Source organism: Neovison vison, chromosome 2 (genome assembly GCF_020171115.1).
Source record: "Neovison vison isolate M4711 chromosome 2, ASM_NN_V1, whole genome shotgun sequence".
Taxonomy (NCBI): Eukaryota; Metazoa; Chordata; class Mammalia; order Carnivora; family Mustelidae; genus Neogale; species Neogale vison.
Window position 1 is genome coordinate 105,546,087 of NC_058092.1, and position 72,089 is coordinate 105,618,175.

The 72,089-nt window shown below is 43.5% G+C and overlaps 1 protein-coding gene across 1 annotated transcript; it reads right to left on the bottom strand.

The window, feature by feature from the left end:
* Window positions 1-350: 350 nt before the first annotated feature.
* On the bottom strand, window positions 351-18,297 carry GJA5 (gap junction protein alpha 5). The gene is made up of 2 exons (XM_044239070.1): window positions 18,117-18,297; window positions 351-3,494 (listed from the first exon to the last, which is right to left on the bottom strand). Exon 2 carries the CDS (start codon window positions 3,460-3,462, stop codon window positions 2,386-2,388), a length of 1,077 nt encoding a protein of 358 aa, XP_044095005.1. The 5' UTR covers window positions 3,463-3,494; window positions 18,117-18,297; the 3' UTR covers window positions 351-2,385.
* Window positions 18,298-72,089: the final 53,792 nt, after the last annotated feature.

Below are 72,089 nucleotides of genomic sequence, written 5' to 3' on the forward strand. Positions count from 1 at the left end.
ATGAAAATAATAAAGATAATAATGGCAACAGTATCAATGATTACCATTTAGTGAGGTACTGTTATTTCCCAGGCACTCAGATGAACTTTTCACTCCCTCATTTAACAACCTAACGATGAGGTAGATGTTCTGAGACTCTATTTACAGATAAGAAAACCAGGGTTCAAAGATTAAGTAGCTTGCTGGAGTCCAGCGGTAAATTGGCAGCTGAGATTTTTAACCCTTGCATGTCTGACTCCAAGCTGTTTGCATTACTAACTGATGGGTGGAGTCTGAGTGCTTCCCTCCCTGACCAAGTCTGTCATCCTACTTTCATAGTCATGGCATGAAAGGACACCAAGAAAGAGAGATGCAGGGCCAAATTTTATTAAGACAAACTACACATATTATTTCTTATTTTATTCCTGAAAGTCCCATCATCAAGGACTGATGTCATAGGATTTCTAATCCAAGTACACTTATTTCACAAAACAAACCCATTTCAGAGATGGAAGGAGAGACTTTTTTGTTTGTTTGTTTGTTTGTTCCTTGTTTGTTTTGTTTTGCAGAGAGAGTCTTAATGCTGGTGCCAGATAAAAGATAAAAAGGTGTTCTCTCTAGGGACCTCTGATGACCATTCTTCCCTAAATGGCCTCCCAGTCAGTCCCCTCCAACTCTCTACCCTCATCCTTCTCTCCACCCACCCATAGCAGCCAAATATCAGCAGAAGGGCCTGGAGATCATGATGGGGAGAAGAGGCTAAGACACCTTCTGAGCCTTCACCCTCCTCTGACCAACTTCTCATCTGCATAGGCCGATGCCACTGGAAACTGTGAGTCTCAGCCCCTCCACCAGCATCCGGAGGTGAGAGCAGGAAGACACAAGTTCCTCTAAAGCTTCCTTTCCTTATTTCAGACTCCCCTCTCATTCATCCACCCTGTCAGTGTAGACACACACACACACACACACACACACATGCATTTTAAAAAGTAATCATCTACCTATAAGTCTCAGTATCCAATTCTGAGCATCCTTTACCTTCATCCATAATGGCAACCGCCCATTATGGATGGACTGAACAGAGAAACCAGGCCAGTCCCTGGGAAGGCAGGACTTTTCCACAGTCCACAGTCACCACTGCTTTCTAGCTGTCTCATTAGGAGCACCAGGGAGACATAGAAATCACTGTGCTCTTAAAAGAGGCCCCTGCCAAGAGAGCTGGAGATTCCCTTACTGCCTCCATGCCCCTGCTAAGCCCTTCAGGGAGATTGAGATCTGGGGGCTCCATAGCTGTCATCATGCCTCCTCTTGGCACTCTAAGTTGGCAGTCAGAAAGGGAAATAAATAGGAGGGGGAAATAGTTTTCCAGTATTTTCTCTCTTTTTTTATTTTTATCTTCACAGCAGAATTATTTTTTCCCAAAGGGAATTTGAGAAGCACAATGCCCTCTTTGTTTTAATAAGGCCTAGGGAAATTCCACTGGCCCTTGTGGCTGGTGATCTGGTCAGGATCTGAGAGAGGACGACGGCTTCTTGGGCACTCTGGTCGATAAGTTCTTTAGGGGAGCACTGGGTGAAGAGCCAAGGAAGGAAGGGATGGGATGGTTTCTATCATCGGGTTGAGCTGTAAAGAGCTGCAGGATGACAGGTGATGGCAGGGATTCCAGTGGAGCCTGTGTATATAGTCACTCCCTGGGGGAGTTTGCACCCCCATGAGCTAGTTGTCACCCTGGCAGAAATAAAGGCTGCGGCTTCACTAAGGTAGGACATTTGCCAGAGGTACATACCAAAACACTTGTAAAGTTGAGGCTGCTGGTCAAGTTCCAAGGACCTCTTTTTAAGTACGACTGGGTACAGGGAAGGCAGCCCAGGGCAGCCCAAGGCCACCTTAACATCACTCCAAGTTTTGACCCTTGGAGACAACAGATTCAAGAGCACATCTAATGGAAGGTCTTTGATTGATGCTCTTTATTGGCTGGGATCTTTGGGTTTTTCCTTGCAAGAAGAAGGGCGATCAGGTCAAGGAATCCATAGAGACTTGGAGAACCCATCTGGTATGTGGTTGGTATGTAGAGAGTCATTCTGTCCTTCTGGCTATCCCTCCTGTGGCTAGATTTATCGCTGTTCCCTTTTCTTTCTCTTGACCAAAGAATCTGAAAACCTTCTATGTATACTGGGTAGAGGATGGGAAGGGACAGCAGCTGGGGTAGGTAACCATGTCACTGCCTGCACTCGAAGAGGTCTGGTCCTACCTTCTGGAATAAATGAGCAATGCCATGGAGACCTAAAGCCCAAAAGGAACAGAGCAGATATGATAATGAGAGATGGGGTCGATAGGGACACATCTTCCCTCTGTGAGCTTCCTCTGTTCCCACCTGGTCCTGGATTCCCCCCCAATACTAAAGGGTCACACTGATAGGTCATCTGACCTGGCCTTGCTGCTGGCCTTGCTGAGACGGCGCTTGTCGCTTGGATAGCCAATGGGAAGGCGGTGACCCGGGGAGGCCCCATTGGGTACCTCAGGCTTCTGGCCGTAATGGATGTGAATGAAGCCCTCCCCAGGAATTGCCTCCTGGCCTTGCACTTGCTCGGTGGCCAGGTTCTCCGTGTTCTGCTGCGAAGCCATCTTGTTACTGAAGGGATTGAAGAATTTGCCCCCAGGACCGTTCTCCAGGCACTGATTGAAGTCAGGGGGTGGTGTGCAGTTCTGGACCATGCCGGCAGAGGGGCCAGGAAGCTGACACTCGGCTGTGCCCTGCCGAGATCTGACAAAGCGCTGTCTGATCTTCTTCCAGCCCAGGTGGTAGAGCTCAGCCAGGCTGAGGAAGAGGGACAGCGCCGCCACAGCCAGCATAAAGACGATGAAGACATTCTTCTCTGTGGGCCGGGATACGTAACAGTTGACTGGGTGGGGACAGGGACTCCTGCGGCAGACATGCAGGGTGTCCAGGAAGATCCCGTAGAGGAGGTACTGACCCACAATGAAGGCTACCTCCATGGTCGTGCGAATCAGAATGCTGCAGACATAGGTGTTGAGCAGAGTGCCCTGGAGGACAATCCTCCCGTTCACTTCCTCCCAGCAGGACAGCTCTGCCTTCTCAGCCACTGGGTACTCATAAGAGCCAGTGGCCCGGACCTCTTTGGCCCTCTCAGCCTCCCTCAGCTTCCGCTTCTCCTGCATACGCACCGTGTGCATTGCATGGCCCATGTACACCAGCGATGGCGTGGACACGAAAATGATCTGTAGCACCCAGTAGCGGATATGCGAGATGGGGAAGGCTTGGTCGTAGCAGACGTTCCCGCAGCCGGGCTGCATGGTATCACATTGGAAGTCGGCCTGCTCATCCCCCCAGGATGACTCGGCAGCCGTGCCCAACACCAGCATGCGGAATATGAAGAGGACGGTGAGCCAGACCTTGCCGATCACTGTAGAGTGCTTGTGTACTTCCTCCAGGAACTCTCCCAGGAAGCTCCAGTCACCCATCCTGACTCAGCAGGAGACAGCCACCAGGACTTCTGCAAATGGGGCAGAGAGAAAAGGAGAAAAGGAGAGGGATGCTTCTGCAAAGTCTGGACAGTCTGGGGCTCCACCGATCCATTCTTTAAGAAAGTGCAACTTATAGGGGCGCCTCGGTGGCTCAGTGGGTTAAAGCCGCTGCCTTCGGCTCGGGTCATGATCCCAGAGTCCTGGGATCGAGCCCCGCATCGGGCTCTCTGCTCAGCAGGGAGCCTGCTTCCTCCTCTCTCTCTCTGCCTGCCTCTCTGCCTACTTGTGGTCTCTCTCTGTCAAATAAATAAATAAAATCTTTAAAAAAAAAAAAAGAAAGAAAGTGCAACTTATGAGCCAAATTCACCTGAAAAGCCCTCTATTTTCCAGGCCAGCAAAAGGAAAAGGAGATCGAAGTTTAAAAATGGTTGTGTTAGCAAGAAGAGTGATTCCCACACTTGGATGGATCTAGAAATCAACTGAGGAGCCTGTTATGAGTGGGTTCTGTGCTGTTACCTCTGGAGAGTCTGCTTTGGGAGGTCTGGGGCTGCCCCTGGAACCGGGATCTGCCCCAAGCAGCCCAGGTTACTCTGAGGTAGACAGTGCAAAGCCCACGCCTGGAGAAACACTGGTGAAGCAGGAAGTACAAAGGACTGCTCTCTGTTCTCGCCATTCTGGCCCTGTGTCTCACTGAGTCTGCCTCCTTGTCTGTAAAATGGGGATGGAAAACAGCTGCCTCAGAGTTTCAAGGGTGAGGTACATGATATGTTGGGGATCATAACTCAAATGTTCCATGTGTTTGAAAGGGTATCAAGTGAAAGAATTATTTTGGTTCCAGAAGGAACTGAGTGAAGAGGAAGGAATGGGGATGGCGGTGGCAAGTCTGGCCTCTCCGAATGCATCCCCTAACCTTCAGAACCATCCCCAGCTGTACTGGGAGATGGCGATCAAAAGCCAGCTCTGGGTGCTGCTGATGAGTGCTCGGGTTCTTGCAGCTGGGAGGCAGCTGGCGATGCCAATCTCCCACACCTTGGGAGAGTGCAGTGCAGCCCTTCCAGGGGTATGGCTCCTTGTCCTTCTGCAGAAGGTCCCCATGCACAGACCTGCTCATCCAGAATAAGTGCCCCAAACCATATGTCCCACACAGAACCTTCTCTCAGCAGGCCCTTTCTTGCTTCTCCAGCCTGATTCCTTGTCTGTCCCCATTAGTTCCTTTTGTACTGCCTGCCACATCCTGAAAGATTCCCAGATGCCCTCTTCCCAGCCACCTTCTGCATAACCGCCCCCCCCACCCCCAGCTAGATCTTTATTAACCCTCAGAACTTAACCCTGTCATGGTTCCCTGCAGCCCTCCCTGCTCCTCCAAGCTGAACCTCTTCAGCTTCTGTGGTGGCTTTAGGGACACTTGGTTCCCTCCTAGCACTTGCCTTCTTGTTTTGTGGCCCTCTGCCTGTCTGTGTTCTTCTAGTGGGGGCTCCTTGATCACAGAGATAGCCTGTTCCTCTGTATCATCATCACCTGGCCCAGAGCCTGGATAATCTTAGGGAATCTTAGTTGAGTGAATGAAGGGTGGCAGGCTCTGATGTGACAAATCAGTTCCCTATTCCTTGCCTGCCATCCGTTAGCAGGGTGAAAAGACCAGATTTCACTTTCTCAGTCTCTTCTGCAGTTAGATCTGGTCAGTCAGGTATGGTGAGAGTCTATGTAGAGGGAGTGCTCTAGAAACTGTTTTCCATCCCCCAATAAATGGAGGGAGTCTCACTGGAGGTCCCCCTGCCCACCACCCCAACTACTTCCTGCCCATGGACAGGACTATTTGAGCCAAGATGTCTGAGGCTATCCAGAGAGTCTCAGAAATGCCAACTAATGTCCTGAGACCTCTGAATCAGCTCTTAAATCTCCTACCTCAGAATTCTTACTTGATGAGCAATAAATGTCCTTATAGCTTAAGCCTCTAACCAATCCTAATCAACAGAATGACCAAAAATAAAAATTAAAAAAAAGAGGAGGGAACTGAATTACAAATATCCATTTTTGTGATCATAAAACCTTAGAATCTAATGGGATCTTAGAGATTGTCAGGTTCACACCTTGACCTTCACATCTTTACTGTCAGGATGCCCCTGGTTCCTATCCAAACACTCTTTATGCAGATAAAGGACAGTGTGGGTTGCCATATTTCATGGTGCAGGCTTTCTTGACTCCTGAGTTGATACCTTGACAGAGACCAGGCTCCTGGCCCTGTTTTCTCCCAGGCCCCCACTCCCCAACCCTGAGAGTCCACACATAAGTGGAAAGGGCCTTATCTCTGTCCCCCTCCATGTCAAAGACTCATCCAGGTCTTGAAGCCTTTCCTCTAGTTTGTGTTCAGACATCTGTCCTTTCCCCTAGGTGGTGAAGGGTCCCCCTCCCTTAGCCTCCAAATGTGGAAAACTGTGGAGCGTCTGCTCAGAAGGAAAATGGCTGATTAGATAAGAGTGCGAATGGTCTGTCATCTCTTCTGGGCACGTGCATAGTGTTCAGCACCTCCAGGGTCATCCACACAACATGCAGGGACCAGGATGTGCTGAGTGTCGGGGTGGGGGGCGCGAGAAGGAGAGGGAGAGAATGGGAAAAAAAGAACAAAAAGAGGGGAAAGACAAGCAGGAGTTTGGAATGGAAAAAAAGAGACCATGTAGTGGTTAAGCAAATATAGTTTGGGGGTAGCTAAGTGGAGTTCAAATCCCTATCAATATCGCTGAGCTTGGAGAAGATACTGGATCTGTAGCTCAATTTCCCTAACTGCAAAATGAAGATACTATTATTTAGCTCGTCCAGTGTTATGAGGTAATGTATAAAAAGCACTTAGCACAGTGCTCAGTGTATAAGAATTAAAGAATAATTCCTTGCCTTTACTAGCAAGAAAGTGGTGAGGGAGGACAGGAATGGAGAAGGAGGGAGAGAGAGAGAGAAAGTAGAGAGAAGTGCATTACAAAGAAGAGAGAAACAGATGGAAAAGCAAAAGGGGGGGAAGTGAAAAGGAAACAGAAATGGAAAGTAAAAAGAAACAAGAAAAAGGGAAACAAGTGTCATATTCTTCCAAAATTTGGGGCAAGTTTTCCAAACTGTCCTCAATCCCTGAAGACTTTTCCCTTGATCTTCTGACTCTGCCACCCATTCCTTGCAAGTCCCCCAGGAGGTCTAAAAATAGGGCCAGGCAAAGAATGTGATGTTTTGGTCTGGTCTGCCAAGAGGCTTGCGGCTGACCCCCTCACTTGTGGTGCAAGGCATCCCACCTGGAAGAAGGAAAGCAAGCGTACAAGAAAGAAACATCATGGGGGCGCCTGGGTGGCTCAGTGGGTTAAAGCCTCAGCCTTCAGTTTGGGTCATGGTCTCCGAGTCCTGGGATCGAGCCCCGCATTGTGCTCTCTGCTCAGCGGGAAGCCTGCTTCCCTTCCTCTCTCTCTGTCTGCCTCTGTCTACTTGTGATCTCTTGTCTGTCAAATAAATAAATTAAAAAAAAAAAAAGAAAGAAACATCATGGAAGAGGAGAAAGACAGTGACATGGATAGGCTGCCTCATGGGGAGGGAAAAACACTAGCTGATGAGGTGGGGGTGGGGCAGACCCCATGCACCCGGGTGACAGCAAATAGGGTACAGGACAAGTCTCACTTGTGACTTCCTGATGACCCAGGTGAGGTCAGAGAAACTTAAAATTGCTACCAAGTACCAGCTGCTCAGTTTATAATATGAAAGTCATTTTCCCAGCTACACTGTGTCCCTTTGGGTCCCCCACAATCTCGGCCAAAGAAATATGTAAATTAATACCCACTGAGTTTACTGGGTGTAGAGCATATAAAATGCTTTGTAGATTATTATCTGTTTCTTGGCAGGAAGTGTGTTAGGAGGGGCAAAGGAAGCTGCCCATGCCATGAATAAATTCTATCAAATACAATGGTAATAATATACCTCACTGCTTTAGCTAAGAACTTCACTGCCTTCCTACTGCTTATAAAGTTCAGACTCTTTAACTTGTACTTGAGATCCTCCACAGCACAGCTCAGTCCTGTCTTCTTCCCTGTTCCTCTCACATACTCCATTTTTAAGCTACATTACTCCCATACACGTGTACATGGCCCACACCTTCTTACCTCTTTGTCTTAGCTCCTCATACCCCCTCTACCTACCAGGTCCTTCTTCCTTTTCATCCATTCAATTTAATATGAATGGTTACCAGGTATCATGCAAGGCCCTTAAAGCACAGCAGTTAAAAAGTAAAACTAAGAGTCCCTGACTTTACTGAACTTAACTGCCTTTATATCCCTGACTGAAGGAGAGAGATCGAACACATTGCAATAAAGCATAATGTGTGTTAACATTAAGGGAGTGCTGTGGGAACACATGGCAGAAGGTTACTCTGGCTTAGTTGGGGAGGGCCTTCTAAGGAGCCCTGGGTAATTAAATTCTACAGCCCTTTGCAACTGATACAAATTCTGAAGTCTCCAAGGCAAAAGAGATGGTCCTTAGAACCCAGTCCCTAGAACATCCCTACTCTGTAGTTTCTTCACTCAAAAACCTTCAGCATCTTCTTTCAGCATATCATATCCTGGGACAAAACAAACATTTGGGGCGCCTGGCTGGCTCAGTGGGTTAAGCCGCTGCCTTCGGCTCAGGTTATGATCCCAGGGTCCTGGGATCAAGTCCCGCATCGGGCTTTCTGCTCAGCAGGGAGCCTGCTTCCCCCTCTCTCTCTCTCTGCCTGCTTCTCTGCCTACCTGTGATCTCTCTCTGTCAAATAAATAAATAAAATCTTAAAACAAAACAAAACAAAACAAACAAAAAAAAAACATTTGGAGGAGTCACCAAGGAACTTGTTTGGTAATAGTGACATGGCACTTGGATAAGAGGGAAAGGGCCAAAAGAAGGCTATTGTGTATAGTGAACATGGATCATTTTATTCCCTTACTTTGTGTATTATATGACTACAAATAAAATTCAGGTACCTACATTCCCAACCCAGTGTTAGCATTTCTGCCTCCCAACACAGCCAGTGTTTTCAAAGAAAACTAACTTAGAGCAACCTTGGTTAACATAAACTCATAGCTAGGACTTCCTCCTCTGGCCCCACATACGTAGGCAGAAATGGAGAATTCTTTTCTCAAATTGATCTCAGCCCATTTTGACAATAAAGACTCCACATTACTGTTCAGCATGTAGGATACAGTCACACTTACATGTTGCCTTACACTGATTTCCCAAAATTTTCATTCTAACAGCCAACCCACAAGTACTTTTTTGAGTCCCTGCTATGTGCCTATCACTATTCTGGGTACTGAAAATAATATCTAGGGGGTACCAGACCTGGCACATACTATGCATTCAATGATATCTTGAATTAATAAAATCAGGCACGATTCTTGCCTTCAAGGATTTAACAGCTTTTCCCTTCAAATGAGTAATAGACTTCTCAAGTCAAAAGCCCTGTCTTCTACTTTGTATTCTTAATGCACTAAGATCTCACAATAGGCACATAATAAATGCTTTCTTAATGATTGAAAAAAATGTTTGATCCAGCAGTAAGATTACAGAGAGATCCTACGGAGGGTCAAATCTTCCTTCTCATGTCCAACAATAAAAAAGAAAACCTTACAGGGGCCCATGGGTATCTTAGTCAGTTAAGTGTCCAACTCTTGATTTCAGCTCAGGTCATGATCTCAGCGTTGTGAAACAGAGCCCCATTTCAGACTCTGTGCTGGGCGTGGAGCCTGCTTAAGATTCTCTCCCTCTCGCTTTGCTCCTCCCCACCTCTCTTTTTCTCTTGTCTGTTCTCTAAAATAAAATAAGTAACTAAAACCTTATACAGTTCAAGATGTGCTTCTCCTCCCTTCTCTTATTGACCCCAAGATGGTGGGACCATATTTGTGTTGTTCATGACTGGCTACCTTAGGACATATAGACACTCAGTTTCTATTGTTGAATGGAAAAATCCTCATAGTTATGAGGATTTTTATGCCTTTTGGGGGTGCTCGTTATTACCTCTGTTTTGCAGAGAAGGAGACATCTATAGAAGGTAAGAGATTTGCTCAAAGAAATGAAGACGAATAGAGGTAGAACCTAGAACACTTCAGAGTTCCTGATCAAGTCTGGGGCACACCAGAAAATGTCCCTCCATCCTCCTTCTAGGGGTGAAGTGCATCAATTCTTCTGTCTCCCCACCTCAGAGCTTGAAGTTCCAGCAGTGAGTTATTTGAGACATGACTGCCATTTAGTGCTAAAGTCTGGGGGTCGGTTTTTAAGCAATCAAGCAAATGTTTATGATGGTCTCCTGATGTGACCAGCACTTGATATGAGGTGCTGAGGGGATTATGGGAAAGTTCAATTCAGTTCACCTACACAAACATTTACTGAGTGTCTACTTATGTGATAGAAGTTAGGAACCTAAAGATCAGAAAGACTCTGGGTTGAAGGAACTCACTGTCCAATGAGGGATACAAACACAACCAACTGTGCAAATATTCTGGGCTTCTCCAAAGAGACAACCCTTGAATTGGAGTTAGGTGGAGGTGAAGTCTATAGAGGTGAGAGGTAGGGGGAGAGAGGAGGTGTGGGAGAGATGGAGGCATTCCAGACAAAGGCAACCACGTGAATAAACCCACCAAGTGAAAACCAGCATGGTATTAGAGAACAATGAGCAGAACAAAGGGGTGGTCTGCAGAATAGGCAGAAGCAGATTATGGAGGGCTTTGAGGCCATGCCAGGAGTTTGGAGTAGTTAGCAACCCTTACATAGACCATGTTCAGTACATGACTTGTTCCTGTGGGCAGACCCTAATGGGACACAGCCCTGAAATGGGGTGGGGACATAAAGCATGGCACAGTCAATAATCACCCTGCTGGTGGCAGTCCTTTGGTAGTGGCTGCAGCATAAACTAGGCAGGCTGCAGGTGACAGGTCCGTCCAGCACACTGCTAAAACAGCACCCTGTCTCTCCTGCTCAAGAAAGCATATTGCAAGGGAACAAGAGACTACCATAGAGATGCCTTGAAAATTCTCTTCTATTGATTCTAATTCTGTCCTCTGGAGCCACACTTAACAGCCTTTCTAATTTCTGTGTCCCCCACCCCCACACCAAGTCAGCAGCTGGGCCTTGGACTGAACTGTAAAACCATTGGGTTTTCAAATACATAATGAAAATGATTTGCTCTACTGGCTATGTATGCTCTCTCCAACTCTACCCTGAGCTCCTTGAAGACAAGGTCCATATCTGTTCATCACTGTATCCTCCTCCTAAATCCCCCTACCCCCTCTTCCCTCTTGGTGCTTAAGACTGTACCTTACACCTGGTTGGTTGATTTGTGCACCTTTAAAAATCAACAACAGTAAATAAATTGCAGCATTCAGCTCACTCAAAACACCTAATGCGGGCGCCTGTGTGGCTCAGTGGGTTAAAGCCTCTGCCTTCGGCTCAGATCATGATCTCAGGGTTCTGGGATCGAGTCCCGCATCAGGCTCTCTGCTCAGTGGGGAGCCTGCTTCCCTTCCTCTCTCTCTGCCTGCAGCTCTGCCTACTTGTGATCTCTGTCTGACAAATAAATAAATAAATAAATAAATAAATAAAACCTTTAAAAACAAAACAAAACAAAAACACCTAATGCCAGTAGAAGGGCTCCCTGGGAAGTGACCTTAGGGCACCTGCACAGTGAATGTGGTGACCAGAACAGCAGGAGACTAAAGCTACTGAGCCTTCCTTCTGCCTTTGACCGAGCCCTCGGCTCAGCCAGGCAGGACTGGATGGATCTAAAGCAGAGACACATCTTTTCACCATGGACTATTTCTTCTCCACCTCCTCCCCACATATCACTGGGGCGCTCACTCAAGTTTGTCAAAATTAGATTATAAGACCACTCTACAGAGTCTGAGTCTAATTCTGGACAATGACACATGTTCTGTACATTATCTAACAGATCTCTGGTTCTCAGTAAAGGTTGTTATTCACAGTAATAATAACAGCATTCTGGGCCCATGCTATAATTCTGCTCATCACAGAGTGGAATGTGGCACAGAGCAGGGTTGACTTGCTTCCCAATTAAGAGAATTCTGTTGTAAAAGGACCCAAAGGGCCTCACTTAAATGATCCTTGGACCCAGTATCATGTCAGTGCAGCTCAGTGCAGAAAGTGTTTATTGAGCTCTCCTGCTATGCCAGAAATCAGAGGTGGCTTTATAATGTAAAGCACTAAGTATAACATCATCTCAGAACTCTTTGGCACCTTCCTTTTTCATTAATACATGCTTTTCTGACCTACCCTCCCCCTCAATAGCTTCTCACTAAAATGGAGAGGCACAGGAAGGAGTGCATAAGAAAGTGGGCTTGATCTTCAACAACTCCAGCAATCTTCGTTACCCTTGGAGATTCTCAGCTCCATTTTCTAGTTTACCTAAACTTACACAACAAGAAACTCTGAATCTAGGTAATAATGATAATAATAAAATTAAATTATTGAGACATCTCTATGTGCCAGATGTTCTGCAAGTTTCTTGATAAATTTTTTTTCTCATTTGATTGTCCCAACAATTGAGCAAGCAAGGCTCATCCCCAGCCCCTTTGTACCAGCTCAGAGAGGTTGACAGAGCAACGCCACTCGAGGGGGACTTGCTGGTAAGTGGTGGAGTTGACATCAAACCAAGCTCTAGTCTTGTCTGACAGCAGTATGCCTGCCTTCACAACTGTGCTAGATCCCATCAAAATGACCTAAAGTTCCTTTCCTTAAAAATCCTTACCAGTCAGAGGCTGGCCACTTTGACACAAGGTGAGTGCTGCAGGGAGGTTTTCAAGGTGACTGTTAGAATCGGGAGTCGATTTCTAAGTTCTTGGGGGTAATTCTTACATTTAGGACTTCCACTCCTCTCCTGACTGCTATTTGGGGATTGCCTTTTCAACCTCAGGGGAAACAACCAAACGGGTCCTACAGCCAAGTGGGCAACTTCCTCAGAAGTCCAGTGGGGGCTTCCACCCCTGAACCTTGATCACTGAAGAAAGGAGAGGGAGACAGAGATGAGAAAGAAGCAGGAGACAGATGGAGGAGATGAACTGTCACTTTGGTTTTCCTTTGACTCCAGCCAATGGCAGATAATTAGCCTTTCTTACTATGTCATTATTTTATTCTAGCAAGGACAGAGTGGTCTGCTCAGAAACACTCTGCTGATAGACAGTTGTTTCAAAGCCAAGGAGGTGGAACAGAGCAAAGTGGAGAAGGACAATTATGCTGAGATACGTAATTTTCTTGTTAAATTGTTGGAAGAAGAAATATTTACAAGAAGTACGTGGGAAGTGGTAGCCAAATGGAGATATTCAACAATGAAATATTAGGAGGTCCTTATTAAGTACCCCGAAAAGGTTGATTAAAACCTATGACGTTATTAACGAAAATTATATTTATGAGACACTTAGATTTCTTTAATATTTCCACCATTTTTCACGGATTCATAGGAAAGGAATCTACATATCAAGCAAAATCAATCCCTTATTTTTATACAAGCTGAAGACCAGGGTCCAGGGAAATTAAGTACTAGTGATAACAGATACCACGAATTTGAGTGTTTTCCACGTATGAAGCATTTTACAACTATACTTTTAACCTTTATGTTAATTCTGCTAGGAAAGTAGTTATTATCCCATTTTACAGCTGAGAACACTGAGGCTCAGAGGTAGCAAATGCTGCATAAGTGACTTGCCGTCAATCTGCCTGACTGCAAAGCCTACCTTCCTACTGTGTCTTTAAAAGGGAAAGAAAAATCAAAGAGGCCCCAGTTCTGACAGCTAGTGACAAACCTGTGACGGGAACTCTGTCCAGTCTCTGAACTCCATGAGCAGGGCTTTTCCCACTCTCCCGTAAGAGGCCCTGGGTTTTTCCTTTCAGCCCCTGGCTTCTTGGCTGGCCGTCCCTTGCTGATGCTGTTCCTAGAGTTAATGATTCCATCGACGCCCGTAGCCCACAGTGGTCAGGATTCCCAGACTCTTCAGCATCTGCCACCATTTGGCCAGAATTCACATATAGAAAGTTATTTCCTTTTTTAGCCACTAAGTGCTCTTGGCTGCAGCCGTGTCTGCTGCCGGGTTTTCAGCTGGCCAGACAACAGACTCTGGTGTTCCATTGATGTCAAATCATAACAAGAACCACTGAAACAAAAATAGGAGGTGGGCCTTGTGTTTCCTGAAGAGTAGTGGGATACGAACCCTGCCTCCACTCACCAATTGTGTGCCCTTAGGCAAGTCACTCAACCTGTATGTTTCCTCCTCATCTGAAAAGAAGGAATGTTTACTCATGGGGATTCAACAGTATGCGGATGTATGGAAGGTCCTCCAACAGTACCGGGCACATAATAGACAGGTTAGTTCCTTGTTTTCTTTTCTGACATTTCCAGTAAAGACTCCTCTCAAGCATGATCCAACTAGCCAAAAAAAAAAAAAAAAAAAAGATCCAACTAGCCAACCTGATACAGAATTTGGCAGTGCAGCAGCCTGGTGAGAGAGACCCAACAAGGACGGTCACGGGGCACCAGGTGGGAAAGGTGAGGAACACATGGGTGATGGGAAGGATATTAATTTCACTGTACATCTGTTATTTCACTAGGCGTGCAGACCTTCGGGGGCAAGCATGGAGAAGAAGGGAGGTACAGGGTCTCACTGAGATCAGGCCCCTCTCATTCTCATAATTGGTTCAGCCTGGTTCTGGACTTTGGGCCTGGAGATGGACTTCATTTGATTCCACATTATAAAATATGTGCTTCATGTAATCCCTGGCTTCTGAAAAGCTGCAGCACTTTTGAATCTGTTCATCAACCAGTCCAAAGGCACATCCACTAGGGTAGGTTTGAAGCTGGCTCGGTTCTACTTAAAAGAGAAATTGGTGACCTGCTGAGGAGGGCCATCTTGACCCTTAACCACATCTGCCCTCTCCTGAAGTTCTGAATCATGAAAATCCCAGGATGAATTTAGATCCTGGAAATTATCTGTGAACAAGAGCCTTGAAAGAAAGGCTCTTCCGAGTCTCAGCTCTTTCTCTGTGGCTCTGGATGAGACATTCCGCTCCCTGAGTGTCAGTTTGCTTGTGTATAAGAGAAAGCAATTGAGCTGGATGGCTGCTAAGTTAGAACATCTGGGGAGTTTGTGACTTGACCAATTGCGATAGCATGGCAAGTCAGTGGCAAAGCCAAAATGCAAAGCTAGGTTTTCTAACCACCCCCCAGCTTAGAGGTCAGCAAAAGTCGTCCCAGGGGGGAAAAAAAAATCTGCGATCATAAAAAGCAAGCAGTACCTTCTCAGAATTCCATGTCGTGGGGGAGGCTTTTCCATCAAATGAGATGTAGTTCCAAGATATGGGCTGAGGACCAGCTAACCTGGATTCTATCCTATTGTTCCATTGTTCACTGAGCACTTAATATAAAATAGCCATTTTATTTATTTATTTATTTTATTAAAGATTCTATTTATTTATTTGACAGACAGAGATCACAAGTAGGCAGAGAGGAGGAGGCATGCTCCCTGCCGAGCAGAGATCCTGATGTGGGGCTCGATCCCAGGACCACCTGTGCCAAAGGCAGAGGCTTTAACCCACTGAGCCACCAAGTCACCCCTAAAATGGTTATTTTAAATACAGGTTTCCCCCACCATGTCGGGCTCCCTGCTTGAAGAGAGCCTACTTCTTCCTCTGCCTCTGCTCCTCCGCCCGCTTGTGTGTGCACTCTCTCTGTCAAATAAATAAGTAAAATCTTAAAAAAAAAAAAAATGAAGTGGTATAGAGCACATATTGGATAGTGGGGAAAACTGTGTGTTATTTTATTTAATCTTCACAAAACCTTACAAGGAAGACATTTATTAACTTCTTTGGCAGATGAAGAAACTAAGGCTCAGAGACGTTAAATAATTTGTCCCAAGCCACACAGCTGAAATTCTAACCCAAATATGATTCCAGATGCCCAGGCTCTTTCTTCTGCCCCATCCCTGAATTAGATAAACTCTAAGACCCCTCTGTGCTATTTCAATACCCCTGATTCTGAGACCTCCTGACTCCTTTTCCTTATGAAAGTGAGTGGATTGTTGAAGGCTGAATTTTTTTTTCCCCATGATATGCTAATATCCAGAAACAACTGAATGACCAAGTGGCACCAAGCTGTCATTCTCCAGGAATCCGTAGTTTCTAGCTCTAGAAAGGGAATTGGTTTCTTTTCTAGGAGACTTGAAGCTTTCCTGGGCATCTCTCCCCTTGGTCAGCTTAATCTTCGAGCCCAAGGTGGGGCCAGCTGGCACAGAGACCTGCGAGAATCCCAGGTGGGTGAGGTCTTCCCTGAGTCAGGGAGCAGAGCCTGGGCCTTGGGTCTCCAAGTCTCCTGACTCCAAGTCTGGCCCTGAGGACTCCAAGTCTCCTGACTAATCCAGGCAGATAGGCTCCCTGTTCTGCTTTCAGTGGCTGCAGTGGAATCAGCCAGTCCCCAAGAGGACAGGCTTCAGTGTGGTAGTCCGGCAGGCTGCCAGAGCCCCGAACCTTCCACTGCACGTACCCCTCAACAGCCAGCAGTGATAATGAGGAGCAGGTGGGCAAGTGAGAATTCCTGCCAGAAAACAAGATCGTAGAGATACTTAAATGGAAGAAGCAGGGAGGCCTGGGGACAAATGGAGGTTCAGAGAACACAGCTGAGGACAGAAGTCCGAAGGGCCCTAGGAATGAGTGAGCAAAGCAGGACATTCTCCCAACCAAATTGCGTGACTCATTGCGTCATCCCTCATGGGCCACTTTCCTTTCCTCTGCTTTGTTTTCCCTATTAGTGGAAGAATTGGACAGGCAATCTCACAGACCTTTTCCAGTCCTAATGGCCTAGGACTTTTGGCCAGGATAAGGAGAGGGGACAGGAGTGAGGCAGCTGGGGGACAAGAAGAACAGTTTCAAGAGTCCAGCAAGAACATCCTTGGTGTTCTAAGGCTGTGGCAAAGCCAGGCACCATGACTGTTATTGACGTGGCTTGATGAACTTCATGTATCTGACTGAAGGGATAGCCAGTGGGTACCAGTCTGGAAGCCAGGAAACACACTTCTGGGTTTCCTCCACCATGGGCACTGTGGTCAGGGGACTGCTTCTCGGCGGCTGCTGAGTAAGGAGAAGATGGGGAGAGACGGCCAGGGGAGCAGGCTCCAAACAGCTCCACTGCCCTGGGGAAACTGCTGGAAGGTGGAAAGTTCAGAGCACTCCTTAGAGAGCAGTGAATCAGGTTCTTGGGCTGAACTGGGGCTCTGGAGGCTTTGGGTGGATAAGAGGAAGGCCCGCTGATATGAAAGTCAGGCTGCGGTGCCTATAAATACCAGCCTGCGTCCCCAGTGGTGAGCCATGCCACCTGGCTAATGAGGGTGCCACATTGCCACACATAGGCTCTTGTCTCTTCTCCAGTTTTGCTAGATTTCTCCTGGGTCTCCTGACTCCCCGGCCAGTGCTCCTTGCTCTGCCCTTCCTTTCCTCCAGCCAGTCAGACTCAGTGGGCCAGACCCTTATGAGACGTTGAGGAGGAAAAACCAGGAATCCCTCCATTATGATGGCATACCGGGAGGAGGAATCCAGTTAAAAGTGAACAAAAGCATAGTACAGATGTAAAATCCTTGTGACGAGCTTCCCCTTGCCATGATTCCAAGGAATACTTGAGCCTAAGGAATCATAACCTTGTACAGCATTACTGCTGAATGGAACTGGAGGGATCCTTCTATTTCAAGCCCCTCATTTTCTTTTTGAAAGTAGACACACGACCCTGAGATCAAGATCTGAGCCGAGATCAAGAGTGGCACACTTTACCAGCTGAGCTACCCAGGTGCCCCACAAACCCCTCATTTTCTAGATGAGGAAACTGAGGCCCAGAATGGGGAAGGGTCTGGTGCAAGGACACACAGCCACTCAGGGCACAAGAACCCAGGTTCTTTCACCACATGCTCAGGAAAGAGGTTAGGGAGCCCCCAGAAACCTTTGTGCCCGGCGGCCGTCTACCTCACCCTGTACCCAGGAGGAAAGGGGACCTTCAGTGACACCTCTCCCCTCTTTCCCTCTGGATCCTCACCAGCCTCTTGCCTCTGACAGCGACAGTGAGTGGCAGGCCAGCCGGCTCACAGCGCACAGCGGGGACATGATATTCTGCAGGAAATTAAGCACGGAATATTTTTAAACCACCCAACACGCCTTGGGGGGCGGGGATCAAAACACTCCCCTAGATGCGGTGGAAGGCAGTTCCAAAAAGATTCCAAGCCTAAAGGAAGCACCGCAATACAGTGATGGTTTTTGTTTTTAAGGGCCAATTTCATCTTAACAAAAGTTCTTGGAAATGAACGGCTAAGCTACTTAGAAGATGCCCCTGGAGGGCAGCCACTCCGCCAGAGGTAGACCAGCTCCAAGGGCCCTCCACTCACACTTCAGCAGATCCTTAGAAATCAAGTGAGTAACTTATCTGCTGCTTTACCAGCCTCCTCCGCCCGTATATCCCAACCTCACCATCGCAGGGACTAGTGAGGGGTAGGGAATAAGCCCCCAGTACAGAGAAGGAGCTCTGGTTCTTGTCCAGCCTGGAACTCCAGGCTCTCTCTTCTGGCTTCTTCCCATCAACTGAGAGTGTCATCTCTTAAAAGCACGTCTATCCTTACCTTCTCCCCAGTCCTTCTCTCTGGAACTTCCACAGGCTTCTCTGGCCCTGGGTTCCCGGCTGCCTCCTCCGCTGCCCACTCTTCCCAGCTCTCACTCAGCCTGTCAGTTGCTCTCCCACCCCCTTTTGACTCGAGTCTGTCGCCCTCCCTCCTCCCACTTCTTCCTACTCTTTCACTCTCCACCCCCTTCCCCCCAGGTCCCTCCCTCCCTGCTCTCCCTCGTGCTCTTAGAATCTTTGCTCACTTTAAAAGTTTTCTTCCCTCTACCTCGCTGCAGTCTCTCTTTACCACTCTCCTCTCCAGGAGAGAGGAGAGGGAGTCTTCCTCCTCCCCCGCGGCCCTCCACTGTCATTGTCGCTACAGTCCTGGCACCCTCACTCTCCTTCATGCGGGTGACACACTGCCTCCCTAGTCTCTGCAGAGCCTCCACAGGCTCCTCTGGCCAGGGCTGTCCTGGGGCATCAGCGGAAAACTAGCATTACCTAAGAGGTCTCGCTTCTCCGTCCTTTTTCTACTGTCAGAGAAAAAGAATGCTCCCTCAAGAAACAGGTCTTTTGGGGACCTCCATTACGTCCTCATCAGTGAGCTGTACAGAAACTAGCATAGGAAACAGTCTCACAACTCACAAGCACCAGCACCCAGAATAGACACCAGGGGTAACTGGAAAGTTCCAAAGGACAGGGAGAAGGCACCATCACTGACCAGGATCATACTCCCTTCACCCCCTTCTCTAAAGAAAAGAGAGCACCTTCTATGTGCCCAACATTGGGCTAGACTATATATATATTCTATTTTTATTTCACTCAGTCATTCCAGTTTCCAGTTTTACACAGTAGACATTTCTACATTTGCGGAAACTCAATCGTGGTGACCCAGTTGGTAAACGGTAGAGTCTGGATCAGGAGTTTTAGTCAAAGCCAAAATTCACCTCTGTGCTCCTCCCACAAAAGCATACAGTTTCCCAGCTGGAATCCAGTAAATGGAAGTAAGCTTATCTCTTGTTAGAAGGTACATCACAAGCAAGCAAATTCAGAAACCGGGAGACATCTTTTCCCCTCAAACTCCCCTCATTCCCAACTTTCAGCTTAGCCATGGACCTCGTTAGAGTGTGATAAATATCAACAAAAGAGGTTGCTCTGAGTGGACTGAGCCCAGACAAACCAATGACCAAGAGCCCACATGTTGTGACAGTGAGAAGAAAACGCCAGATATCATCTGGAACGCCATGGAAACTGAGGCTCAGGGAGTCAAGGCCACCTGTCAGTGTCACACACGGTAGTATAAGTGGCAGAGGCAGGACGAGAACCCAGATCTGTTCCTTTGCCCCACGTCATCACCATCACACACAGCATTGCTCACACACATTTAGCATTTTGCGAGAACTGTTTGTTTCTTTAGTGGTGATAGTTTTTGAGGGTGAATAAGTTTAGGGTCGGCAACAGGGGAGAGAATGTGGGGCCAAACTTCCTATGTCCAGGGAGGTAGCAGCCCTATGGAAAATAAATTCTGGACTCTGGATTCCTTAGTCAGAGTTTCACGCTTTTTTACTTGTTGTTGTTTGTTTGTTTTGTTCTTTGCTCTGTAGCAGCAGATTCCTGAGCCAGCCTGTCTGGGTTTGAATCGGGGCTCTACTGCTCACTAGCCAGGTAACACTGAGCAAGTTAACTTAACTTCTGCACGTCTCAATTTTACAAATTGGGGCTAATAATAACAGGGTTGTCATGAGGACTGCTGAGTATGTGGAAAGCACTTAGGACAATGTCTGGTGCATGCTAACTGCCGTGGATATGACTGCACAAACGACACAATATATTTGCAGTCTCCTCCTGCCTGTACCACAATAGCTGGGCCAAGTTCTGAGGGTAGAATTTGCCACTGAAACCATAGAGAGCTCTGGGGACACCAGTTTCTTCTCCACAACAGAGATTACCCCTGCACTATGGCTTTGTCACTACATCTTTGCCACTCTATCAAACCTGGAGGCTCCCAGAAATGCCTGGTTATCATCTCCACCCAGAAGATGGGCCAGTTAAAGAACACATAAGTGTCAGCTGAGAGATAATCTGAGAGTGAGGAAGGGTTAGTGAGGTATTAATTCCTAGATCACTGGCTGCCAAAGGAGAGTCTAGCTGGGATTACAGCTGGGGATGAAGGGAGAATGCCATTTTCCTCTGAATCCCCTGAAGGGGAGAACTGGCAAGATGTAGGCATGCCCATGATCTGGGATAGAGCACAGGCCACAGAAGGTAGATGCTCTCACCCTGCTTGGCAGGTAGAGAAATAAGGCAGTAAAGAAACTGGATAGGCTGCTAGAGGTGACCCAGGAAGTCCGAGTCAGGTTGGGAGAAGACTGAGATCTTGAACCTAGATCATCCCAACACAGTGAAGTCAAGCCGCTCTCCAGCCAGGCACTGCGCTCACGATAGCACCTAGGACAGAGTGCATTTTGATGGCCCAGAGCTACGCTGCTTTGGTAAGGCCTTCAGAAAGTCTGGTTTACTTCTCACCTGGGTCTCTTCTAGGCTCAGGTAAGGACTCTGACAAGATTAAGGAAAATGTCATTTGGGTTATGGATCCCAGATGATCATTTAAAGGGGCTGAATCTAGCTGTTACCTCATATCTAAGAAGGTTGTCATGAGCAAATGAACAACGTCCCGGAAAAGGAGGTGTCAGGCCAGGGGTGGGAACTGAGGGTCTACTGTGTCCTCCCCTTCATCCTCACATTAGCTTAAGACAGGATCTTACAAAGAGGAGTCATACATTAAAAGATACAAAGAAACTCAGAGAGGATTTAGAGAGGAAGCCAAAGAATTGGTCAACAATACCTGTAAGGGAATATCTATAGAAGTGGGATGGCAGAATAGACTTCATTCAACACTCACTACGTGCCAGGCTTTGTGTGAAGCACTCTTCACCTTCTAGTGTAAGATGAAAATACAAAGACGACCTTCTAGAGATCGTATGAACCATCCATCAGGGTCTCTTGGACAAAGATTCTCTGGCCACTCCTGTGGGCCCAGCCTATACTAAGTAGGAGAGAAGGGCCATCTTCTGTTCACAAGAAGCTGGCATTCTAGTCAGCTATGTAGACACGACAATTAGTATAAATGGCAGTACTCAATATGTATTTGTCCTCAATGCATGATGATGTAAAAAAAGTTAGTGAGGAAAAAAAAATCTTTTGGAAACAGGTTCATAGAGTGTGATCTCTTTGTTGTGCTTAAGAGAAAGGGCTAGGCACATTTATTAAAGGCTTTTGAGGTACCAAGCATTTTCACTTCACAACACTACAAGGAAGATACACCATTATTATTTCTGTTTTACAGAAAAGAAAATTCAGCCTCAGAGAAGTTTAGTAAATTGTGCAAGATTACCCAGTTAATAAGTGGGAAAAAGGTCAGGCAACTTTCTCACCAGGGCTGTGGAGGAATTCTCCTGGAACCCACTGGCCTGGTCAGAGAGGAGGGCACAGGACCTTCCAGGTGGGAGCAAACAGGCCTGTAAATGCCACAAGAAGAATGGGCCCCAACCCCAGCAAGAGAGGCTGTGTTTGACCATCATGGTGAAAGTGGCACAGCCCCCATCTGAGATGTCCAGGCAGAGGAAAAATCACCTTTTATACAAGTGTTTTAAAGGTGGCATTTTGAAAATTACTTCTGTTTTGCTTCCTCTTAGAGGCAAGAGGGCAAATGAGGAGACATTTCAATGTCCTTTCTACCTAATGGATCTCTGAGTCCCCCGGTTTCCTTCTAAGACACTATGGTTCAGATGTTTCAGGAGCCTCCTCCCTTAGAGCCCACATCCATTACACATGAAAATAAGTTCTGTCAGCATCTATTTATGAGAGCAGTGGGTCCTCCATGCCTCATTGGAGGTTATAAAGAGGTAATTGGAGCGTTGGTTAGTGAGCTGAGGTCACACTTTACTGCTGGTGGAGATGTAGACACCACAGGCGGAAGTCGTCCCCTTTAAGACTTTTGCTTTCCAGATAGTGGCTAAAACAGGCAAGAACACCCTGTTCCAAGAAGCAGAAAGCAAAAGAAACACATACTTCCTTGTCTCTGATGCTTTGGTCTATGAATCTATTCTCAATACATATCAAGTTTTAATCCCCAAGAAAAACTCAAAGTCATATCCACACCTCTTCTTGGACTTAAGGCAGATGGGATTTTTGGAATCCCAAACTTAAGAACCCTTTTGTAGTGGACTTGGCCAGTGGCCTCCATGGACATGAGAAGAAGAGGAGGAGGGGAAGAGGAGGAAGTATCCAGTATCAGCCAAGCCTGATTCTCTCCCACTAAATTCAGGGTAGGAAGGCAACAGCTGGATACAGCCTCAATGGAATTCTGGAGTCCCTAGTCCAGGGATTTCATTTTATGACGAAAAGGAGACCTTTCTCTGAGAGATCTTGGGATGGCCTTTGCCCTCTAGATCTGAAAAGAAGTACTTGAAAGCAAGAAGACTGTGAATTTTGTGTTACTTTTTGTTATTATGTCATTATACGCAACCTCTAGAGTTTGCGATGAGTACCTGGAGCACACCTCTTTTTCCTCCAACAAATTATTCATCCTTGATCTACCCCTACCTTTCTACTTCACAAGGACCAAAAAGGGCTTACTTCTTTATTTTGAAAGGTGTTTTCAGTCAAGTCCAAAATATGATACTAGGTGGTCTATCGGCAAAAATCATAAAATATCATGAAATACAAGGTCAGGAAACTTTCTGCCAAATATGCCATTAACTCAGGTGCCCTCTGACAAATCACATCAAAATAGAGGCATTTTCTTGCATGTCAAATAGAGATGCAATGTCCCATGCCTTTCTAGATAATTTAGACAATAGTGTTTAAAACCTAATTCAACAACAAAGTTTGCATCTCATCCTTAATTAGTGTCCAGCTTCAACTTTCACTGCTAGGATCAAATTATTACAGAAGATAAGAGTCATTTAGGAGATTAAGATTATTCCCTTTTTTCAGAGTTTCCTCTCACATTCATTCAGCTAAATACTCAAGGTAGAATGGATAGGATTTGGGGCAAATAACCTTGTGGTTAAGAGTATTTGGGTTCATATCTTGGCTCCACCACTCAGCAACTATAGGGCCCTCTTCTGCCATGTGGGGACCCATTTGAAACCCTGGAGTTGGCAGGGAGATTATTGTAAACCGAAGACATTTGAGATTCATCAGACACAGGAAGATGCCTTGTTGGAGCTTCCCTTATCTGACTTAAAGCAGCAACTTCTGGGAAATGAGACTCCTGTAACTCTCCTTTCTGAGGTGGGGGTTGTGGGCATAGGGGTGGGGGTTGAAGGGGAGGTGCATGGCCATGAAGAAGACAGAAAGACCACTGCACCTGCATAAACAAACATTATCACAAACTTTCTTATCCCCCATTTGTTCTAAAAACTCATTTGTCTTTCCTAAAGAAACCAATCTGGTGTTCCCCCAGAAGCCTTTTCACTCTCCCTTTTCATTACTAAGTTTAACCTTTAACCTTTTAGTGAGCTAGCTCCTTTTGTTAGTTTCCCTATGCATACAAATAACCCTCTTTTTCCCTGTTATCTATCTTCTGTTAGTTTAATTTGCAAGGCTCCAATAACTGAACATAAAAGGTATAGGAGATTTTTTTCTCCCTGGCAGCCTCATCTGGCTCACTTTTTAAATGAGAGTAACATAGTAACTAAGAAACTTATAGATTGGTTATGAAGGTTGAATGAAATAGATACCATGTTTGGCATGTAGTGAGTGCTAAATATTCTCTCTCTATGTATAGAATATATATATACATACATATATATGTATATATATATGTATATGTGTATATATATATACACATACACATATCCATATAGAGTATAAATACAGATACACACGTGCATACACATGGCATGCAATGAATCATGAATCTGTTCTGAACGTTAAAATTAAATTATAGAAGGGAAAATACTTTGAAAGAAATAAAAGATGAAAGATTAACAATGGAAATGTGGTGTTATCATTTTTATAGCTATAACTATTATGGTCATCTTCATTGATTCCTTTGAGCAAGGTCACCAGATCAGGCCACATAGATTGCACACTACGTTCAAAGGTTCCAATCAAATATAACCTTCCCTTTGTACCTGAGAGCACACAACAGCTTTTCCAGCCAACACTGTACTTCCCTCACAGCATTCCCCTCCAGAGTCTGAAGAATAGCACCTACCCCATAGAGTCATTCATTCATTAATCATTGATTCAGGGAAGGTATACTGAAGACATACTATGTGCAAGGACAGGGCATACAAAGGTAAAGGAGACACAGGTCCCCTTCTTCCCCCGACACTTCCCATGACTGGGGAGACAGCCCTGGGCACCAATAAGTAGAATGCGATGTAATGAGTACAAAAGTGGGCATATGCACAAAATGGAACGAGTGGGTTACAGTAGCTCCCCTTATTTGCAGTTTAGCTTTCTGTGGTTTTTCAGCTACCCATGGTCCACTGGGGGTCCAGAAGCTGATGATCCTCCTCTGACCTATCATCAGAAAGTTGAGAGCAGCCCAACACTATGTCACAGCGCCCACGTCATTACCCTCACTTCATCTCAGGAAGGGTGAGTTCAGTACAGTAAGATATTCTGAGGGGGGGGAGAGAGACCATGCTCACATCTTTTTTGTATATTGTCATAATTGTTCTATTTTATTATTAATTATTGTTGTTAATCTCTCACTTGCCTAATTTATAAATTAAGCTTTAGCATAGTTATGTATGTATAGGAAAAAACAGTATGTATAGGGTTTGGTACAATCCACGGTTTCAGGCATCCACTCCTGGGAGTTTTGGTACATATCCCTTGTGGGTAAGGGGGCACTGTTATACCAGCTTTCCCTCATACTGGTGGTAGTGGTAGGGTAGAGGTCAGGGTGGTTAACAATAGCAAAGAGTAAGAAAGTCTACTTCCCTTCAAAATTAAAAATTCCCACAAGCACCATAATAAGATAGAATTAACATGTGTCCATAATGGTGTCCAGACTGCCAGAGAAAGCCAGTAGGGAATCTCCTTTATGGGCAAAAAGGGGACTGGTCACTCTGTTGAGTGTTCATCAAACCTCGCTGGCAGGAGGAAGGTTCAAAAATAGCTCTCCTAACACGGAACCCAACCCAGCCCCAGCTTTGGAGTATGTGGAGGGGAAAGGGGAGAAAGGACAGGCATCTATCACTTAAACCCCATATTCAGTGAATTGCAAATGTAGATTCTTACCTAACATGAAGACTCCGTTCTCAGATGATGGATCAAAAATTGCTAACTTTGGACAGATGGCTTCTCTTTGCCTCGGCATGTCCTCTTTCTAAGAGGCTGTATCTCCGAGTCCGAAGACTAGAGATGGACTCTCAGCCCTGTCCCTTACTTGTTGTGTGATCTTGGGCAAACCACTGAGCCTCGACATCCTGTTCTGTAAAATGATTATAACATTGTCTTCACAAGTTTGTTGTGAAAACTTACTATGGAATGGAGGTAAGATCTCAAGAGGAGAGGCCCAGAGGCCCCTTCCCTTCCCAGGTGGGGCTTGCATGTCCAGAGCTCCCTGTCCACCAGCCTGTAAGGAGCCTCTGTAACTTGTTACAGAAAGGAGATTTTGCCTTGGAGCATTGTGCTACCAAGCTGGTGAGCTCAGCCCTTCCCTGGCTCCAGCACCTTAATTTGTAAAGAAGGAATTCTGAGGCTATCAGAAAGGAAGTCAAATTGTTTTCGGAAAACAATAGCCAAGTAACTACAAGTCATTAGCTTCCTCCCTGGGGCCTGAAAACTGGTGTGTCTGGGTAGCTGAAAGGACTGGTAGCACTGTTTACTTAAAGACCTCTGGACAGGACCCATAAATTAATTCCTGTGCATGACCTTCTGGAATGAGAAGAGGTGAGTCATGGAAATGGGAGAATGTCTGAGAGTGGAGAAGAGATTTGTTTCTTCAGAGCACAGCTAAATCCCTCATGTTAGCCGGCCTCTTCTGACCCTCTGGGTGAGAGTTCCATTTGGATACACATATGTGCCCAGTGGACATTTGCCTTTAAAGATGACTCCTAATAAATTTCTTCCCAGAGCAGAAAACAAACAAACAAAAAACAAGTCTGTTCCTTACCTTTCTCCTGAAGGCCTCTGGGAAGCTAGTGGCTTCTCAAGCAGGGTGTGCTCTAGACATTTCTTTGGACAGGAATACCTTCAGTGACAGGAGCAGACCAAAGTTAGGATCCAGAATCATGACTTCTTCGAGGGTTGTCTCTGCCACACAGATATCAAGGACTCACAGGAGACAGAACACAGGAGATTGACAAGAACTTAAAGAGCAACTATGCCAGATGAGGATGCTGAGGCCCACAGCAAGGATGCAGCTTGTCCAAGGTCAGGAGCAAAACAAAAGCCAGATCTCTCAAAGAATTGAGGAAACCTGGGAACTTCCCTTAGGGCAGAACAGGCCAATTAACTGACCTCTGCTGGGGCTCTTAGCTGAAAGTCCCTGGAGCTTAACCTGTTAAGAACTAGAGAAAAACATGATTGCTTGACCTCTTTAGGTCCTGAAACAACTTGTCTTCAAGAGTTAGAGATGACTCTAGATCTTGAGGATTTTTGAGAGGAGATGTAAAACTTTTGCTCTTGAGCTGTTTTTAAACATCTTTGACCAAATCATGAACTTGCTGATGTGGACTTTAGCTAAAGGATCTCCTGTTACATGCATGGACCCCCTAGAAGATTTATGGTGAGATTCATGAGGCCTAGGAGCCCTGCATTCATACACAAATCTTTAGGGAACAGGGACCATAGTCTTGATCTCTACCCAGAAAATGTTAACGATCACTGCTATAGATTAAGGTGGTCAAGAAAGGTCATTTTTTACCAATCTCCAAAGTCGTTGCTATGGCTGACAAATCTAACAGAGGCCAACATGACCTATCCTTTCCCTGACCTAGAAGCTTCTTATCAAACAGGTTGAAATCTGTCCCACAGACATGAGGTGAGCTTCTCAGTTCAGTCTTTACCTGTCAGATATGAGAAGGCCCTCTGAGATCAGCTTATCCATTCCTTCCTTTTATAACTTCTACAAACTCACCCATAGCTGCCTCATAACATTTCCAAGTATTCATTAATACTTGGGGAGGAGGAGGGAGAGAGGGAGAGAGAGATCACGCAATAGATTAATATTATACAATTATGGAAATTATGGAAACAGAGATATACCACAATATGTCATCCAATATGTCATCCAAAAGGTGGAGACCTAGGAAAACCAGTGGCATAATTCAGTCTGAGTCTGGAGGTCTGAGAACCAGGGAAGCTGGTGGTGTAAGTTCCAGAATCAAAAAGCCCAAGAACTGGGAGCTCCAATGTCCAGAGGCAGGAGCAGGTGGATGTCCCAGCTCAAAAAAAAAAAATTGCCCCTCCTCTACCTTTCTTTTTGTCCTTTTGGGCCCTCAACAGATTAGATGATGCCTGCCCAGATTGGTAAGAGTGGATCTCTTCATTTAGTCTATTGAATCAAATGCTAATCTCTTCTTAAAACACCCTCGCAAACACACAGTAAGAAAAGGAGTGCTGGGGAAGACATAAATTTCCAGTGTAACTAGTGATCCCTGGGTGACTCCAGCCAATTTGATCAATGAGAAGTAAAAAATTAGTTAGAGGTGCCAATTTCCAAGAACCCTTCAGTCTTGAAAACCCTTTGACTGGGTGCCAGGCTAACAAATGCAGCATAAACCAAAAGATTTGTGCATAAGTTTGAGATCTTTCACAGACTAATAGGGATTCTTGAAACACTTGGTGAAAAAGAGGGAAGGGTCAAATAGGTCTCCAAGCCAAAAATGGCTGTGTCTTTAAAGCTCCAAAGTAAATTGGTGATGTGGAATTTGAAGTATATTTTCCTGTAGAAATAATGTTGTAAATGGTAGGTAGCTTCCCAGGCTAGTCCCTAAAAGTTTATTTAAGGCATAATGTTGCTTAACTACAGCACTGAGAGTACTGGACCCTCTAACAACCTAGTTAAGATGGATTGGGGTTGGGAAATCATGATGCCAAGTTCTGACTGGGGACTCCAGGAATACATCCCCTCTCTGGAGTTTCTGATGGAAGAGTCTCTACCCCACACCTGACTGAGGCTAGCCTCTCCTTACTTCCCTCAGGGAAATAACATATATTTATCTCCTAACTTTCTTAATGCAAGGACTCACCCCTTCAGCAATATCCCCTTCATAAATGAATCTCTGCGCCCAGGCACAAATAGAAAGCTTTATTTATTTTTTTTCCTAACCCTTGTAGTGTTTTCCAAGTACCAAAAATTAAAGTATATTATTGTAAAATTTTTGGTAGCACAGAAAAAGTGTAAACTGGATTTAAAAATCCCTTATAATCACACTTGATATATTGATACCATTTTCTATCCTCCACATTTTTAACATTATAATTTTTTCACAAAACTGAAGTTGTATTATGAACAATATTTCATAATATGCTTTTCTTTCACTTAACAATATGTCAGCGACATTTTCTATGTCAATAGATAGACATCTTCTTCACCTTTTTAATGATTATACGGAGTATAGTGACAGGAAGCGGCACTCAATGGCAACATAATCCATTAATCTGTTCATGCCTTTCTCTCTAGAATAATATTACCACTGCACTAGAATTTGCAAAGAATACCATCTGCATGGCCCCTAGACTGGTATGTCTCCTACCCCCCCCATCCCACTAAGTCCTTGGGTTACACTGTTTACTACTCCTTGAATTTATTAAAGTTCATTTCATTCTCTCTTATCAGGGATTTCAACTTTTTGTTGCTGTAAGTATCACATGTTGAGGGTAAGAAGTGTTCTTTTTAATTTCTAAAATGAAGTAATTTGGTGCTGCTGACACATTCCCTCTCTGCCCCAAGTGGGTTATTCCATGTGATTCTGAGCCCTCATTTCAAAGCCTTGCAAACAGCTCGTGGGAAAAAAACAGAATTTCTGAACAAAACAATTCAAGACAAAAAAAAATACTAGGTTCCCCCATCCAACCAACCCCTTCCCCACCACATGTAACACAGAAAAGGAAGTGTGCTGGTGAGTGGTGAATAAGTGGAGATAAGAGTGACCTTGACAGACCCTGAGAAAAGCCTGCAAAAATCTTGAGAGAAGATTGCTATGGGTAAACAAGGGTAGAAGTTTAAATCCTGGACAACTAAACCAAACTTTATGAAAATGCTGGCCTCCCCCATGGAGCCTGCTTCCCCCAGAACAACTATATCCTGTGCCTCTTGACTCCAGCCCTGTCCAGGTTTCAGGGACCTCCAGTGTGTCCCTGGGATTGAGTAGCAACTGTGCCCGTGGAGGCAAGGACATGTTCGAGACACAAAGGCTGATGGAACACTGAGCCCAGAGAGAAAAGTGCTGATCAGGGACTCAGGAGACCTGACTGATGCTTACTGACCCTTAGAGTTGAGTGACCTTGAGAAGTCCTTTGTGCTCTTTGGCCCTCAGTTTCCATGTTGGCAAAGAAGAGATTGGGTTCCATTACAGTGACTATTCCTTCCAGTTCAATGTCTCTGTGATTCAAGCAATTGGTTCTCCCCATACCAAGCCAAAGCTGAAGTGTCTCTTGGGCTTGCAACTATATGTCTTCTTGTACCTGCTCTCTGCAGAGCACAAAGAAGTCCTTAGATGCTTTCTATCCAACATGGTGACACTGTATGGAAACTCAAAGGTGCTCCAGACAAGGGGAACAGAAATGAGCAAACACTTGGAGGTGTGTTTCAATCAGGACAGCCTCAGCTGCCAATAACAGAAAGCCCAAGTGCAGCCAATCACACTGACACTACACTCTGGGAAAGTATAGGATGTGTTAATGCCAATGGATGAACTACTCCTAATTTATCCAGGCATTTATTCATTTAAAAAACACACGGAGTTTGGTACTGTGTTGGGAACCAGAGGTACAAGTGACTCAAACATCTACATTAAAAGACACCAAAGGGGGGAGTGCCTGGGTGTCTCAGTGGGTTAAAAGACAACAAAGGGGCACCTGGGTGGCTCAGTCATTAAGTATCTGCTCTCAGCTCAGGTCATGATCCCATTGGGCTCCCTGATTGGTGGGAAGCCTGCTTCTCCCTCTCTCATTCCCCCTGCTTGTGTTTCCTCTCTCGCTCTGTCTCTCTCTGTCAAATTAATTAATTAATTAATTAATTATTTTTTTTAAAAAGACACCCAAACCTAAGGTTTCAGTGTCAGAGGAGGCGGGGGCAGACCCCTCTGAGAGCCAAATGAGTGGTGTTACCAGCCAAGCATTCCATAGACATGGAGAACTAGCTGGAAGAATACTGCCGTCTTGGTTTAGATTGCCATGTCTAGGAGGAGAATCCTGATATCTGGATTGAGGGGGCTGAGAAGTACATGCTGGAAGTTGATGATAAAGACTGTGGAAAGGATCAAGGTGGGCTATGATCTCAGACGAACATTGAATGAAAATTAGGAGCCTTGCCTGTTGGCATCTATTTACTCTACACCTAATGGTGCAGAGAGAGAAAGTCACATTCCAGTTCTGGCTTATTGGCCATGGATGTGCAAGTGATCTCATTGTTATGGTTGAAGTTCAGGTAGACCTGAATAGGAGGTAACCTTGACAGGTGACTTCAAATAGATAATGATAATAACAACAGCAAAAACACCAACATTTACCATGCCTGACAGTGATCTAAGTCCTTAATGCATGGTGGCTCATTGAATCTTCATGATAACTCTGTAGGGTGAGTACTAGTGCCTCCATTCTACTTAGGGGAGAAGCAAGAGCAGAGACTTTGTCCAAGGTCCCACACTGGTTAGTAGTAGAGCTGGGATTTGAATCCAGGCAGTCTGGTTTCAATGTCTGTGCATTCAACCACAGAATCAATTACATGACACTGTAAGAAGTGCCACAGTAGAACCAAGATGAGAATGCTTTAGGAACAAAGAATGGGGCAAGTCATAACAGTGCTCCACAGAGAAGATGACATCGTGGTACACCTTGAAGAGTGAGTAGAAGTTCTCTAGACAAAGAAATAAGGAGAAGGACATCCTAGGCAGTATGAGACAGCAGGAAAAAAGGCATGAAGTGAGAAAGAGAGATGGCATTTTTAAAGACCAGTAAATAATTCTACATAGCTGGACCAAAAGGTATGTGGGAGCTTGGCTTGCAAAGAAGCCAGAGTTTGAGGCCAGATTTTTAGGACCTTTGCAAACCACATTAATTTGCTCTGCCAAGAGCCAAAGAAAGGGATGAATCAGGACTGTCCTCTAATTTTCAGGGATTCACAGGATGATTCTCAGTTCCCCTATCCTGGATCACACCCAATAGAAAATCATTTCTGCTTTGGCCACCTGTTCCTTGCTTTTAGCCTCCCAACCCCCAGCAATTATAGATTGAGCTCAGGGTTGGGAACTTAAGTCTTACTGCCAGTCCAGGGCCATATGGATGCATAGTTGCTCAAAGGCAGAGCTAGGCAGGACAACACAGTAGCTTTCCACCAATGGAATCCTGGGCTCCTCTCTCACCCCAGGATCACCAAATCCAAGAAAATCCAAATGGATGCCAGCAAACAACTTATTTTCCTTTGAATCTCTAGAAAGAGCCTAAGAATAAACACCTAAGTCAGAAGGCTCCCTTGGACTTTGTAAGTAAGAAGATGACTAGACATTAGAACTTGACTACCCCCAAGAACATAACTTCCAATTCACCAGCTGATTGTCATTCCCTCCAGGACACCCTTGCAGCCTTACCAAACATCATGTGTCTTTCAAGTCACTGTTGCCTCTACAACCAAAATTTGCCCAACTTATAAGTAGACTAGGCTAGACCTACTTATAGGTCAGGCCACCTGCTTCTCAGTGTCTGCTGATCATTAACAAAGAAGCTGCTGGAGGTCTTGTGGCCTCCGGGGCAGAGTGACACACTCACAGCAACAATCCAACAGCAGCTCCAAAGCCTTCAGAACAAGATGTGTCACAAAGAACTCTAAGCTCAACTCAAATGCAAGCTCTGTCCCTTGAGGCAATGTGAATGGGCCAGAGTCCCTGAACCTCTTCAAAACTTTAAGTCCTCAAGTAAAATAGGTATTCCTTTTGTAAAAAGATGGCTCTGTCCATGACAAATCCATCATGATATTGCAATGAACTAATGTGTTCCAAACTGCAAAGTGCCATGCAACCAAGATTATTATCAATCAAATTCTTACTCTCCATATCATGGGGAAAGCTCTTCCTGTGAGTGGAAACTATTCCAGCTTGTCAGTAGCATGTCAACAACCAGGAACAGCTTAGCATGGAGCTGTGCCAGTGATTCCAGTGCAGAGCAGGCAAAGTGCAGGAAATATATCTAGTTAGCTTCTGCACAAGCCTGGGTGGGGACCAGCAGGGGAGGTGGGAAGTTTTTCCCACTGCTATTGTGCCTTTATGCCTTCATGCACCATTCTCCTCCTGACCCTATGTCCACCCTTAGGCCCAGGTAGAGGAGTGGTGCTCAAAGACTCTGGAGTCCAGACGTTGTTGGCACAGACCCTCCCCAGGGGTGGGGGGAAGCCATATAAGATGTTTACTTGTGTTTTACTTTTGATAAAGTAATGAGGTAGATAAGGTGAAGACGGGTTTGGATCTTTCCAGTCAATCAGTTTTGACCACAAAGAGGGTCTTGGCCTGACTGCAAAGAAATCCACAGGAAGGACCAAAGGAAGCCAGGCATACTGAGCCTGGAAGAAAGAGGGATAAGAACAGAGCATGTTCGTATTTGAAAGATTGGCACTAAGAAGAAGATCTAGCTTATTCTAGGCAGCTCAAAAGGGTGGAGCTAGGATCTGTGGTGGGGATGAGGAGGAGGAAGATGGCTAACACGAACTTAATCTTGTTAAAATCTAAGTGCTTCAAAAGCAACACGACATTGAATCTTCACAACAATACCATGAAATGGCTACTATTATTACCTTCTATATTACAGGCGAGGAAACCAAAAAAAAGAGGTCAAACAACTTGCCCAAGCCACATAGCAAGTAAATGACTGAGCCAGGCTCCAAAACCAAACGTCCTGGCTTCAGAGTCTTATAAAAGCTTTCTTCTGCCTGATATGAGAAAGTACTTTCAGAATTCTCCGATTTTTAAAAAAAAAAAAAAACTGTTTTATGGATGTATTTGAGCCAAGGCTAAGGGGCCATGTTCACGAGATGCAGGCTCAATAAAGGTTTTTTAGCAGAAAGTGTCAGAAATCGAAGTTTACTATTTTAGGCTTGGGGAGGAGGGACAGGAGGGCTGGGAGTGGGGAGTGGGGGAAAAAGAAAGGAGCAGGAGAAGAAAGATGGAGAGGAAGAGGAAAATGAGGAAGAGGAGGAAACATTTGTTGGAAGAATGTTGGGAGTGAAATGCAGAATAAGAGACTTCTGAAGATCCAGATTTGAGGACCAGAAGAAGGACTGCCTAGGATGCAGGGAACAGGAACTGATTAACCATTTCTTCGGGGCACAATTACCCAAATAAATTAGCTCTAATGGATTTCTGTCTTTTTGCCATTCTGCTCAGGATTCAAATTCCAGGAAAGAACATTCCTTCAGCCTAGCCTTGGGAAAGATCAATGGTTTAAAAAAAAAAAAAAATCACTGATATTTATGGAGTGTTTATTTTCTACCAAGCACTGTTGGAAGCACTATATTTACACATATTTTCTTCTCACAATAACCCTATGAGGCAGATACTATCATAATTAAGAAACTGAGCCACAGAGAGTTTGAGTTACCAGTCCAAGCGAGCACAGATGGTCTAGTGGCAGAACCGGGATCTAAGCCGAGGCAATGTGCTGCCACCACATTATGCTTCCTCTAACATCAAAAGGGAAAGGGCAGGTCCCTCAAAGCAGAATTTTTTATGTTGATGAAGGTGGGGAATGAATGTGAAGAGATAAAACCCACAGATGCATCCTTACGTCTTAGTCCTGTTAGAGGGAAAAGAGGAAAAAGAGAGGACTCCTGAGGTGACTTCCTGACAAGACATCCACGTTCAAGTGTCCGTGCTTACCCTCTGACCATCGCAAGGGGGATATGAAAGCAAGCAAGGAGTGAAAAGATAATTAAATAACAGATGTAGAACAAGTTACTAGATATCTACAACTAAAAGATTGGATGAAATGCAGAGATCAGAGAATTAATAATTTCTGAACAGGAAATAGCCAAATGACAAAACTTGGAGAGAATAAGAGCCATGCCTATAAAGGCTAACTTGAAAGACAACAAAGAAAAGATTCCAAATATGGAAGAACTTTGAGAAATGGAGATCAACCGGAGAAAAACAGAGGCCAATTTCTCACAAATTACCATGTGAATTAAGGATTCCGGGAGGCTGGATGCCATTATGGTTCAGGTTGAGAATGTAAAGTCAGGCTGCTGGGGTTAAAACCAGCCTCCAGCACGTGTATGATCCCTTTGAGTCCCAGTGTTCTTTTGTGTAAAATTTTAATAATGCCTATGTTAGAGGATGGTCGTGAGGAGAAAACAAGGTGTGAGAATGTGTTCAGCACAGTACCTGGCAGAGTGCAATATTAGCTAGTCGGCCACTATTTGTTAGCTCCTACAGGCCCAACACAGTCTTGGAACCTAGAACCAGCCCCTTTGGGAGATCATAAGCAGCAAGCCTAGAACAGCAGAGATCTGGACCAGGCATGGAGGCCAGGGAGGGCAATGCTGTGAACAGATGAAGACAAGCATGGAGGGGCCCTCAACAGAGAGAAGCTCAGGATGAGGAGAGAAAAAACATCCTGGACCGAGAGTCCGGATGATGGAGGGCCAGAAATGAGGCCCTGGAACAACATTCCACCTGAAATATAATTGTAAGAACTCTCCGATAGTTCTCAGAAAACCCCTTTGAGGTCTCCCAGGAGTCAGGGAACAGAGCCCTGGGCTGGCAATCAAAAGCCAATCTGTTGATGCCAGCTAGGTTCTGTGGCCATGGGCAAGTCTTTTCTCAAGTTCCTTGTCTGAAAAAGCAAGGGTAATCATATCCACCCCAAATCACTACAGGGCAGATTAAATGAGGTGATGCCTGTTTATCTCCTGGCATATGGTAGGTGCCGAATAAATAATAACTTTCTTCCCTCCCACCCACTGTTATAAAATGGGGAGTTCAGAGGGGTCAGAAGAATAAGGTAAGAGGCTGCTTTTTGAACCTAATTTCTAGCACATCCCTGTGTTCTAGTGAATCCATCTCTTTGCCAGTCTCACAGTCCAGAGTAACCTCTCCATCCCATCCCATCCAACCTTGTCTACCAAAAATCTTTTCTCCTTCAAGGCCAAGTTCAAAGATCTCTACCTCAAGGAATTGTTTCTGGAAATTCCCTCAACATGTGACTTGTTCTCCAATTTTGCACTTACTTCCCTCTGCCTGGTGCTGTAATCAACTCTTGAAGACAGAGAATGCCTTAAACACTTTGGTGTTATTCACAGTCTAGGCTACATCACACAGTTTTGTTTTGTTTTTTGTTTTTTTTTTTTTCAGCACTTTACTTTCATGGGGTCTGGGAAGGATCCTGCCCCCTGAGTTCATGTCTTTGTCTGGAGTAACCCCTAGTCCCTCCAATTTGGCCTTACCAATACTCCCTAAGAATGGAGCAGGGGCTTATCTAGTTGGGATATTTGTGAACAAGGGCTCGGCATGCAAACACACTTGATCATGCAGTACAATAGCTAGGGTCCAAATACATGTAGGGACCCACAAAAAATATTTTAATTTCTTTTAAAATCAGAAGAAAAAAAACTTTCAGCTTAGGTCTAAGAACATGCTGTGGAGTTTTTTATTATTTATTTATTATTTTATTGAGAAAGAGAGAGCACATAGTAGGAAGGACAGAGGGAGAGAATCCCAAGCAGAACCCCTGCTGAGCATGGAGCCTGATGGAGGGCTCAATGCCACCACCCGGAGATCATGACCTGAGCCAAAATCAAGAGCCAGACACCCAACCGGCTGAGCCAGCCAGGGGGCTCCAAGAAAATGTGTTAAAATGTAATGCTAATAAAGAAATGTAATGTTAATATATTCATCATTCAGCCAATGCATATATATTTTTTAGTATTTTTTACGGAGGAAGGGAACCCTAAAGGCAAAAGTGTCTATGATCCATAAAAGTCACGATGCAACCCTATTGGTAAGGGTGACCCTTCCCCTCTCTTCCTCATGGGGAGCTGCCTGCCCTCAGTAAGCTAACATTTAGCCTTTTCCTCCATGCTCACCATTTGACAGGAGTATAACATTGCTGGTTGGTTGGGGGAAAAAGCCCACTGTTGTTATATACCCCAAGCTCAGCTTGACGCTTAGGCTCATCAGTAATAAAGGCAATATACTGACGTCCTTCCACCTAGCTGCTGTGCCATTCTCACCCATTTTTCCCGACTTGGACAGAAGAGGGGGGATATCATTTATTTGGACACCTGCAATCATTGTATTCATCCTTTTCATGACCTTGTCAGGTAAGTATAACCTTTATTCAACAGACGAAGACTTTTCAGAATTGAGTCAAGGTCAGTTAACAAATGGGTTTGGAACCCAGGCTTTGGGCTCCAAGTTAAAACTCCTGTCTGCCCCTACATTAAGTAATTGAGAATTGAATCAAAATGGCCAGATGATATTTACCAGGCACCACAGAGCTTGGTTGAGATTTTCCCAAAATTGTTAACTTGGCAATTAGCAGCTCCAGCTGGAACCTTTGCCATTTGCCATTCCCTTCATAAATACTTTTTTAAAGCTCCAAATCCATTTTCCTGCCATGAAGACACTTCATCAGTTGGAATATATTTTGACGCACTCTTCTGCTATCTTTGTAGGAACAGATTGGGGGTGGGGGGAGTCCTATATTTACTAGAGTATTTGGAATAAAAATATAATGTTTGATTTTCATGGAGACAGGCAGAAATATGAATAATAATGTACTTTTTCAAATTAAATTTCCATTCAAGGAGGCCAACACTCAAGTTTAGCCCTTTCTACTGTTGCTGGTCCATAAACTTCCCCACTAAGACCTGGAAGGCAAAGAGGCTTTGGGGATGAACATGACAAATGGCTGTTCTTGTGCTGTTATTCCAGAAAGATTCTGTTTCCTTTCAGACTAAAACCCAGTAGATCACTGGTCACATTTAGAATCCTTAAGTATTTGCCAAAAGAAATGTTTTGGGAGAAAAGAATCTCTCACTTTCTTTGCCAGAAGGAATTCCAAGGTTGTTAGGCAAGATGAAGTAAAGGATTTGCCAGAAGAGAGTCCCTAATTTCCACCTTGGATTTACATGCATTTCTGCCTCACCTTGTTCTTATCCACCAGCCCCAACTAATTGTTAAGCTTGACTCACCCAAGTGCCTGCAGCTCCTTACAGCAAAGATTCAGACAAGGTTTTAGGTAAGTCAGATTCTGTTTTTCTCAGCTAGGCTTATGTTCACAAAATATTCTAGAATATGGTTTTGCAAATACAGGTGAACCATCTGGCTAGCCTAGTTTAGCTCTCTTTGCTCTGAGTGCTCTAGGCTTTGCATTCTCCTCTCCCACTCATGTTTCATACACATAATTAACTCTTCTTTGTCCTTTCTTCCTGTTAGACTGTGAGCTCCATGAAGGCAGGGACCATGCCTATTTTTTTCACAGCTTTGGGCACAGTGTGTGGCTGTAGAGAACACAGGTTAAGAACATGGGTTCAAGGGGAAAACAGACCTGGATTTGAATGTGACTGGACTATTTAATTCATTGTATGACTTACAGAAAGTGACTCCCTATTTCTCAGTCTTTTCATCTATAAAATGGGGGGGGTGGATAAAAATTCCTACCTCATAGAGCTATTGTGGAGAATAAATTAGCTCACACATGTAAAGCATTCAATTAATTTGGCCTCTGGCACTTTATAAGTGCTTATCTAGGAAACATTCACTACTAAATGAGTATTTTGAGTAGAATTTTTAAAACCGAGACTGAGCTTGGGCAAGAAGAATGCAGAGGGCTGGTCTCATTAAGGGGGATTCTCCTCCAGCCCCCTTGGGATATTGCCTGATTGGCTTCTGGGGGTTCCTCACCAAGGAGACTAATGGGCAGATCATAAACAGTCCTGGAGGGAAGAGCTCTTGCCATGCTCACCTTCTGTCTCCCCTTGCCCCCACTCCCAGAGCAGTGGGAACTAAGACTCTTTGTTATGTGAGACTCTTTGTTCCCAAGAATACCTGGTCCAGAGTAAGGGAGACAAGCTCCACTGTGGAGGAAGTGTGCCCAGGTCTCTCACCTGCCCCGGATGGACGTCGTCTGCGTCTGCGTCTGTAAGGCTATCAGCTCAGAGCCTGCCCCAGCTTCCTGGCTATTGTCCAGTCCTCATGGCATTCCTGATAGTCCAGTTGTGGGAACCGCTGCCCTCAGGGGCCTGGGGCAGGAGTGCAACTGGGAGCAGGCTCTCTTTCAAATAAGGACTGAGGGGTGTGTGTGTGTGTGTGTGTGTGTGTGTGTGTTGTGGGGGCAGACTGAGATGAGGGATCGGTATAAGGGTGTCCCATATTAACCTATTGAAATGCCCAATACAAATGTAATAAATTGAAATTTTGTAGAACTAAAGAAAATGTATAGTCTATGCAAAGAAATGTGTTAAAGCATTCGATTGTCCTCTGAAGGCTAAACTGTCCCAACTCCAAACATAAGACTGCAATCAGTCCTATGAAATGTTCAAGATGCCCTAGAATTTAATTACAAACAAAAGTATCTGAAACACTGCATTTAAAAACATGCATTAAAGGCTTCTTACCTTGGGAGTTTTGGGGTATTCTTTCTTTGTTCAGTTACTACATCAGATATTTTGTTAGTTTTTCCCTTTAATGATTATATCTTTATACCAATACCTGAGTTAATGTCTTTTAGATACTCTTCTTTTCACCAGGAAAAGGGCTTTTGTCTTCTGATCATGAAAATAATACATATTCAACGTAAAAAGAAATTCACAATACATAAACCATAAGGAAAGAAGTAAAAAAAAATCACCTGAAATGCCACTACCGTGAAATAGTAACAATTAACATTCAATGATTAAATCTATGTAATCTGTATATCAATATTTATATTTATATAAATATATAGACACATATGTGACTTTTCACAAAAGCTGTAGATTTTTAAAAATTATGAAGACCTGTTTTTTCTTAAAGCAATGTTTTTAGTGCAATGTTCTATATATTCCTGACACAAAGATTCAGGAAATAGGGTGGTGTCTGATATGTCCTCAGATTTATCTACCCATATATAACTAGATACATGTATCATAAAATATCCATAAGTAGGTAGAGATTTGTATGGCTAGTTATATACAGCTGACTAAATAGAGATCAGCTTATATGACATGTGTATTTTTATTTGGCATTCTAATATGAATTCCTGCATTGTCAACCAATCATCCTGTATGTATAATAAAGAATATGGCACATTTGTTCTTTTAAAAGTTTTCATACATTATTTGTGATTTGTTACTTTAAAGAGTAACCTGGCCTATGTCACAAGGCACGTGGGAACAAGGCTTATATCCAAACCTGAGATCAGGAGACCTTATGATCAGGCTTAAAACATAGGAGAGTGTTTGAAATTCAAAATCCTAAGAGTGATCACAGCTTCAAGTAAAGCAGAACACAGCCAAGAGTGTCAACTCTGATAGGAAACTCTGGGGTCACTGGCTGCAAATCACTCATTTTAGGATTGATGAAACCGGGACCCGCTGAAGTAGACAGCGTTTCTAGGGCAGCTGAACGTATACTGCTTTCCTGAATCATCATCCCACATTTTCCCATCAGATTTTGTTTCCCTACATGTGGCAAAGCTGTTTTCCTCTTTCCTGGAGCACACTTGCCCACCAGGTACTTGCCATCTGTTTAATTCATACATTTTCAGAGATTGAGTCAGAGGTGGGAATAGGGGAAGCAGATCCCATTGCGAATCCAGATCCCATTATATCTAGAAAGGGCAGACAAGGGTAGAGGAAATCATAATATTATAACAATACGAAACAATTATATAACAATTATAACAATAGCAAGTACATGGAGCACTATGTTTCCAACACTGTCCTCCTGTTTTTGAATATTAATTTATGCAAATGATGTGTATATATCTGCAGATCCCTACTACAATCCAGCTATTATCCTCTCCTTACAGAGGAGGAAGCTGAGGCACACAGAAGTTAGGGAACTTCCCAGGATTCTATAACTAGTGAGTGGCAGAGCCAGGATTATGAACTCAGCAGTCCAGCTCTGGAGTCCAGCTTCTTGTGCACCCCCCAGACGTGCTGCTGGCCTGTTGTTGAAATGGTGGAAGCAGAATCAATCATTTTTTCCCCACATGCCTGGCAAGAGTGCAGGTGATTCTGGGGGCAGTCCTGGCCCCTCTCTCGGTTTACCCTGCCTGGGTCTGAGCCTCCCACCTAGAGTTTCCATAGCTTGTTTGTTGACCCTTTCTTCATTCTTTGCCCCTTGTTTGTTTTTTTATAGCGTTTCATGAGCTCTTAAATGTAGGCAAACATAGTCAGAATGATAAAATAAATCTCCATGTACCCAGCTCCTACCAACAAATGTTTTTAAAAATTTACATTATTTTTCTCATTTTTCACTCTTTTAAAATATGTTTTCATGTGTTGTGTAACATGCTTATATAGTAACACCATCATTCATTTTATAATTTATGGGTAATTAAAGGTACCTACATTGGAAGGCATGGTCATATGGCACTTTAAAAAGTGTGGCTATGGGGCTCCTGGGTGGCTCAGTGGGTTAAGTGTTTGCCTTTGGCTCAGGGCATGATCCCAGGGTCCTGGGATCGAGTTCCTCATCGGGGTCTCTGATCAGCAGGGAGCCTGCTTCCTCTCTCTCTCTCTCTCCCTGCCTCTCTTGCCTGCTTGTGATCTCTCTCTCTGTCAAATTTAAAAAAAAAATCTTTTTTTAAAAAAAGTATGGCCATCAGCACGCTATTCTCTCTTGATGGCCACACTGCCACCCAGATGAGACCCAGCCCTGCCCACTGCTGCCCAAGCTGTCCCCAGCCTTCTCAGGAGGGACCAGCGCCCCATTAATGTCCACTCCTGGAGAACACCAGTCCCAGCCAGGCCCACCACTTATTTGAGGTAACTGACCTCTGTTCTGAGGGGCTCCCAGCCTCTCCCAGAGGAGACGGAGTGAAACAAATGCAGTCCCTCTGAATAATCACAAGTCAGAGGAACAAATAAACACAGACAGACCAGCTGCCACAGCACAGGGAAGCCGAGAGTAATTGAACTTGTACACATTTTATAAGCCACTTGGAGAATATTTTTAAATTGGGATATTTCTGCCACAGAGTCTCCCTGGGGACTTTGCTCATGGAGATGCCTGACGCCTGAGAATGGCAACTTTCCACGAAGACTTATGTGTTGGGGTTACAAAGGCCACATACTCTGTACGTTTCCCCAGTGATCAAGGCCGACAGAAACCAAAACTGCTGCAACAAGACCCAGGGGGTGGTCCAGTTATATGGGCTCAAGGCTCTGGGCAGCCCATTCTTGCCATATTGGGGTATGAGATTTCTCTCCGATCCCAGAGAGAGATAAAGATTGCAGCCTGCATGCCTCGTATGTGCCAGTCACTATTTATAGGACTGGAGATGCAGAGGTGACCCCATGGTCATGGGGTCATGACAACACAGGTGTTGTTCCTATCCACATCTGTACTCATTTGATGCATACTTATATCTCAGCTCCTGAGAAATTACCAGGCTCAACACAAACATGACAGATGGAAAAACAGCCTTTTAGTACTTAAAAGGATTTAGAAGCTGCTGTGGCGTGTGCCACAATTTTAAACTGTATAATTTTATACATTATATATATATAATATACATAATTTTAATAAAAGGATCATTTTCTTTATTATCACCAGAAGATGTTTATTAGTATCACCTGAGAAGCAGTGTCCAACAGCACATTTCTTGAGCAACTACAGTGTCAGGGAGGCTTTACCAAGGTTGATAAGACACAGTGCAGCCGTCAGGGAATCCAAAGTCTAATGGGATAAACAGGCAGATAAGCCTGTCATTATAATAGAGAGAGAAAAAATATTTAGAAGGAACTAGTATAATGTCTGTGAGCCTTGGACCACAGTGTGCATAGAGCAGGATTTGGGCATTAGGGAAGACTTCACAGATGAAGTAAGGGCTGACAAGAGGAGACTAGAAAAGGGAGAGGAGACCAAGCTGAGAAGGAACCAATGCAGTGATGGGGTCAAGGGGTGGTGTAGGTGCTGCTCCCCAAAACTAAAACAGGACTACATGCTTGCCCTGCAAATGCAGCTTTGACTTGTATTTCCTAGGCTCACTTATTCCAATCAGACTGTGAGCTGAAGATTCCCCAACCCAGAAAGTCTGTAATTTCCACTACATACATGTCTCATGGTGAGTTCTCTTCAGTACATGATGAGAGCCACAGAATTTTCAGCAGAGGACAGACTTGTCTTAACCAGTAAATCTTTCCCCAATGAAACAATGGTGGCATCTCTTGGAAATCTGGATCATCAAGGCTGCCACATGGCTCCCAGGTGATTTAATGTGGATTGGAAAAAGTTCCCCTTCTTCAAGATGCTTTAGCCTAATGGTCAGAGAAGCATTGCAATATATTGCTTTCTTTGGAACAGACACTTTACTGCCACCTGCCAGAAATTTATCATAATATACAAATCCAGAATGTGTAAAATGTAAACAGAACCCCCCCTATATGTGTCATCTTGTGCAGTGTTCAACCTGCACAACCATACATGGCAATCCTACTTCAGAGAAGGGCTGACCCATCTACTTTGTTAATAATGAGGCTGCTGGAGACAAGCAGAAATCCATTGTGGCAATGGTGGGGAAGGGAGGACCTGCCAGCTGGTCCATAAAAAACATAATGAGTGCAGACACTGCCCTTTGCCTTCTCTGAAATCACCAGGCACTCAGAGTACGCCTGATGTTGGGGCCTAGGAACAATCCTTCCCTCCAGGCTTTTACCCCTTGTCCACCCACCTTCATTCCTACCCAGGCTGTCATACCTTTCAAGAACATCCTTATCTCCCTTGGTTTTTGCTCAAATGTCACCTTCTCAAGGAGGCAGACTTGACCACCTTGTTTAAAGTTGTAAACCCAAGCAACACCCTACACACAAATTCTCTAGACTTATACACCTCAAAAGGTATATCATATATTTGATTTGTCTGTTATGCTTATTACCCATACTTACAAATAGAATGGAAACTAATAGGGTAAGAGTTTGATCTGTCTCAAATCACCTCTGCATCTCCAGTCCTATAAACAGTGACTGGCACATACTAGGCACGTGGGTATCATCTAAATGAATTCATTGTCTTCCTTTTGGTCACCACTCCTTAAACTTTGTGGATTCTGGAATCTCTTGTTCTTTGGACTCACAGTGTGATTTTCCCAAGACCGCGAGCACCACCCTGTGCTACCAACAGTTTCCTTCCCTGGAGCAAGGTGCTGGGCCCTATTAAAATGTCTCAGGATGGGGGTACCTGGGTGGCTCAGTGGGTTAAAGCCTCTGCCTTCAGCTCAGGTCATAGTCCCAGGGTCCTGGGATCGAGCCCCGCATTGGGCTCTCTGCCAGCAGGGTGCCTGCTTCCTCCTCTCTCTCTGCCTGCCTCTCTGCCTACTTGTGATCTCTGTCAAATAAATAAATAAAATCTTAAAAAAAATAAAATATCTCAGGATAGAGACAGTATGCTAAATTAAGGTTCCATACCAATATCTTTGGTTGGATATATTGATGAGAATCCTTCCCATCATAATATGACTTAGCAATTTATATTTTTCAAGTAGGCATTATGGTCCCCATTTTATATATGGAAAAGTAAAGCTCAGAAACATTAAGGAGCATGCCACAAGTAGAAAGAATTAGAGCTAGAATTCAAATCTGGAATAACCGGGGCCCAAAATCTGGAGTCAGCTGGACGTGCACCCCTTCTCAACCATGGTTCCACCAACTGAATAGTTGATATGGTCAGTTCATACCATAAATTCATAGTCAGCATTAACCAAGTGGGCCCCATTGTTCTCTCTCCATTACCCACAATTCCAGTGATAAATCATTTTCATCAAGGCAGATGGTTTTCTATCTGGGGAATTGAAAGCCGGGAAACCAAAACAGAATCTGTCACTATTTAACTTGAACTTGAGGAAAAGATAGGATGGAATAAATTTCAGCCACTCAGATATTCCTTTGAGTAGATTTGCTTTTCTCTCTTCAGTGAAGTGACAAAGCAGAGAGCTGCCTTGTGAGCTGTACGCTAATTCCTTAGTGCTTAGCCATTTGTTCAGCATTTAAAAAAAGAAAAAAAAAATCAGAGACAGGTGGGTCCAGAGGAGAAGGCACCAGCCTTAGAGAAATGGTCCTAAATGGGCATTGTGGAGAAGCTCTACCAGGGAAAGCACCAGACACCCAAGGCAAATTCATTCGTTGCCTGAACAATGACAGAGTACCTCCTACATCCCAGGTTAACCAGAGCACACACATACAAGAAAAGGCTTTTTTAAAAACCGAGTCCGACCCAAACTGAACTCAAGAATCAGGACCAAGATAGTGGTCAGGTCCATGGGGTTCAGATCCAACATCTGCAGAGTTATGAAAACATGAAAAGGATTAATTTCCTTCATGCTGGGGGAAAGAGAACTTTGTGTGGTTTACGCTATGGTAAATGGAGAATGTAATTATGTCCAGGTGCAAACGCCTCACAGTGACAGTCTGATGGTGATGTGCAACTCTTCCTCAGTAAGGAACCAGTGACAACACTTAGCCCACAGTCCTTTGGTACTGTGTCTCAGTGGATCCAGAAATGCAGATTTCTTGTCTCCTTTCCTTACCCAGGTCCTGCTGACCCTTTTCTGTGTCCCACATTATGCTTTTCCCAGCACAACCTGAGGACAGTTCCCTTCCTCGTGTTGTGACCTCAGCCCTGCTTTCAGGATAATCTCAACATCTTTACCTGGTCTGGTCTGAACATATACTGAGAACAAAGAATGTATCCTCACTGTTCATGAGGTTTGGATCTCTTCCAATGCATGCGACAAACCATTTGCCAGCCTCCCTTCATCATCTTCATGTCTCTTACATAGTTGCCTGCCTTCTGCCCACAGTTCTGCATGGCCCAACCTGTAATATGGCGGTGGGGAGAACACCTCTTGAAAAAGAGTACTTGACAGCTTGGTCGGAGCTGAAAATGGGTCCTATAACTGAAAAATAATTCCATGCGATTACCATTCCCCTTTGACTGAGGCAATGTAGGGTTTTATTTCTGTTATCATTTCATGTGTCAAATCTTATGACCCAACAGTGAAGCTCTGTGGCTACCAAGATGAATAAGATCCACCTCACCCTTGGGGGATCTCACAGTTTAGCTGGGAAGACACGGTGACCAGATGATGACAATCCAAGGTGAGGAGGGCTCTAGGAGAGCCAGGAAAGATGGCTTATTGCCCGGGGCAGTAGAAGGAACCATTTGAGCTGAGGATAAGGAAAAAGAAACTTGCGGTGGCCCTAACAACACAGTCCCGCCTAAGACCTGATCATTAGGCGCTGTTCTGGCCAGGAGACATTTGAGCTGCCCTCTCTTTGAGCTCCCCATGTTGTCTGCATTCAGAAATAAAACACACTCTAGGAGGACCCCATTCCCTGATATTCCTGACATCCTCCTTCAGCAATTCTTAGCTGTTTAGCTGGTGAAGTCAAGAATGCAGACATGTAAATAAAGGAGTTTCCCAGAGAGGGTTGTCTCTGGGAGATGAGAGCTGGCTGGACAAGCATCAGGACAACTTCGTCCCCAGCACGCACTTGGAAAGCTGACAAAAATGACTTTGAGCCCCTAAGTGATTCTCAGACCAGGACTGGGAGCAGCAGTGACTGTGCATGGCCAGTCTCCACCCAAATCTGGTGTCACAAAATGACGCAGGTTTAAATGGCAGCATTCTTCTTAAGACAAAGGAGTAAAATTAATGGGAGTAACTCTTCATTTCCTCTACATTTCTGTAGATTACTGGGAAATTGGAATCCATCTGGGAAACAGTAGCTCTGCACCTGAGTTATATTTTTTCTTTGAGAGAGGTAATCAACCTATGTGAGATTAGTTTTCAGATTAGCATCTTGGAGATTAATGCTCTTTTCTACCTCCTTCATGGTATTTAATGAGAATGCCTGGACATGAGCATTAGGTGAAATTTGCATGAAGGGTTTATAATGAGAACCTATGAAAATTGATGCTGATCAGTAGTTTAAGCTCATCCTCTATCTATGACGTTATGGGATGGGAACAGAAGCAGCACTTGGGTTCAGATCCCAGCCCTGCTATTACCTACCTACCTGTGTTAACAGGTTACCTCTTATCTTTGACCCTCAGCTCATCTGTATGTTAGCAATAAAATTATTCACTTAGTAATTGTTTTCATTGTTCATTTGTGTATTCATGCCACAAACATTTACTGAACACCTAAAATGTGCTATGCAACAAAAGGCACTATACCTTTGGGGCTAAAGGCATGAACTCTGAAGCCAGATTATCTGGGTCTAGGATTCACCACTTACTAGCTGTGTGACTTTAGGCAATTCATTTAACTTCTCCATACCTCAGTGTGTTCATCCATAAAATGGACCCAACAATAGTACCTATCTCATAAGCCTTCATAAATAAGAGTTTTCTTAACATACATAAAATGCTTCTAATAGGGCCTGAAACACAGCACTTTGTAATACTAGCTTTTTTCCTAGGTACTGTATTCCTTATTGGAACTCATATTCCAATAGGAGGTAAGGGCAGAAGTCATAAATGCATAAACTTTTGAATATGTAAAAAGGTGATAAGTGCTGGGGGAAAGAGAACAGGAAAAGCAAGGGTGGATTGCAATGTTTGGTGTGGTGGTTAGGGTAAGTCTCATTGAGAAGGGGAAATGTGAGCAAAGAATTGAGGAAGGTTAGGGAGTGAATTGATCCTATATGTTGGGAAGAAGTATTATAGCCAAGAGATCAGCTAGTACAAGAGCTCTAAGGTGTCGTGTACCTGGCGTGTTTGAGAAATAGTAAGTCCAGAGGAGGAAAAGCTCTCCAGTATCCTCTTATGTTCAGTTTCTGGGGCACTACAAATTTAAACTGACAAAAGGAAGATTAACAAGAGAAGAGGCAATCAAATTTTATTTGATGTTAATATTTTAATTTTGTTTTAATGTATAGCCAGGGGTCTCACAGAAAAGAAAGTAAAAACCCAAAGAAGTGGTGAGGCCTGCGAGCTTAAATAACATTTTAACAATGATACATTTATATATGGTTTCTGAGAAGATACAAAAATAAACATTATACTTGGCATTAGAAATTGTGGGATAATTTTAGTGCCATCATTTGCTAGCTGTGAGAACTTGAGCCAGTCAATAGAGAATTGGTATCCTCAAGTTGGGATAATATCCTCCTGATAGGGTATTCATTAAATAAAAATAATAAATTAAATTTTTAAAAAGATACCATTTTAACAAAGAGCAATAAATTTGTGGAGAAAAAAGATTTGGGCTTCCAGGGGCAGTAAACGGTGGACTGGTAGATATATAAAGGGAAACTAATGGAATATAAATGTTATTTCAGTAAAGTTTGCTCTGTAGATTCAAGTTGGTCCCACCTCCACTATGAGAGTTGTCTTCTCTTTCCAATATGGGGTGGGGGAGACAACTTCACAAGGGGAATTTATGCCCTGATTTTAGATATTTCAATTAGAAAGAGGACAGAGAGCTCATCTTGCAACTGCTGTTTCTCAGTTGCCTTCTGCTCAGAATAATCCACATGCCAAAAAGTCTGACATATTTTGGGGCAAGTTTATTCTGATTTCCCTCATAAGGGAGACAAGTGTGACTAGAACCAAGCAGCGGAGGAGACAAAGGGTAGAAGATGAAGTCAGAAAGGCAACAAAACCAGATGGTGTCAGGACACCTCACAGGCCATTATGGACTTTGGCTTCTGCACTAAGGGAAAAGGAGAGCCACTGTAGGATTTTGAGCAGAGTGACATGGTCTGACTTATACTGTCTAAAAAGATCCATCTGCAGTGCCTGGGTAGCTCAGTCAGCTAAACACCCAACTCCTGATTTCCGCTCAGATCATGATCTCAGGTGCATGAGATTGAGTCCTGCTTGTCTCTCTCTCTCTCTCTCTCTCTCTCTCTCTTTCTCTGTCCCTCTCCCTCTGCCCTTCCTCCCTGCAGTTGCACATGCTCTCTCTTTATCTCTTTACCATTTTCTCTAAAAATAAAGAAATAAAATATAAAAATGAAATAAAGTAAAAAGATCTATTTGGCTACCATGTGATATAACAAACTATAGAGGGCAAGAATGGAAGAAGAAAGACCAGTTAGGAAGCTGTTGCAATAATCCAGGCAAGAGATTATAAAAGTGATAACAATGGAGTGATGAGAAGTGGTCAGATTCCAGACTAATTTCAAAGGTAGAACCAACAGAATTTGCTGAAGGACAGGGTATAAAGGAAGGTGGGGGAATGACTCTACAGAAAGATACAATTGCCATCAACTGAGGTGAGGGAGACTGACAATAGAGTAGGTTTGATTGGAAGGACATGATTTGAGATGTTTATTAGCTACCGATATGTCAAGTAGGTAGTTTGATATACAAGTTCAGGAGGGAGTGAAGTCACTAAGGAAGAGAGGATAAGTAGAAAAGAAGACCAGGGACCAAGCCATGGTCACACCAATATTAAAAGGAAGAAGAGGAAGAATTCTCAAGCAACATTTAAAAAGAGGAAAAACCAAAGTGTGTGATGTCCTGGAAGGCAGGTGGACCAAGTCAAAGTAGCTTAACATCATTCTAAGTAAGAAGATGAGGATGGAGAACTAACTATGGGATTTAGCCTTGGTCAGAGTTGTGCTTGGTAAATATTAGCTCTTATTATTACCCCCATCAATAGGCTTTATCAAGCACCCAGCTATATCAGTACCTCTGCTCCCATCTGTCTGCCACTCAGGGTAAGAAGCTGAGTATGCATAAGTAGAACTAGATTCAGCAAGCACTAGAACCAAAGGATGAGATATTGGAATCCCTTAGGGAAAGTAGGGAATACTGAGTCCAAATAACCAGAAGGAGGAATCCGAGTAAATCAAGTTAAGGGATAGGGATGAGGGGGTCAAATAAAGGATAAATTGGGTATGAGCAAGGTGGCCCTGGTAATTGCAATAAATTCCTGGTTTGGCCTCTGTGGTCTTTATGAGCTGGTGAGTTCCTATAGGGTCAGGTAGTTTTGTTTGTGGGCTTGTTTATTAAAGTATAATCAACATACAATGTTATAGTAACTCAGGTGTACAATATGTTGATTCCATAGTTCTGTACATTCCTCAATGCTCAACACAATAAGTATCATCACCATCCATCACCATACAATGTTATTACAATATATTGACTATATTCCTTGTGCTGTACTTGTCACCTCCACGGCCTCTTTATTTTACCACTGGAAGTTTGTACCTCTTCATCCTTTTTATCTATTTTGCCCATCTCCCACCGACCTCTCCTTTGGCACCTACCAGTTTGTTCTCTATATTTAAATGTCTCTTTACTTGTTTGCTTGTTCATTTATTTTGTTTTTTAGATTCCCTATATAAGTAAAATCATGTAGTATTTGTCTTCCTCTCTTTGGCTTATTTCAATTAGCATCATTACAGGCAGGCAGATTTTCTAGGCCTTCCCCTCATAAGACCAAAAAAAAAAAAAAAAGAAGAAGAAGAAGAAGAAGAAAAAGAAAGAAAGAAGGAAAGAAATGTAGAGTCCTATTATATGGCTCATTGCCCATAACTTACATGTCATTGGCCAAGTCATGTGCCTGAAAATCACAATTACAAACCCGAAACACACCAGACCATGAAGTTCTTCTTGGTCTTGTTCCTCATACTGAGTACTTGAGTCTTAAAGGATTGATAGCCTCAGGAATATATGTCAATACTCAGTCTGTGTTATAGGATATTGGGGTTAGAAGTTGTCCCCCACCCTGTGAGTCCTGCTCACTCCCCCCAAGATTCTTTCATCTCTTAGCTATTATTTGCTTAGGATCTTCCAGAAGTTTTGGTGTCCTCATTGTTAAAGCAGGAATGACTAAGGAAGTAATGGTTAGGAGGCAGACGTGCCCAGAAAGAAGAATACTTTAACCTTGCCTACTGGGGTGAAGGCAGGCTTTTGAGAAGCTGCACTGTCAGGGTGTGAACACACAGGAAGCAATAGGCAAAAAGGTGTTAGGAGACTGAGAACTTCAAAAACACAAACAATAAGTCTGCATCAGCATCGCTGTTCTGGTCAAAGCAGTACCAAATCTACAAGCACCAGGAGGGGCTCTGGCTTCTGTTGGCATTTTCACCTATTGAGTTATACATCAGACCATCAGGTAGCCCATCTGTTTTACCTCTCCAGACCATCTCCAGCTACTTCTTTCACCTCCCAGAGCCCACAGCAAACCTCACTTATAATTTAGACTTCAGCAAAACCCAACTACTAAAAAAAACAAAAACAAAAACAAACAAACAACTACTTGTGGTTCTCCAAGAACACACTGAGGTTATTGCCTCAACATCTTTGCTGTGCTACTCCCTTCCCCGCCTCTGCATCTGGCTGGGTCCCACTCATCTTTCAAAACTCAGCTTATGTCTCATCTTCCCCCAAAACCTTAATCATTCTTTCCAAGCTGAACACTGATCACTCCTCTGAAGGACCATATTGCTGTGCTTACTGATTTTATAGCACTTTACACTTCTAATAACATGATCTGTTTACATGCTGTCTTCCATTAGGTTTTAAACTCTTCCAGCAAAATATCTTACCTGTCACTCTCTAGCCACCACATAGACTCTGTTACATAGTAGGTGCTCACTAAATGTGGCCATACATAGATTTACAGCACAAAGACAAAAAAAAAAAAAAGAAAGAAAAAGAAAAATCATGCACCAAGGAGCAAAGATTGGAAAAGAAATAGCTAAGAGATGTTCATGTATGCTTGGAAATAATAAAAACAAGAAAGACCGAAATTTCTCTGGTTATTTGGAATGATTTCACCCCCAAAAAAAAAAAAAAGGTAGTTGTTAATAGACATCTGGAAGAAAATAAGAGACAAAGAGTGTTTTAGCAGTAGAGGTAGAGTGGAGTAGTGGTTGTGGGTGAAGAAAGGAAAAGAGTCAACAGGAATTGAAAGAGAGAAAGAAGTCCAGCCTTACTCCTGTGGGATTATCATAGCAATTTCTGTGTCTATTACTCTCCCACTGGATCACTTGTGAAACAAAGGAGCACATGACATAATGGTTGGGAAGTCAGCAAGACCTACATTTGAGTACTGCGTCTTGTGGGTTGTATAATCCTGGACAAGTTGCTTGATTTTGCTGGGCCTCAGTTTCCTCATCCACAAAATTGGGAAGAGAATACCAACTGTACAGGGAAGTACTGGTGTGAAAATGAAATGAAATAATATTTAAAAGTGCTTAGTTAGCACAGAATCTAATCTTATTTGTCAGATTTTGCTGCAACAACAAAGAAGCCCCAAATCTCAGTGATTTACAAGCACAAACATTTCTTTTCTGAGGACTGACTCCACTGGCTTCCCACCTGGCTTCTCATTCAGTGGCTCATGATGGAGGAGCAGCCACTCTCTAAGGCAAGCTTGTTTTCATGATGGAGAACAAGCTCCAAGGGGGATATAGCTGAGCTATGTCAGCACATTTAAGTCTTTGGCTTTAACATGTCTGCTCATGCTCCACTTGCCAAAGAAAGTCCCAGGGCCCAGCCCAAAGCCAGTGGGTGGGATGTCACCTGCAGAGAGCATGGCAAACACAAGGGAACACCCATAATTGTCAATAAGTGAAGCACTCTACATGGCCTTCCAATGGTCACTGGCCCTGGGTCATTAAGTGAACTCACAGGTAACTGGGAGATGCAAGTGGTCTTAGAGAAGGATGGGAATGCAATGCCCAAGGAGACAAAAGGAAAGGGATGGCTTTCTAACCTATTTCCACTCCTACCCCAGTGCTACCCCTTTTCCCAGTTACCTGCTCCATTATTCCAAATTCCCAGCTCAGGTAAAGAATGAAAATATAACTGACTATTTAAAGGGGTACATGATGATATGTCACCTGTTAATATCATTCATTTCTTACTTCTCTTCCCCTCATTTACTTCTAACCAAGCAAGCTGGCTCCTTAGTAGTCTTTGAATCCACTAAGCATGTTACCACCTCAGGGCCCTTGCACTTGTTATTCCACCTTCCTAGAATATTCTTCCAAAGTGTTTGTATGACCTGCTCTGTTATTTCTTCAGGTCTCTGCTCAAATGCCTTCTTGTCAGAGAGGCCTTCTGTATTAGTCTACTTGGGCTCGCTCAACAAGATACCAGACACATGGGATGGCTTAAGCAACAGTTTTCTCATATTAATAACAAATTCAAAGAAACATATCGACAATAACACAGTAATAGTAGGGGACTTTAACACCCCCCTCACTGAAATGGACAGATTATCTAAGTAAAAGATCAATAGCGAAATCAAGGCTTTAAATCATACACTGGACCAGATGGACATCACAGATATATTCAGAACGTTCCATCCCAAAGCAACAGAATACGCATTCTTCTCAAGTGCACATGGAACATTCTCCAAAATAGATCACATCCTGGGTCAAAACCCAGTCTCAATGGTATCAAAAGAGTGGGATAATTCCCTTCATATTTTCAGACCACAATGCTTTGAAACTAGAGCTCAACCACAAGAGCAAAGTTGGAAAGAATTCAAATACATGGAGGCTAAAGAATGAATGGGCCAACCAGGAAATTAAAGAAGAATTTTAAAAAATCATGGAAACAAATGAAAATGAAAACACAACTGTTCAAAATCTTTGGGACACAGCAAAGGCTGTCCGGAGAGGAAAGTATATAGCAATACAAGACTTTCTCAAGAAACAAGAAAGGTCTCAAGTACACAAGCTAACCCTACACCTAAAGGAGCTGGAGAAAACAAGAGCAAAGAAAGCCTAAATTCAGCAGGAGAAGAGAAATAATAAAGATCAGAGCAGAAATCAGTGAAATAGAAACCAAAAGAATAGTAGAGCAAATCAACGAATCTAGGAGCTGGTTCTTTGAAAGAATTAGTAAGATGATAAACCCCTGGCCAGACTTATCAAAGAGAAAAGAGAAAGAACCCAAATTAATAAAACCATGAATGATAGAGGAGAGATCACAACCAACACCAAAGAAATACAATTATAGGAACATAATATGAGCAACTTTACACCAGCAAATTTGACAATCTGGAAGAAATGGATGCAATCTTAGAGACATATAAACTATCAAAACTGAACCAGGAAGAAATAGAAAACCTGAACAGACCCATAACTAGTAAGGAGATTGAAGCAGTCATCAAAAATCTCCCAACAAAAATGACCCCAGGGCCAGACAGCTTCCCAGGGGAATTCTACCAAACATTTAAAGAAGAATCAATACCTATTCTCCCGAAACTGTTCCAAAAAATAGAAATGGAAGGAAAACTTCTAAACTTATTTTATGAGGCCAACATTACCTTGATCCCAAAACCAGACAAAGACCTCCTATCAGAAAGGAGAATTACAGACCAATATCCTTGATGAACACAGATACAAAAATTCTCACCAAAATACTAGCCAATAGGATCCAACAGCACATTAAAAGGATTAATAACCACAACCAAGTAGAATTTATTCCTGGGCTGTAAGGTTGGTTCAGTGTCCACAAATCAATCAATGTGATACAATACATTAATAAAAGAAAGAACAAGAACCACCATCTCAATAGATGCTGAAAAAGCATTTGACAAAATACAGCATCCTTTCTTGATCAAAACTCTTTATATACCTCAATATCACCAAAGTTATCTATGAGAATCCCACAATGAATATCTTTCTCAATGGGGAAAAACTGAGAGCTTTTTCCCTAAGGTCAAGAACATGGCAGGGCTGTCCACTATCACCACTGCTATTCAACATAGTACTAGAAGTCCTAACCTCAGCAATCAGACAACAAAAAGAAATAAAAGGCATCCGAATTGGCAAAAAAGAAGTCAAACTGTCATTCTTTGCAGATGATATGATACTCTGTGTGGAAAACCCAAAAGACTCCACTCCAAAACTGCTAAAATTCATAAAGAAATTCAGTAAAGTGTGAGGATATAAAATCAATGCACAGAAATCAATTGCATTTCTATACACCAATAGGAAGATAGAAGAAAGAGAAATTAAGGAGTCAATCCCATCTACAACTGCACCCCAAACCATAAGATACCTAGGAAAAATCTAATGAAAGAGGCAAAGAATCTGTACTCAAAAAACTATAAGGTACTCATGAAAGAAAATGAGGAAGACACAAAGAAATGGAAAAATGTTCCATGTTCATGGACTGGAAGAACAAATATTGTGAAAATGTCCATGCTACCTTAAGCAATCTACACATTTAATGCAATCCCTATCAAAATACCATCAATTTTTTTCAAAGAAATGGCACAAATAATCCTAAAATTTCTATGGAACCAGAAAAGACCCCAAACAGCCAGAGGGATGTTGAAAAAGAAAGCTAAAATTGGAAGCATCATAATTGCAGACTTCAAGCTCTATTAAAAAGCTGTAATCATCAAGACAGTATGGTACTGGCACAAAAACAGGCACATAGACCAATGGAACAGAACAGAGAGTCCAGAAATGGACCCTTAACTCTATACAAAACAGGTCAACAAAACAGGAAAGAATATTCAATGGAAAAAAGACAGTCTCTTCAACAAATGGTGTTGGGAAAATTGGACAGCCACAACCAGAAGAGTGAAACTGGACCATTTTCTTATACCACACACAAAAATACACTCAAAATAGTTGAAAGACCTCAATGTGAGACAGGAATCCATCCAAATCCTTGAGTAGAACACAGACAGCAACCTCTTCGACCTCAGCTGCAGCAACTTCTTCCTAGAAACATCACCAAAGGCAAGGGAACAAGGGCAAAAATGAACTATTGGGACTTCATTAAGATAAAAACTTCTGCACACCAAAGGAAACAGTCAACAAAACCAAGAGACAACCGACAGAATGGGAGAAGATATGTGCAAATGACATATCAGATAAAGGGCTAGTATCCAAAACCTATAAAGAACTTATCAAACTCAACACCCAAAGAATAAATAATCCAGTCAAGAAATAGGCAGAAGACATGAACAGACATTTCTGTAAAGAAAACATCCAAATGCCCAACAGACACATGAAGAAGTGCTCAACCTCACTCAGCGTCAGAGAAATAAAATCAAAACCACAGTGAGATACCACTTCACACCTGTCAGAATGGCAAAAATTAACCAGTCAGGAAATGACAGATGTTGGCGAGGATGTAGAGAAAGGGGAACCTTTCTGCACCGTTGGTGGGAATGCAAGTTGATGCAACCACTCTGGAAAGCAGTATGGAGGTTCCCCGAAAAGTTGAAAATAGAGCTACCCTATGACCCAGCAGTTGCAGTACTGGGTATTTACCCTAAAGATACAAACGTAGTGATCTGAAGAGGCACGTGTACCTGAATGTTTATAGCAGCAATGTTCACAATAGCCAAACTATGGAAAGAATCTAGATGTCCATCAACAGATGAATGGATAAAGAAGATATGGGGTGTGTGTGTGTGTGTGTGTGTGTGTGTGATGGAATACTATGCAGCCATCAAAAAGCCAAAATCTTTCCATTTACAATGACGTGGATGGAACTAGAGGGAATTATGCTAAGTGAAATAAGTCAATTAGAAAAAGACAATCATCTTATGATCTCTCTAATATGAGGAATTTGAGAGGCAGGGCAGAGGGTTGTGGGGAGAAGGGAGGGGAAAAAAATGAAACAAGATGGGACCGGGGAGGGAGACAAACCATAAGAGACTCTTAGTCTCAGGAAACAAACTGAGGGTTGCTGGGAGGTGGGGGGAGGATAGCGTGGCTGGGTTATGGACATTGGGGAGGGGATGTGCTATGGTGAGTGCTGTGAATTGTGTAAGACTGATGATTCACAGACCTGTACCCCTGGGGCAAATAATACATTATATGTTAATAAAATAAAAAATTAAAAAACAAATAAATAAAAAGAAGATGTAAAATCTGAGCGACAAGGAGTCAAATAAAAAGAACATATTAGTTGCTTGGATATAAAGGAATGAACAAAAGGGAGAGACAAAAATAGCTATGAGTAGTAAAAGGTATTTACTAGTTTTTTCTCTTCATTTTCTTTAAAAGGCAGAAAGGGCTTAAAGAAGTCAATGGAGGGATGGGGTGCCTGGGTGTTTCAGTCGTTAGACTGAAGCTTTTGGCTCAAGTCATAATCCCAGGGTCCTGGGATCGAACCCTGCATTGGGCTCCCTGCTCAGCAGGAAGCCTGCTTCTCCCTCTCCCACTACCCCTGCTGTGTTCCCTCTCTCTCTCTATCAAATAAATAAATAAACAAATGTCAGTGGGGGCAAAAATGAAGTTCTAGGAGTGAATATCTAAATGCTAGGCAGAATAAAAGTAGAATTAATGAGTTAAAAAATAAAATAAAAAGAATAAAAAATAAAGTCTACTTTAAAAAGAAAAAAGAGACCTCCTGGGTGTAAACTGTAGGGCCAACAAGCGTCACAGTAGGCAGACAGGAGGGGTTTGAGCAAGGCACTGAAAGATGCAGAATTTGAATGGAGAGAAGGAAAGGCACTGGAGATCCAGGGAAAATGGAGTCAAGGCTGGGGACTGCTAGTCAGCTGATGGGCTCTTGAGACTATGCTGACATTACCATAGCTGGAACAGAGATTCTGAGTAGAGGCTGGCTTCACAGGGTAAGGCAAGATTATGGAAGGTCAAGGAAATGGATTTGATATTATAAATCAGATAAACATCTAACATAACCCAAATGTCAGCTGCAGGCACACTGGCCACTTGAGATCCAGATAAGACGGGCTTGAATCTCTATTCTACATCCTGTGGAAAATTCAATGCTCTCTCCCACACGTCTACACCTTCACAGAGCTATTAACATTTTTGTGGTCTCCTCTGGTTCTGGAATTAGTTAATCAACCCTCACGTTCCAGTGCATGTGGCCCCTCTTCTCACCCAGAAGTGAAAGTCCGTTGATTTTCCCTTCCCTTGATTGACTCACACCACCCCCTCTCAAATCTTATAAGGCCTTTGCTGACATTTTGAGGAAAATGAAGAAAGGATTTACCCTGCAGCAATGCAAACAAGTTAAAATTTAATAGTAAAAAGTCCCTGTTCTTAAAAGATCCCTCTGCAATTTTTCCTGAAACCCCAGTTCTCTTATGTCTAAATTGCTGAGCCGCTCCTCACACGGCGCTTTTCCTCCTTTCCCCTCCCCACACCCAGTCGCTGCTCCTGTCTCACGTACAGCAATTTGGTGATACTTGGGTCTTCTCCTTTCCTGCCAGCTTCAGGATCCTGCCTTCTATGCCCAAGTCTATCCGGGGATTTTCTTAAATAATTTCCTTCCTAACAAAAATTCTGATACCAGCTATTAACATTTTTGTAAATTTTCATTCCACTTTATAAGAAGTGTTACAGGGAGGTATGTCAGCCCAGGAGTTGGGGAAACTGAATACAGAGGATGTAGGAGGAAGGAGGCAAAAAAGAGTCTGTGAAGATGATTTGGGGGTCTAAAATATTGTCAAAGGAAGGAAGATACATGGAGGTTAAGGAAACCCACATAAGCCACATTTACCTTCTGGTGTTTCAGAGTTGGTTCTATAAGCTTCCACATTGAGGCTGATAAGAAGAAAGAGTTTGGAGAAGGGAGCCATGTTGAATGACACATGGATGTTGGACTTCCAGCCAAAAGGTGACATAAGAATTCTGAATTCTGCCGGTAATCTGCAGTATGATCTCATTTTAATCACTTCCTGCTCTGGGCCTCAGTTTCCTTACCTGCACAATAAGAAAGTCAGACTAGAGATCCTTTCCCATAAATTCCATAATCAGACCTTAAATTATGTTTGTAGTTTTTTTGGTTCTTGCTTTTGCAGGCTTCTTATTAAGAGCAGAAGGTGTATTAGGAGAGTAGTCAATAATTGTGAACGGAAGAGAATGGGGACTTCTGAAAACATGTAGCACTGAAGAAGCTTAGACTGCTGGTTCATTTCCCTAAAATGCTGTGTGGTTATTCTAGTGGAGCTGTACTTCTCCTAGCAGAAGTGGACACTGCATGTTCTGAGGCTCAGCTCCTCATGCCTACAGAAAACTGGGAAAGTTGTCCCACTCTGTCACAAATTGGCCTATCATTCCAGTGTCACTTACCTCAACTTTACACATCTAGAGGGGAAAAACCCACCCACCGAATTGTTAGTCTTAACCTCTAAAGGGTTTCTCAAGGTGTGTGTTGTTAGTCCTAGAGGTGCTCGAGAAACAAAGAGAATATTTAGTCAACTGTGCTCAGGGAGCACAATCTACCATTTAGTTCTTTTTTTTTTTTTCCAATGTATTTATTTTCAGAAAAACAGTATTCATTATTTTTTCACCACACCCAGTGCTCCATGCAAGCCGTGCCCTCTATAATACCCACCACCTGGTACCCCAACCTCCCACACCCCCCCCGCCACTTCAAACCCCTCAGATTGTTTTTCAGAGTCCATAGTCTCTCATGGTTCATCTCCCCTACCAATTTACCCAAAAGCACATACTACCGTTTAGTTCTTTCTCAGCTAAACAAGATAGGGAAATGTTCTCACCCTTAGAATCCTTAAGAATTAGCTGAAGTGCTAGGAAGAAATAAAGTCAGCAGATGAAGTGTACACTATGGAGCACACATCTTATCCGTCTTAGTGAGTTTGGGCTGCTATAACAAAATACTATAACCTGGGTGACCTGTCAAAGACAGAAATTTATCTCCCACAGTTCTGGAAGCTGGAAGTTAGAGATCATGGTTCTAGGGTGCTGGGGTTCTGGTGAGAGTCCTCTTCCACGCTGCAGACAGCTGAATTGGTCTCATGTCCTCAAGTGGCAGAAAGAGAACTAGCTAGCTGTTCAGCCTCCTCAGGAGGACAGTAATCCCAATCATGGGGGCTCCAGCCCCATGACCTATTTATCTTCCAGATGCCTTACCTCCAAATACGGTCACATTGGGTTTAAGGTTTCAACGTATAGATTTTAAGGGGATATGCTCAGTCCATTGCACCAATTCCTTTCCCTCCTTCCTAACAGATTCCTGATTTCGGTCAGATAAGCCTCATCCTTACAGCCATTGGCTTCATTTATTAAGCTAATCAGAGTAAACCTATTCCCCTTCCAGTGGTAACTACGGTCAGAGAGACATACAAAGCCTGAGGGGAAGAGATTTGACTCTGTAATTTCTGAGGCTCAGTGCAAAATGAAAATGTAGGGCCCCTTGTTCAAAAAGCAAGAAAAAATTGTCATTAAAGACACTAAAAATATAAAATTTTTCTTTTCCTTTCTGGTCTTTAATCTTGTCATGGTTTCATTTAAAAAAAAAAAACTTTTTTCTGTTTCCTGTCATTCTCAGGAAAGCCGATTAAAATTTTAAATTATTAGCATAAATTTTATCACTTGTCATTACATTGTGTAATACCAGTATTAAATGCAAGTATAAGAACATTGCAGAATCATCAAAATCACACAATTCATAGAATGTAGTTCCCAAATGTACTTTGTTCTACCAGAACAGTGGAAAGGCTATACAGAACTCACTTGTTTTATTTTACTTCTTGATGTGTGTACATTCTATCAACAATCCATTGAAGTCAGTGGCTTCCATGACATGCTTACCTTGTCCTACCATTGAGACTTGCTGAATTCCCACACAACCTGTATTCATGGGACATTGCAAAAGTGATAGAGGAATAAAGTGGCAAGGAAGAACAGACATAAAATTCCTCTGTTTGTGTGCGTGATCCATTATCTCATCCGACTTCACTTACATAACACAAGTTCAAAGATAAAATTACTAAGAATTCTAAGACCATGACCACCTTAAGCAAGCATTAAACCAAGACAAGGCTCTTCTGAAAATAGGACCCTATGTGACTGTCATGCCCAGGAAGCCTGCCCTGGCAGGGAGGTGCTTGGAAAGGGGGGTCATCCCTCATTTATAGGGTCTTTCCCTCTGCTGGACAGCATTGCTGCTGTGTTTAGAAGACAAGATGGCCATCTTCTAAGCATGAGGGGAACTAACATGAGGTCAAAGCTGAAGAAAGGGAAGAAAGGCAGAAAGGATGTCTTTGAAGGTGACTAAGACTGAATTAACCAATTCCTCTAACCACTTTGAGTTGAGTTTCTCTTATTTGCAAGTGAAAGCATCCTAACTTGACCCCAATTCAGGAATCTACATTTTTTAAAGCAATTCTTTAGTGTCCCTGTTCCTTCAACATTCCTTTGTCTTCCTTTTTTTTTTTTTAAAGATTTTGTTTATTTATTTGACAGAGATCACAAGCAGGCAGAGAGGCAGGCAGAGAGAGAGGAGGAAGCAGGCTCCCCGCTGAGCAGAGAGCCCAATGTGGGCTCGAACCCAGGACCCTGCGATCATGACCTGAGCCAAAGGCAGAGGCTTTAACCCACTGAGCCACCCAGGTGCCCCCAGGAATCTACATTTTTAACTAGCTCCCTAGATTATTCTGATGCAGGTGGCCTAGAAATCACAATTTGAGAAACTCAGCTCTAAAATGATGGCACACATCCCAGCCGTATGGGGAAAAAACCATGTTTCCATGAGATGGATGGCCTCGCTTGATTCAGGTGGATGCATAGTGCTTACTGGATTTGACCGTTAATCTGGCCTTTGTACGAAACTCAACATATCCTCTCTGCTTAAGAATTTCTCTTTTTAAAAGTTATTTATGATGGCTCAACATCCTAGGAACTAAATAGTTGGAAATCTTGGTTATAGATCTATTTTTTCATCCTATCCCTCCAGGGTGATGTGGGAGGATTTCCTGACTTCCACACTACATCATGGAGAAAGTGCACAGTAGAAAAGTTATTTTAGAATCTCAAGAGTCTCTGGGGGCTCACCCAATCACTCAGGTCCCATGTATTGATCTAAATAACCTCAAAGAACAGTGGACACTGCAGCTGTTCTTGCTAAGTCGGATCACAGATCCTAACTTCCCCTCCTAAGCAAATAGGGGCTGAGGATTCTGACCTGAGCTGTCCTGGTGGAGCTTGAGATGGCAAGGGAGGAAGGCAGCTGTAGCTGGGAGTATTGAGCAAATGGGGAATAGAGAACAACATTCGAGGGCAAAAGAGGATCAAGACCCAGAGATAGTCTAATAAAGTGTCCAATCCACAGTGGTCCAGAAGGAAAGACAAGGCAAAGGGATTACAGTTTGAATCAATACCAGAGAGAGAGAGGGTGTGTGTGTGTGAAGGAGGTTGAGATGGACTCAGTCTCCCTTTTAGAGGAGCCTGTAGTTTCCTATGTGTTTGAGGAAAAACTCTTCTTAGGTGATGACTTTCCTCTCAGTACTTTATTTCTTACACTTCTGGTCATCAAAATGTGGCAGGTGAGGGGTTTCCCATACCAAGCAATTCTGGGACATCACTTAGGTATCCTACAATTTAACCCAACTCTGACATTATCGCCTGGACATGGTATCAGATTCCACAGCTTGAAGTCTCAGTCCTGCAAGACTGTCCCCTCCGCACCCACCACACCAATCACAAGTCCACCTGTGCTTCTGGCTGTAAATCAGGAGTTCCCAGAACCCCTTCTTGGGTTTGATTAATTTGCTAGAGCAGCTCACAGAACTCAGGAAAACGTTCTACTTACTCCAACACTGGTTTATTATAAGATGATACAACTCAGGGACAGTCAGATGGAAGAGATATGTTAAAGTAATTAACAAGAAGGCCATTAACGTGAGCTAGCTCTAATGCCTTGGTAGCCTACATAAGCAAAGTAAGCAAATGGGAACCTAAGCCTGAGTCAATTCCTATAAATGCCTCAAGATTAAGAACAAGCGGGGTGCCTGGGTGGCTCAGTGGGTTAAGCCGCTGCCTTCGGCTCAGGTCATGATCTCGGGGTCCTGGGATTGAGTCCCGCATCGGGCTCTCTGCTCAGCAGGGAGCCTGCTTCCGCCTCTCTCTCTCTGCCTGCCTCTCTGCCTATTTGTGATCTCTCTCTGTCAAATAAATAAATAAATAATAAAAAATAAAAAAAAAAAAAGATTAAGAACAACCAATCACAAACAGCCAACTAGGCTTTCCTAAATAATGCAACCTCAAGCTATAACTAATCAAAGAATTTCCTTGCTTTACTTCTGAGTCTTCTCTATAAAAAGCTTGTCCTGGGGCCCCTGGGTGGCTTAGTCAGTTAAACATCCGCCTTCAGCACAGGTCATGATCTCCAGGTCCTCAGACTGAGCCCTGCATTGGGCTCCTTGCTCAGAGGGGAGCCTGCTTCTCTCTCTGCGTGCCACTCCCCCTGCTCATGCTTTCTCTCTCTCTCTGACAAATAAATAAATAAAATCTTCAAAACAAACAAACTTGCCCAACTCCTGATGGAAGAGTGCTCCTGACCATTTCTGGTTTGATGTCACCTGATTCAAATTGATGTTTGCTCAAATAAACAGAAAATTTTCAATATGACCCAGTTTATCTTTTAATAGATGGCTTGGGGCAAGATATGTGGTAAGAGGCATGGGGCTTCCATGCACTCTCCATGTATTCCAACCACCCTACAACCCCGTATGTTCACCAAACCCAGAAGCTCTCTAAACCCTGTCCTTTTGAGTTTTTACAGAAGCTTCATTTTGTATAGGCTACATAGACATGCTTGGCCACTGGTGATTGATTCAAACTCCAGTCCTCCTCCCCTCCCCTCAGGCAGGTGAGTGGAGCTGAAAGGTTTTTTTTGTTTTTGTTTTTTTTTAAAGATTTTATTTATTTATTTGACAGACAGAGATCACAAGCAGGCAGAGAGGCAGGCAGAGAGAGGGGAGGAAGCAGGCTCGCTGCAGAGCAGAGAGCCCGATGCGGGGCTCGATCCCAGGACCCTGGGATCATGACCTGAGCCGAAGGCAGAGGCTTTAACCCACTGAGCCACCCAGGCACCCCTGGAGCTGAAAGTTTTAATCACCTGGTTGGTTCCCCAGGCCCCATCCTTAGGAGTTTCCTAGAAGTCACCTCATTAACACAAACTCAGCTGTGGTTGAAATGGGTTTGTTATGAATTTTTAAAAGACACCTTTTATCAAGGTTATCACTTAGGAAATCCCAAGGGTTTTAGAAGTTCTGTGCCAGACAAGGCAGAGACCAAATATATATTTCTTATTATACACAATAGTATTATACCACAGAAAATGGAAAACTGTTGATGTCATTAAGCCAGTTTGTTGCAGAGAAAGGGATACCTTAACCTCCTTAGTAAATGCATTTGTCTCCCAGAAAATTGGCAACAACAAGTAAAGATTTGAATCTTCTGTGTAGTATATATGAGAGATGGCCATCTTGCTGGAAGGACACAGAGGGCAGAGATAGGTCACTTTAAATCTCCAATGACCCTCAGTAATGCATATTATCCTACCATATCATGGAGGAGAACCAGCTCCATCTCCCGGGGATTACCACATTTTAATGCTTTGTAGCACCACACTATGGTGAATTTGCATCTCCACCAGTTGAATGGAGTTGAGTGAGCTAAGCTGCCTCTTAAATGACTCATTTGAAACAAATTTTTTTAATAAACATATAATGTATTATTAGCCCCAAGGGAACAGGTCTGTGAATCGCCAGGTTTACACACTTCACAGCACTCACCATAGCACATACCCTCCCCAATGTCCATACCGAATGACTCATTTTGACTTAGAAAGCAATGAATGAGACCAGAGCCATCACTATTTAGAGACAAGGTCAACACACACCTCCATAAACGTGGCATGGAAAAATAGGGGAACAAATTTCATCCTCTTCAAATGTCTTACTTTAGGTCATTATCCTTTTGCAATGAAAATAAGGAAGAAGATACTATTATCCCTCCTCTGATCCCTTAGTATCCTCTTTTCATAAAGTCTCTCTTGAAATTCTTTCTTCCCTAAGGCCTACAGTCTCACCAGTAGAGACTTGCTCCTTTGAATTAAGTATTGCTCTCTCTTGGCCAAAGTTTTAAAATATAAATACCTCTGGGAGAAGTAACACATTATATCCCTATTACTTTTATATAAATGTACTTAACCCAGGCTTTCCTCTTAACAGAAAGGCCTGAGCTCCTCTAGGGACTGAGATATATGAAAGAGGAACACAGAATGAGGCCCAGAGAAGAACAGAATATATGGGGCCGGCAAGAATGACGTCCAGGTACACATTGGCCTCTGTCCCAATCATATTGAGGTCTGGCCCTGAATAAAACCAATAATAATCGCAATCACTTTTATCATTCATTTTGTAAGACTCACTCCTTCTTGGTAAAACTCCTTCACTTGAGGCTATTATCCCTTTGTAATTAAAACAATATATTGTAATCTCCACTTGGGATTCCTTTGAAATGCTGTGGATAATATGCAATGGAACTCTGAAAGCTTTTATTTAGTCCCTCTTGAGTCAAAGCAGAAGCTTCCAGCAAAGATTTATCATGTTAGGTCCAGAGAGTTATCTCAAACAACTCACATGCAAGATATGGGAGCCCTGAGGGAGAGTCAAAGCTCCGTTTCTGGTGTGAAGGAAGTGCAAATATAAGACCATCTCAGAAGCTGTCACAGGCCCAAATGACATATCACCTATAGATCTCCTGGAGGAAGAGCCAGGCTATTGACACAAGAAGAGCAGAGAAGGGGGGCTTCTCCCTTCTAGGCAAAACAATCTTTCCCTTTTTGTCTTCTGCTAGGGAAAATAGTTTCTTTATAGGTACATCCTGTAAAAAGAAATCTTGAGCTTAAAGAATCCACTGTTTGGTCTTTTTAAGGGTCACCCATGGGGGTGGGGGCTCATGGGGTCACCCATGGGGTCACCCATGGGGGTGTCCTTATCTATAAAGTGGTTTCATTATGCCCACCTCAGAGGGTAGTTCTGAAATTAGATGAGACTCTGTATGAAGCATTTGGCCAGAGCAACGCACAAGAAAGCTGATCCCTGGCTATCGGTTTCTTTCCAATTTCCCTCAATTGACTATAGCCCCAGAACATATTTGGGGAACGTGGCCATGCCAAAACTCCTATTACATTCCTGACTTCTCCTAGTCTGCCCTCAACTCTATTTCTAATAAGAAGCTGCCTCTTATAGGTGGGGGCGGGGGGGGGGTGATTTGGATTTCCTAATTGTTCTATAACTATATTTCCCAAAACCAAAAATTAGAATGCATGATGTCACCATATGGATGATCAGCAGGTTTTTTTTTTCCTCCTTCAGCTATGTTAACTTATTTATGTGAAAAGTCTTCCAAAGACAAAATGATGAAGCCACATTCGGTTATGTATTTAAAGAATTATCTTTTTGAAGAAAGAAATTACTTCTAAAAAAAAATATTCAGAAGAAAAAACAAAGTCCTTGATTGACATTGGGACTATATGAGACAGCACAGTCATCACAGACACACCTTCTCCATTCACTAATCACTAAGGATTGTGAGTGTTGGATGCCAGCAATGCTATGTCCCCAGCGCCTGCCGTGGGTTGACCTTTCTTTCCCAAGCAACCAGGGACATTTTGGTCCTTGGCCATGTGTGCTGCCATTTCCTCAGACCCACAGATCTTGTGACATCCATTCTGAGTGTTACTGAGCTGACATGCCTGGAAAGTGGTCAGTGTTCAAGTGATGGGAATGAAGAGAAACATCCTCCAAAAATAGAAACATAAACAGATGCAATGTTGAGAAATAAGTCAAATTGCTATATCATTCTTTTGCTTTTGGTGGTTTAATGCTATAGCTCTTTTTTATGTTGTGTCTTACATTCCTTAGTCAAGGCAAAAAGACTGGTTATTCCCATTCTCCTCTCCCCTACCTTTCTTACAATCTCAGAGATAAACTGCTTAAGGGCAAGGACTGTGTCTCCCAATAAACAATTCAACTAGAAGATACTCATTCAGTGAAAGACACAATTATGTCACTTGTAAATTTGACATTAAAGTCCAGGCTGGGTGACCTGTGTAATCACCCCCCTTAGTTAGCACTGCCTTAGAGGGCTAATCCCCAAATCGCAGAGAATTCTCTACGGTTGCTTTCCATTCCTCAGAGGGAATGGCACCAGCTTGACTAGACGAGGAAGCACAGTTGTGTCCATCTTGGCTGGATCAATTCTCAAATTCTCTCCATTCACTAGACCAGCCCTATCTATAACCAGGCCAGCTCATGTCAGGAGTTTAGCAAAATGTGTCTCAAACTTTTTTCTTTCTTTTATCTTCTCACCATCACTGGCTGCCCCTCTCTCCCACTTATAACAGGGCACAATATCCTACCTCTCTTTACTAGAATAAACTCTTTGATACAAATTGTATCAGTTAAATATGTATCAGTTAACATCAGTTAGTCTGAAGGGGTAGGTCAGCTCCCGCCTCTACGGACTATACCCCAGCCCCTTAATTAACCATTCTCCCTCTATTCTCAGCCCTGCCCCCATTTCTTAGACACATCCCAAGGTTAGTGGGTTGGTTTCAAGCACAGGCTTTGGAGTCTAGCTGTGTGACTTTGAACAAGTCACATAGCCTTTCAGCAAAATGGATACAATAAATACCTATGTCTTGAGGTTACTGTCAGGAGTGAAATAATACAAAGGGCATGGTATATGCACAGTAAATGATGACTATACTTATTACTCTTGATTTAAGCAGTCTTAATCTTCTTGCCCTCACATCCCCAGTTCCTGACTCCCACCTCCATCTTGTCCTTCACCTCGATCATTCTCTCCCTGGATCTGCCGCTCTTCGAGATCAGGATTTTAATTTTTCTCTCTCTCTCTAGCACCTGGTATAGGTCCCCGCGTCTGGCAAAAAGTAGATGGTCAACAAATGCTGCGTGAAAGGAGGGACTGATACCCTGGCTTAGATGAAACATGGCAGGACTGACTCCTGAGCTCCTACGTCATGCCCTGATTTGCAGCTCCACTTTAACTGGGCTTCTGATCCTTTCTAATACTCCACTTCTCAAAGGAGGACAAACATTTCCTCCATGAAGGATGCTGGAGTCCTCTCTCTGAATCCCATTTCAGACTGGGGCCAAGACCCAGGAATAATTCTAGCCATCAATTGTCCACCTCAGGTTCTACATGGTCTACCTGCTAAGGGATAGCTTAACATTCAGTCCTTTTAATCTCCTTCAGTACCTCTCCCACTGATATGGACAGTGGTCATTTTCTTAGTCTTACATGAAGTGCGAATGAAAGTGTATTTTAAAAACATTGTTTTGTTTATTGACTTACACTGTTAACCATCCGAGTAAATATAGTGCTTGTTATGCAAAAGCAGCTGTAAGACAGGAATCCCAACATCTCCCCCAACCTGATTTCTGTTCCAAGGGCCACAAATCTGGAAATTCTGGAGTCATCCCTAAACCTACCCCTTATTCACTGATAAGCCAGTTGTGGTAAATGTGGGCCAAGGCAGCTCCCCAAGCACTTCATGCCTGAGGCTGGTTTAGAGCTAGGTGCAGGTACTCTCAGAGGGCCTAGTTTACTGAAAGCAGACAGACTAGGGTGGATGGAGGGGGGTTCACCCATCCCTGGGAAACCACCCTGACCTTAGGTCTCATTCCCTCTGACCTACCATTGGCTCCCAGTCACTCTCATCTTCCTCACCCAGTGGGTTAAGGCATGTAGGAAAACAACTGCGCAGGACCTCCTGCCTGAGTATTGCTGGGCTCCCATCCACAGAGCCCTTTCCACACAGTGGCTTTTTTTCCAGCCAGAAAAGGGCTTCTCAAAGCCACAAAAGTCTCTCTTAGGTAGGTGGAGAAGGCCTACCTCCACTCCTTAATGGCTATGCAGCTCTCCCTGTCTCAGGCTCCTTTCCTGAGTTATCTTGGGTCACCTGCCTTAGACTTCAGGGCTCTGCACACATGTTGCAAGCATTCCATCTACTTGAATAATAACACACTAAAATAACCTCAGTACAGGAGCAATGGTAACAAGTCATTGACTGCAAAATCTTTCCTATAATTTCATACTAACATACTATCATCAGTGATGGCAAGGATGATGGCATCCGTAATCAAAAAGGTAGAGTCTGCCCTGGGAAGATGGCTCATTATCTCCACTAATTACTTCTGTGCTTTTGTTTAAGCCATTTCCCAGGCTGGAAGGCCTTGCCCCCATCGCCTCCCATCAATTAAAGTCTTACTCATCCTCTAAGACCCAACTCATGTGCCACTTTCTCCAAGAAGCCTTTCCTAGTCCTCTAGTTAGAATTAATTGCTTCCCTCTCAATGTTCCTGTGACATTTATTGTATAATATTTCATATTATCATATTAAAATGTTATATGATATTTATTATACAATATTCCTAGTCATTATATTAAATGTTTATTATATGATATTTATTATACAATATTCCTTTGTCATATTAAAATGTTGTCATAAAGATATATGGAAGGTTATTAACACACTACCTAGCCTATAATATGGCCTTAGTAAAAAGAAGCTATAATTAAGGTTAGGATTTATACTCTACATCTGGCACAAAAGTCAAGTTTGAAAAGTACACAGTTTGAGGAAAAAATAATTTCTTAGGCAGAATAAATCACAAAACCTAGCTATTTTGGGAACAAGTCTGAAAGAAAACACAGATATGGGGGCATACCCCTTGTTCCTTCCTCTGCTGGAACACACATTTCATTTTGTCGAAAGACATCAAATCTCAGAATTAAATGTGTCCTACCAGCCAATCTCTCCCCAACCATCACATAAAATACATAAAATCCCCTCCCCCTATTCCAGCTATGCTCAAACTCACTGCCACCTAAATGCTTTTAAGTAACAAACTTTAGCAAATAGCTCTCATTTGTTGAGTTCCTATGTGTAGCAGGCCATAAACTAGGTGTTGTAGTATCTCAGTTAATCCTCCTGGAAATAAAAAAAAGTATAATAAACTTATCCAAAAGCACAGCTAATAAGTGGAATATTTGAGATGTGAACCAAGGCTTAATGCCTAAGCCCGATCTTACAGTTGTACTTTCCTATTTCCTCAATTACTGGAAATCTTCCCTAAGTTTTACATTTTATTTATTTTTTTAATATTTTATTTATTCATTTGACAGAGAGATCACAAGTAGGCAGAGTGGCAGGCGAAGGGGAGGAGGGGGTTGCTGAAGCAGGCTCCGCGCTGAGCAGAGAGCTGGAAGCAGGGCTCAATCCCAGGACCCTGAGATCATGACCTGAGCTGAAGGCAGAGGCTTAACCCACTGAGGCACCCAGGAGCCCTTAAGTTTTATATTTTAGGTAGAAACTGAAAACTCCACCCACAGCTCTGAGTTTTACCCTTTGAGATGACCAAAACATACTAATCACCTTCCACTTTGCCAGATCTTCACAAATAATTAAAAACAGGTGACCTGACTCCAACCCCTTTCTTCTCCAGGGTAGGCATTCTTTAGCTGTTTGTTCTCCTATAAAATGGCTCCAGGGCCGCTTCATGGCTGGTTCCCCACCTCTGTCCTGTTTCAGTGTGTTCCTTTTCTTCTTAAGGGCAGCACTCAGAATGAAGAACACTCTACAGGTGTGGCCCCAGGCCCAGTGAGGCAGGAAGAGCACGGCACTCTGGACCCCTGCTTCAGGGTAAGTCTCCCTCAGCTGCTCTCGAGTTATACCAGGTCACCTCTGGCCTCTACACATACAGCTGACTTTCTGGGGCTAAGGGTATGACTTCCCATTTATCCTTATTAAATCCCACCTTGTTATACCCAGGACATCGCTTTAGTCTTCTGAGAGCATTCTAAATCCTGATCTTGTCATCCAGCGAGGTTGCTTAACTCTCTTGGCAAATTTGATCACTCTGTTCTGTGAACACTTCCAAGTCATTAATAACAATGCTGACTGAGACCCCGGAGAAAATGATTAGAGACCTCCCTGAAAGTTGACACAGATTCATTAATCATTAGTCTTGGTGTGTGATGGTTCAACCAATTACAAATCCACTTAACTGTACCAGGCTCCCAGGTCTCTATCCTGCTGAAAGCCACCAGCCTTGGTAACCTCGTCAACAAAGGAAATGAGCTTAGTCTGGCATAACCGGTTCTGAGTGAACTCCTGTTGTTTTATGAAGATTAGTCTGGCAGGGTGGATCCTGAACACACACTACCTCCCCTGATGGGGTCTGTGCATAAGCTGGGAGTTGCAACGATATGATAAATCACCTGTAATCACTCCCAGAACTCTAACAGACCAGAGCTCCCAATGACCTACCCTAACACAGAACAAAAAATACTTAAATGCAAAAGTCCAGCCTGAAGGTAGATTGCAAAATTTATCTCTGGTTCTCTGACGCGTTGTTCTGATCCCTCTCCTATTTCGTGGTGTCTTCTTTTCCCTACCCCATATGAATCCTGTGACCTCATAAGACCCTGTAATCTCATGAGACCCTGTGACCTCCCAAGGCTCCCCACTTGGTACCTTATCTCATTCCTGCCCTTCCTGAAATGCCCCAAGCCCAAAATGAACTTTTCCTGAACCACTCCCCTTCATCCTATTTTCTTAATGTACTGATCTCAGATAGATATAAAGGAAAAAGCAACTGAGTTGAAAAAATATCACATTGAAGTATGCATGATTGATTGTCCTGTAAGACTGTTGGTATTTTGGGGCACCTGGGTGGCTCAGTGGGTTAAAGCCTCTGCCTTTGGCTCCGGTCATGATCCCGGGGTCCTGGGATCGAGCTCCGCATCGGGCTCTCTGCTCAGCAGGGAGCCTGCTTCCTCCTCTCTCTCTCTCTGCCTCTCTGCCTACTTGTGATCTCTGTCTGTCAAATAAATAAATAAAATCTTTAAAAAAAAAAAAAAAGAATGTTGGTATTTTTGAAACAGGAGCATAGTTAACCTCAAATAATCTCTCATTAGTGAATGAGAAGACATGTGATAAAATTTGAGTAAACAATTGCAAGGAGAATTGACAATCTCTTTTGCTAGTCAAGCGTCTTGAATGCAAGTAAAAGAAACTCACTCTGATTACCCTAACCAGAAAAGAGATTTAGAAAAGGTTTAAGGTACTAGCCTCAGAACTAATGAGGAGGCTCAGAAGTGAGACGGAATCTAGGAAAGCCTAAGCAGCCAAGAACCCGTTCAGATCACACAACAAAAACAGGCTGTCAAGAAGGCTGTGGCAAGCTCCACTGCTAATAGATTTTTGCTTCTACTGTACACTCAATACTAAATCCCTAGGCACGTGAATCTCTGCCTCTGCTGTCTAGAAGAGTTTCAACTGCCCCCAAAATTCAAATATTAGGATCAAAGCATCCATTGACCAAGCCTGGGCCACGTGACACTCCCCAGTGCCAGGGAGCAGGAAGAAGGCTACCTTCCCGTCCTTGGCTTTCCTAAGGGGAGACTTGTCTTTCTCATCCTCACCTCTTATTTTAGGATTCAGAAGTAGAGCATACTAGAGCATGAGGAATGTCTAGAAAAATTCCTAAATCTCTTTAAGTATTACCATGTACTTTTACTGAGAGTCTTCCCCTGGGCCTGCCCCTTCTATAGCCATTTGTGGAGGCTGGAAGGAAATTTCTACCTACAAAAGTCACTGGAGTAGTACTGTAGTAATGTAATTTTGATCTGTCACTGCTCTTAAGCACAGTAGCCAGAATCTTGACAAACCACATTTTTTTTAAAAAATTTTATTAGAATACAATGCCCATGTAAAGAAGTGCATAAATCACAAATGTATAGCATTATGAAATTTCACAATATGAACATACTTGTTCAAGAAGTATTGCCAGCACCCCAGTGTTCCTCATCTCGTGTCAGTCACTACCTCCCCAAGGTAACCAC

Bases quoted from the DNA above. Each gene is read 5' to 3' on its own strand.
- GJA5 (XM_044239070.1), bottom strand. From the start codon at position 3,462: ATGGGTGACTGGAGCTTCCTGGGAGAGTTCCTGGAGGAAGTACACAAG.